Genomic DNA, 72,089 nt, shown 5'->3' on the forward strand with positions numbered 1-72,089 from the left:
ACCCAAAATCTCCGCCGGAATGCCAAACCCATTATTCAATTTTTCCTTTCACCCTCAGGAACCTCCAACAAACTATTCAATTTTTCCTTTCAAAATCAGGATCCCCCAAGAAAGAATGAAAACAATAGAGAGACAGAGACTGAAAAAGAGGAGGAGAGTCAGAAAACAAGAGAGAATCTCACAGGGACATAACGGACTCTGCGACGAGGAGGTTCTTCTTGAGTAGGAGTAGTAGTGGTATCAGGAGGAGTTGCAGAGTCATCATCTTTGGTGGTTGATGGAGAAGCCGTCCATTTGTAGAGGCGGAGGTGGGTTGAAGAGGTGGGGTTAGAGTTAGGTGGAGAGATATGAACCCATTTCTTCTTCCACTTTCTCACTGGCCCTGTGAACACAGCCGCAGGTCCATAGCGAGTCGAAGACCTGCTTCCCATGCGCGTGCCTCCCTCCATTTCACCACCTCCTCTCCACTTCTCTCTTTCTCTCACTACACCGCATCCGACTGGTTAGAGGGAAAAAAGAGACAGACGCAATGGCGAAATGGGTTCAGAGAGCCCATGAGTAACCAGTGCGAAGAGGAAAATTGAAGGGAAAACTTCAAGCTTGAGCATACTATAGAATTACACTGCTCCTACGGGAGCATACTGTCAATTTGCTCGCTCAGGTAACCTTCAATCTAGGGATATTTTTAGGATACGGATCAATCTTAAAAATAATTTGTTGGAAAAGTTTATATTAGGTTGCAACCTTATATTAGAGAATTACGGTGTACCTCAATAATTTAGTAAAAAAGACTGTTATGAAGTTCCAAAACCTTCCAATTGATCATTGAACCTCAAGATATATAAATATAAAGAAAATATTAATAATTTCAAGTTTTAAAAATAGTGAATCTTATAATAAGTCATTTGAATCGTCTATTTTTAGGATTTTAAGTGTTTATAAATTTATTGGGTCTTTATTGGTTTTTTGAAATTTAAATTTCTGAAATTTAAAGGTACATCCTATTTATATAGTATAAGGTGGGTACCTTATGTAGTCCTCTACCATTTTTAAAATAGCAAATGTTATGTATTAAATGGTATTGGTAAAGTACCATTTTACCAATACCTGGGGGTATGTTTGGTAAAATGGTGCTTTGATATCCCTGATTTTAGAAAAGAAATCTAATTTTTTGTGGTATTTAAAAATGCCTTGCAATTTTAAAAATTTACACTCTTTTTTTTTTTAATAATCTTTTCTCAAAATGCTCTCAATTTAGAACTCTCGAGTCTCAACCGCTTGTTCTTTTTTGGCTTAGTTCTAGGTTTTTAAAACTCAAGTTTTGATTTGATTTTGTTTTACATGTATATATAGGGTGCGGTTTGTGTGGAGCCGAGGCTCTAAACAATCAAAGTAAAGCATAGCTTCAAATAGTTTTGAGAAATGTCGTTTCAATATTGGAAGTCTTTGTGATTGCCTTAAAATATAGTTTTGTCTTTAATTATAAAATTTAAAGCTTCAAAATTAGCGTGGATGGAATAGATCTATAAAATCTTGAAAATTGACGGTCCAAAAATGAGTTGCAAGATGCACTATTTTCAAAACTTGAAATCTATTTTTTTCTCATGTCCATGCATCTTGATGTCGAGATGATTAATTTGAGGATATTTGGACATCAAAACTGTAGGGTTCTCATGAACCCCTTAGCTTCCGAAATCAGGAATCCCACACACACGGATCCCACCCAAGATCGTGTACTCAATTGGGCAAATGCAAAGTAGATGAATACAACTATAAATTGAGTGTAAGAAATAGAGCAAATATAAAAAGCACACTACAACAATATACGATTTACGTGATTTACCCCGTAGGGCTACATCCACGATCTCGGCAATTTGAAATCCACTATCACAATGAAAATTACAGTTTTGAGCTACAAGAGATAATATCTATCTCTAAACATCGGTAAAAAACTATCATCGATCCTCCGTTCTAAACCGGCTCTCCCGATTGAGAAAAACCGTTGATCAACCTCTTTCCCACTGCAATGCCACTACCGGAAAAGATAATATCGAGAGCAAAATAGAGATTTTCTCTCTCTAGAAGTAGAAGTTAACCAACTCAAAACTTATAGGAATATCGTCTCTCTCTTGGAGGTCATGTATCTCTCTCTTAGTTACTTATCTCCATATTGAAGATCTATTCCCGTAACCCCCAAAGGTTGACCTTCAAAAGGATGTGTATTATGTCATCATTCACTCTCTTATAAAAAGATATTAGTTTTTTCTTTCTCAAGAAAGTCAATTTTTTATTTTCTATAATACCCTAATCTTTTTAAAAAATATGGGTATGGTGATTTAGCTATCACTAAACCCAACAAAAACAACCTCGTCTAGTGAAATTTTTTATGTAGGCTCAAATTTGATTGTTTAAAGCATTGGCTGTCTAGATAAATATTTCCCATATATATATATATATATATATAACCTACTTCTCAAAACTCACTCCATCTCTCTCTCTATGCACAACCCAACCTCATCATCTCTCTCTAGTACCCCAATCACATAGCCCAGCCTCCCCATTGTCTCTCTCTATCTAAACTTTGTCACTCTCTCTCTCACACCCCTCTCTCTCACACACAAATAACTTAATCGCAGTGCCAACCATCCCCATCGTCTCTCTCTATCAGAACTCCATCATTTGGCTCTTCTTTTTATTGCTAAAAATACCATTAGAAAAAGGTTGCAGATTCCAAGGGAATACAAGCAAAATAGTGGCATCACATAATCACAAAAAGCCATCCAACTTGGAGATTGAAATGCATTAAAGCATAAAAACCATTCTCTTAGGTTTTTTTTTTTTTAATTCATTGCATCAAAAGCATTATCTTGTCTTACAAATCAAAATGCAGTTACAATTCATTACAACATGTAAACAGATGAAGTCTAGAAGAGCTTTTCTATACAAATGAAGTCTAAAAGAACTTTTTTATACGAGATTGATAACAAAAGGAATACACAAATTTAAAAACACCACAATAGTAGTAGACTTACTTACAAACCCATTCCAGCAGCAAGCCTATTATCTACCAACATCAAGACTTGGAATATAAACACCATTGTGTGGTCAACCACACTCCATATGTAGTTGTGGTTCAACAAAATGGAACCCACGAATATTACCAATAGCAAAAAAATTAACAAAATAGACAAAATAAATACCAATGCCAATAACACTAGCTTAATTACAAAAGAAAAAATATAGAAATTAGGAATAATGCATATAGGCAGGTAAACCCTTCTCCTTGATTATGCGATTTGGGTATTTGAGATTTTAGAATCAAATGTGCACTGGAATTTGGTTATTTGAGATTTAGGAATCAAATGTGCTATGTGATTTGTGTATTTGAGATTTGAGAATCAAATGTGCTCTGCAATTTAGGTATTAGAGAGAGAGGGGCGGAGAGAGAGAGATAAAGTCTTGATAGACAGAGAGAAGAGAGAGAGACGATGGGGAGGGCGGGCTCTACGATTTGGTTATTTGAGAGAGAAAGGAGAGAGAGAGAGAGAGAGAGAGAGAGAGAGAGAGAGGATGGGAAGGGTGGGCTCTAGGGTTGGGGTATTAGAGACAGATACACAACATAGGTTAAGGGTGAACGGGGTGTTATCTTTTGAATGGAAGGGATTCATTCTCTAAATTATTTAAGACAAGAATACATGGTAAAAAAGGTCCAGGGGGTTGGAAGATAGAAAACATAGAGACTTTATGCAACTAGAAAGAATCTAAATCCTTGGGTCGCTTAAGGAAAAGGTGGCAAAAATAGGGGATATGGAGGTATTTACCCTATAAATAAAGGTGAAAATATATTTTAAAGCTGCCACAAATATTTTCAGTATTGAAACCACATCTCTCGACCCTATTTGAAGGTGGGCTCTAATTTGATTGTTTATAGCCCCCAAGCTCTATACAAACATGTATCTTAATGAGACGAACAACATATTAAAATTTGGGGTCAATTGGTCTTAAAATGAAAAAGATGTGACCTTCATAAGAAATCCCGTTTTTAAAAAACACAGTTTTCATATATGGAAACTGGTTGAACCTCCTCATAAATAGTGTAAGGCCTACACATTTTAGGAAAGTCAGGCCCAGAAGGGTCCGAATGAGCCAAAACTTGGTATTCTACGGTTTTGGGCCTTCTGAGTTTGTTTGTGGTGGTCTGAGGACCACCAGAGACCTTGACAATATATCTCTAGTTATGAAATATTTTGTGCATGTTAGATAAAGGAATTGGAAATGAAATTGCATTCTATTCTGCTGTATCTTTGTCTAATTGAAAAGAAACTTGGTGGGCATCTTTGGGGCATCAAATTCCACTTTCACATGGCTTTTGAAGCCAAGATAACACTTTTTAAATTTTTCCAAAATTAAGCGTATTTAATCACGGGCTTCTATATTTCTTAAGCATATTTGGCACTTGCGGGTCTAGGTCGCAATTGTCTCCTCTATCCATGTCGAGGAGATAAGTGTGTCAAAAATACCCTATAACAAATACAATTGTACCTCCTCCGCACCCAGCAACCCAACCTATTTTCCAAACACAGGCTGCCCAAGCCTCTCAACCTTCTATATGCCCAATATCTTCAACCAAAGTAATCCATCCTTGCATAATGACTTGCCAATTAGCTCGCCATCTACACAACAGTTGCCTGTTCAACCATCCCTACATTCTCGTCATCATATGATTATTAGGAGTCAGGATGGCACTCGAAAAACACAAAAATGTTTACCGCCACCAAAGATCTGGTTTTGGCATGTTGTATCTCATAACTAGACTATAGAGAACCAGCCAATTATAAAGAAATTGTCTCTGATCCGAGATGGTGTTTGGCCATGACTGAGGTATATGTTGCACTTCTAAAAAATAATATGCGGCCTCTAGTACCTCTGCCGTCCTCTCATAACATGGTAGGGCGTGAATGGGTACTTGAGATCAAACAGAAGTTAGATGGGACGATTGAGCACTACAAGGCCTGCCTCATTGCCAAAGGCTTTACATGACAACATGGGATCAACTTTGGTGAAACGTTTACTTCCATTGTCAAGCAAAGCACTATCTGATTTGTTCTTACTGTTGCATTTTTGCAAGGATAGTTGATCAAACAACTTGACGTCAAAACTTCATTCCTCCATGGTCTGCTCCCTGAAGAGGTATATCTGCAACAACCTCCAGGGTTTACCGATCATGTTTTCCCAAGAATATAAGCCTTACAAGGCTATTTATGGCCTTAAACACACTCCGGGCATGGTTTTATGGTTTTAGCAAATTTCTCTTAAGAGTTGGGCTTCATATGCAGTTACTCAAATTCCTCAATGTTCGTACGTCATAATTATCAAAGCATTCTAATTTTATTACTATATGTCGATAACATACTTCTAACAGGTTCCAGTACAACTGAAATTTCAGCTCTTATTTCTTCTTTAAGTTCTCGGTTTAATACAAAAGACCTTGAAAATCTCCACTATTTCTTAGGAATGGAGGTTCAACATGCTCACAATGCACTTGTGCTCACCTAGACTATATACATTGTTGATTTATTGAAGCACACAAATACGCTAGGTGCAAAGCCAACTTCAAGTCCAATATGCTCTGGATCGAAGCTCTCCCTTTACTACGGTGAACTAGTTCCTGATATAATTTTGTATCATAGTATTGTCAGGGGCACTATAATATGTACTATAACAAGGCCTGACATCTCATATGTTGCAAATTAGACATGCCAATTTATGCATGCTTCTACTTCAATTCATCTCCTGCGATACTTCAAGCTTTCTCTTCACATGGGCTTTCGAATTATTAAATCATCTTATCTTTCTCTCTGTGCTTTCACAGATGCCGACAGGGCAGGTTGTCATGATGATTGCCGCTCTACTTTAGGATTATGTGTTTTTCTTGGACCTAATTTGATCTTGTGGGCATCAATGAAACAACTAATGGTATCACGATCAAGTACTGAAGTTGAATATCGCTTCCTTGTCTCACTGAATCCGAATTTTAATGGATATAATTTATTTTTCATGATCTCCTTCGTTTTCATAAATCCTCTCCTACTCTATTTTGTGACAACTGCAGTACTATATTTTTTGCTCTAGATCTTGTTATGCATGCACCTATCAAACACATTGAAATAGATTATCACTTTGTTTGAGAACGAGTCTCTCAAGAACTCGTAGTTTAATTTCTAACAAGGAACCAACAAACTGCAGATATTTTCACTAAAGGCCTCCCTACAATGAGATTCCTAACCCTTCGACACAAGTTGACAGTTGGTCCTTCCCATGATCCGCTTGAGGGGGTGTGTAAGAGATAAGAAGCAAGAACGTCGAAGTTGTAACACTTATCCATATCCATGTATTATCCATATCATGTAACCATATAACCATGGATCATTATCCGTATCATCACTACTCATGTGACCATGTAACCATGGATCATTATCCAAATCATAACTATTAATGTAATCTAATCTATGTAAAGAGAAGCTCTTGGGTCCAAATTGGTAATCCGGTTACTTACTTTCATGGCCAAATCCCAGTCCAAATTGGCAATTGTGAATCTAGATCACTAGGTTTTGAAATACAAATCCACATCTAAATTATATTTTTATTATATGACATTATCTTGCTTCTATTTGGGCACTATGTGGTATCCATGAAGATGCATACTACCTGCTAGGCAAAATGACTTTATAAAGCTTTACTATTCCTTAGGTTTGGCTTCTAGCCTTTCCTGAAGAGTTTGAATTTCACCCTTGCATCAAAAGCTTTTTTCCAGGCCTGACTCATTTTAAATCCATGCTTTTTGTTTAATTGGGGTTTGAGCATACGGATAAAGAAAAAGATTTCTCAAAACCGTGCCGTAGTAGTGCTCATGTCAAAAACCCTTGTAATTATCTAAAAATCTATTTTTATCCTTGTTTATGAAATTGAGGCTCTAATCTAGTGCAAATCAAATCATGAGCATTTGAAAATAGATTATTTAAATAATGTGTTGCAAGATAGACTTGTTTATTGCTTGGAACTCCTTTTTCTTTCTCTTTTTTAGATCTATAATAATTGACGATTATTTTGAAGGTTCTTCGATTGTCGAGTGGCAATTTCTGGTATGAATTGATATCTTTCTAAGCTTTTTATCAGCATTGATGAAAGATGATGTTTATGTATGTCCAAAGCTTTATGAGGTCAAGTGCATCTCAAAACAACGTTGGAAAATGGTCTGAATTCTATTTTAGCTTTTTAATATGAAATTTTTGAAGATCCAAAATTGGTCAAATCGGAAGATGGACAAATACTTGACAATGGATAACCCAAACAATGCATTACAATTACATTATTTTTAGGACTTCAAATCTTTTTTTGGGTGCATAATTCTCGACGTCAAAATGATTAATTTGGCCCCAAACCACATTCTCCAATTAGTCTTGAGATACGCCAGAGCACTTACAAAAAGACCTAGGACTTTTGATAGCCTTTTGGGAAAATTACGAAAACTCGTCTTTACTCAACTTTATTTACATTAGGAAAATTGTTTCATACGGGCTGGACCGCATGACATATGCGGTCCAAAAAGTGTTAAGCATCCATCTTAAAGATGGATGCAAATAGGTGTTTCATCTAAAAACAGTAGAAGCTAACGGTCCAAATGTTTTTTTATTAGAATTATTGTTTTTAGTTTTCAAAATTTATTTATTTTTTCATATTCATGATCTCCGTATTAGATGTCCTTAAAAATTATGTGCAAAAATGCAACTCAAAAATAGATTTATTAATGAGCCCGCATTTCTACATGTGAACCGCATAGAAACCGGGCCCTTTACATTATCCCCCTATCCAATCTTTTAATCACCACTTTTACCCCAAAACTAAGCTTTATAGCAAATGCCCCCTAAGTCAAAAGATAATAGTTTGGAGGGCAAAAATACCCTTCCCCGTACATGAAGGTGTTATATTCCCATAGACACTCAATCTCCAAAGACGGTCTAGCACACGTTACTGCCAGACCAGAACCGATAACACATTAACTACCGGACTGCAGCAACAAACTGTAGGAACGCATGCAATTTATGCCAAACCGAGGCATCATAGTGCCAAACTGATAACATATATTGCCGAACCGCTTTAGGAAAATCTGGACCATAGGCCTTGCAAGAAAATCTGCCAAGCTGTATGGCAAATATGATACAGCGGACCGCGTGAAACATGTTGCAGGATCACATTTACAAGTGCCGGATTAATGGCATTTTGGTATTTGTTTGACTTTTTTTTTTTACTTGGCAGGGGTATTTACTACAAAAGATAGTTTTTAGATAAAAATTGCGGAAAAAAAAAAGTGATTAGGGGAGGTTGTTGGAAAGTCTGCTTTGGGGGCTATTTGTAATTTTCCATAACCCTCGTCTTTTGTACAAAATTCGTACATAATCCTTGCAACAAAGATGAGGGGACGCATCCCTAAGGTGAACCCCCCTAGGCAATGAATGCACCAAAGACGGAGGGAGTGTCTATATGTTACAAAAAGGTCGTTGTCCCCAACTTATAGAATTTACAAAAGGACTCTCTAGAGGTCAATATCAGAAAAAAAATTTGTCGGGGAAATCCTAAAGTGCTCCACGGGCACACCAAATTTGGCATTCTACATGCCTCGGAGGCCACTTTTAAGGTAAGGGGAAGTCTAAATAGGAAATATATATGATAAGAACCTTAACTTTTTTATAGTTACACTTACCATTGATCGTTAAATATGAAATCAAGTGGCTGGGGATGTATCATTGATTGCCGAGGCAATCAAGTACAGGCCACCCATTGGATGGATTTGAATGGACGTGAAGCTCACGTACTTGGAGCTGTTTTTGCTGCTCCAAATCAAATCTTACAAGGAGTATCATGATCCGGAGGTGACGGGAGCTTCCTTGAGTCCCTCGCCCGCACCAAAGTTAGTGATTTTTGAGGTGAGGAAACATGTTTTTTTGGTGTTCTTTTAAGGACACCAAAAGTTTCCCCATTACATTTTGATATCCATAAAAATTATAAGAAAGACTTCTACATAAGTGTAGAAATTGCTCACCCTCTCACAACTTTCATTGCATCCTTTTCACATACTTAAGCAAAGCACTTCATAAGAACTTTAAGGAAAAGTATACAAAGAGGCAATTTACTTTTATTACAAAGTGGTTACAAAGAGGTCACAATCACTCGTATTCATTGACTAGACTCAACATTACAAAAAAAAAAGAAAAATAATCAAAACTTCATGACATACCCTACGCCATTCAAATTTGACATGGAGTGGTTGTGACCTTGTAATAATGGTAAATTGTCTCATAGTATACAATCCCTAAACTTAATGCCAACTCAAGTAGCTACACCACGTAATTTTATCCCATATTGCCGAAAAATTTGCAGGTTGATTAAATTTTAATCCAAAATGATTGACTAAGTTGACATTGGGCACTTAGGAAACATTCGCAAACAAAATAATGAGTTATGCAGTAATCTTAAAGGTGCTCACTTAAAAGAGGACACTCGAGAGAGGCTCACTTAGGAAGAAAGTGATCTAAAGACCGCAGGTCAGAGAAGAAAGTGGCCATGAGGATTCTCTTTTCCAAATGAAAAACACCCATTATTCCCATCCCTCCAAAAGTTATGTAAATCCATGTCAAAAAAAAAAAGAAAAGAAAGAAAGAAGAAAAAATTAAAATGATCTCAATAAGCTTAACCTCCACGTAAAGCAGGTAACATGAAAACAGAGATAACAAGTCCAACCACAAAGATAACTTCCCTTTTATTCGTAACTTATTTAAAGGTCTCTACATTTTCTGACTTGTGCCTCAAAATGAAAAAAAAATCACACAAGAAAATGGCTTTACACTATCTTACCTGGTTACATATTGGATATCTGCATGTTCTCTTAACCACTCCAACACTTTCGCTCCCTCAAGAATATCTTGGACCTATATAGCACAGGAAACCAAATACATGAGGCTCTGGGACAATCATCCACGTTTTCCTTTCCTTCATTCTCATTGATGTCAACAAAACACACGTCTACCAATAGATGAGTTCACTTTTACCTGTTCCCTTACACGTTTCTCATCATATTCCTGATCATGGCTTTTGAATTCTGCAACTGAATTTTGTACTTCTTTCTCCAGCTCCTCTAATGAATACTGAAATGCAGATGAACGCTAAATTTTAAGATTGGCTTGGCAAGTGATTAGAACTGGTTTAAAGTGCCATGTTTCACTTTGCCCAATGAATCACAGTACTAAAAACAGATTGTTCGAACATAGAAACATATATAACAATGAAAAGACGACAAAAATCTGCAAAGGAAAGAGTTCAGTTTCTTGGATCAATTTTCCTTGTTAAAGTTCAGTGTTTTAAGCTGAAATGACGGACAAGACTGAGACACAGTTGAAGCAAAGAAAAGAAGGGAAATCAACATCATCACCAGAGCCTTTTCCCAACTATTTGGACTCGGCTACATGAATCCAGGTCCACCATTCCGCTCTATCAGGAGTAAATAAGGAAAGGATAATATAAAAAATATAAAAATAAAAAAAAAACAGAATAATTCAGCCAACAGAAATGAATCAGGGCTGAAGTAAGCTTGAAGCTATCGTAGCTCTATTGAAGCTAAAAGCACTCTATGCTCCAAGAACCACATCTTCCTCTGCGGCCTACCGTTTTCCTCTCGTTTCCTTTATTTCTCCATTTCCACGGCCTTGCAATTACTTTCCTTTTCAGAACTACCTTTCATCTCTTGATGCATGTCTTTCCAAGGACAAGCATAATAGTTTCTAGTATCCTTAATAAGTGAAGCATCTTTACAAGGTCAAACATGTACACATTTCCTGTATTTTTAAATGATTGGACCAACATGGATCACCAGATCCCAACAATGATCTGGATGTTCTATGAGTATTTTACAAGAGTTTTCGCATCTCACAAACCTATGTTTAAGGATAAATGTACTAAAGTCATGTTAGAAATTTCAATAGTTCTACTTCCATTGCCGTAGCTGGAAAAACCCCAAGCGTAAATTATGAGAAACAAATGACTTCAGACAAATGATTTATCGCTAGACAAGTAAGGTTGCAAAAACTAGTCCATAAGTAGAAAAAGAAGCATCGTCTAAAGTTTACAATACATACTCTTTTAGGCCATAAGCAAACATCAAACTCAAAACTAAGTTGGGGAATCAGTGACCAACAAAAAGTACCCAACACAAATTGGTTACAGTACTTGAAAAGTTCAGCAACACACACATACGCACATCTGTATGTGTGTTGGAGATACATTATCCTGCCCCTTGTGTTCGCCACTCTCAAAACCAGCCCTCTTTTTTAATTGGTACGACCTTAAATTGTTGGGATAGTACTAAAAGCACTAGATGAACAAATCCCCAAAAACAAAAAAACAGATTTTAGGCACATCTAACCTTAGATCTAATAATACCACATAAAGATGGCTAAAAGTGCCCCAATTTCTCTCTCCTTGAGCAAACCATCTTCTCTATGTGTGTTTGCGTGTGTGTCCGTGTATGTATGTATATGTCAGTCAATCAGGTAGTTCATAGGCCTTCTGCCAAACTGCCTCAATATTTTCTCATGTCACAGGACAATATAACTGTTCATATTCTCTGTATCACGAACAAAATTTCAATGTAATATGGTAAAGGTCTCAATCATTCATCCACCAGATGCAGGTTACAAACTTAAAATATATGGCTGTGAAAATGTAAAGCAAAACATAACGAAACAAAAAAACCAAAGTAACCCAGAAGAGGCTTAAAAAAAAAAGAAAAAAATTAGAGAAATCTATCATTTGGGTTGTGACCATGATGTCAGATGTCAGGTACAAGTAAAGAAACATCACAACTCAATCAGCCAGACATGAAAACATTAGTTTCCTTCGAGATGCGAAGACACATGGAAATATGGTTCCTAAATCCTACTAATATTACTTCCGATACAATCTTTCCATCTTCAGTTACAAATCAAAATAAAAGGTACCAATGTCAGACTAACCTGCAAATTTTCACGTTTATATATCTCACCAACAGCAAGCATCTGTTTTACTAGATTTGTTATGTTCTCTTTCTGGCTGTCCAAATACTCATTTACGGCTTTTTCACTTGAAAGTGATGCCAGCTGCTGTTCACTTAGTTTCATGTTTGCCTGCAGATGCAACACAATATTCGCTAAATAAAGTGTAATGGCAAGGCATTAGAGGAAACCGAGACCCAAATCCTTAAACCTGCAGTTGTAGAAGCCTGGCTCCATAAAGTTGTCGGCCTTGCTCCTCAAATATGGACTGAGGGATCTCAACTGCTACAATCTGGAAATAGTATGATAAATTTCGTAAGTGTATATGAACATCAAACATAATCATGACAGTTTTCGTGCAAGACAAGATAATAAAGCTAACATAGGAGTCATTAATCAAAGAAGTTCATGGTTGCCCACAATCCACTGACATTCTTAAGCTTCTTGTACTCCCTTATTGATGAAGAATCATTCATTTGAACAGTAGGGAACTTTTAGCCATCGTCTATGCAGGGCCTTCAATTTGCAGCAGTAATGGTTATTAGCAGTCATATCATTAACTATATATGGTCGAGCACAAATATTATATTGACAGCTTTCAGTGAAGCTCGTCAAAATATAACAGAGAGAAAATTATTCACCAATGACTATTTCAGGGAGAGAAAAATGTTAGAAATTTCGTTACATCAATGGTATGACAGGCATGCAAGGATTAAACCAAAGTCCATATTTATATGTATGCCAATAGCTGCTTTTCAACCCACCATAAAAACAATGCTTCAAGATCAACTAGTCTCAATTGGCTAACCAAACACATGTGATCTCGCTGTGGTTATCCTATGAAAATGCTTGCAATCTGAAGGCAGTGAAATAATCCCAGTCGTAAAATGAAGTTTAGAGAAATGGATGATGGCTCCAATAGTCTTAGTTTGGACATTAAATACTGGATATCTAGTAATCCAGATAACATTGACAGTTTCTCCATACTGAGACAAGGGACAGAAGGCAGTCACCTCAAGCTTGTGAAGCAAAGCATGCAACCGAGTTATCTCACTGCAAAGGGGAGACATGGCTCCATATTCATTTAGTGAATGACTTGACATTGGATCCTAGTTTTTGTTCCTACTAGAAATCAAAAGAGAACCAAGAAACACAGAATATCGGATAGTGGACCTTCATGTTCTGAAGAAAATGGCCCAGTCCATATCCTTGATTGCGGCCAGTTCAAGATTGGAAGAAAATGAGAACGATGTCCTGGAATATTCTGAAGATATTTATAATTTTGTGGACGACATCATTTCCTGCTTGACTTAAGAAACAACAAGAATATTGTTTAGTTATTTGTCAATTAGCAAATGAGGCAGCTAATCACATGCAATATTGTCAGATTGGCTATCGGATCATGCAGTTTAAATTTATGTCTAAACATAAACTCTCTGCCAGGAACAACTAAGGGCAAGAATAAATGTCCATAATATTTGTTATGTATAAGTGCAGTCTTTGCAAATCATTATGAACAAAGGGTAGTCTGGTAATCTGATGTGCCCTAACTCACTTGTGTTTATATGTGTGTGTGTGTGTGGGTGTGGGTGGGTGTGTGTGTGTACAAAGAGGAGAGAGAGCCCATATCTCTTTGTTTTGGTTATGGATCAGCTAGCTAGGCACTACAGGACGAAATCCCATAGTGTATGTTGTTTGTGGATGAGATAATTTTGATTGATAAGACTAGAACGGCGTAAACGCAAAGTTAGAACTTTGAAGGGATGCTTTAGAATATAAAAGTTTTAACACAGAAGCTACATCAGTGAATTCATCATAAAAGCACTCGCATAAGATTTCAAAACCGACCCAATATTTCAATTTCGCAATACTTCAATTTCACCAACACACACATGCGTGCGTGATGTGTGTGTGTGTGTGTGTGTGTGTGTGTGTGTGTGTGTGAGAGAGAGAGAGAGAGAGAGAGAGAGAGAGAGAGAGAGAGCATGGTTATTTCTAGGCATTGAGCAAATTATATATTATACCTATTAATCAACATCCATGGAAAGAGAAGCCCAAAGTACAGGAACATTTGGAGAAATGAACAAAAATCAAATGATCCATGATCAAAGAATACGACCCCAAATAATTGAATAGAAACACTAAGTTCCAGCAAACATTAAACACTTAGGGCATTTCATAAGCAAGTACATCCATTGCCCATTTTCAAATGGTGAGAAAATAACAGAGAAGAGAGAAAAAAAAAACTAAGAAGACCCAAATTGAGAGTCAACAGAGAGGGAAAACCCCAAAAAAAAACTTGTACCCTAAAATCATGGGGTATAAGAGCTCTAAGCTTCAAAAGCTCAAGAACAAACACAGAGATCAATAACAAGAGCCCTTTGCTTCAAGAGCTCAAGAACAAACACAATGATCAATAACAGAGAGAATAAAGTGCATATCTCAAGATCAATGGCAAGGATCACAGATTTGCCTGACACAATGGCGTGCTGGGCTGGCTCAGCGGCGAGATGGGAAGTTGCGAAAAGAGGGGAGCTCAACGAGGTGGGCGCACAACGGCGCAGAGAGGAGTGCTCAGTGGTGTGGGTGCTCAGCGGGGGGGTGTGCTCAGAGATTAGGGTTTTATTGAAGGGGAGGGGTGATCTGGGTTATCGAATGGGGAGGAAGTTTAGAGCTTCCTATTTTAGGTTCCGACCTTTGGGTCGGAACTTTTTTTACACAGGGGTGTGTAAAGGTGAAAACTTTCGATTTGGGGTTCTCATTTTTATCAATCACGAAAAGTTGAGAAGTTCTCAACTTCCAGAAGCCACTTCCTATTATCAAACACGCCCTTAGTGTATTGTGGAGAAAGATTTTTAACATCGAGTTGATGTAGGTCCCATCCATAGGTCACAACCAATGATAAAGCAATGCGGATAGTTCCCATCCTTACCACAGGGCCAAAAGTCTCATCATAATCAAGATCATGCTCTTGTGTGCATCCATTGGCCCCAAGTCTTACTTGTAAGTGTTCTATGCTCCCATTGACATTGTATTTGACTTTGCACACCCATCTAGAAGCGATCACATTCCTATGAGCTGACCAAATTTATTCTTTCACATTCAAGTGAAGAGATAACTTTGGTTTGGGCTTTAGATGAAGAAAGAAATCCACGGTGGGCTAGGATATGCAGAGTTAGACACCTTGAATTAGGTTTTTAAAGTGGGATATTTTGAGTCTTAGGAGTGATTTTAGTCTGTGAGAGAATTTAGTGTTCTGTAATTATATGTGGATGATATTGTTATTATAGGTAATTCTCCCGCTGTTGAGAACACCACACAACTTTTATACGATACTTCTAGATGAAAGACCTTGGAACTCTCCAGATATTTTCTTGGTATTGAGGTGGATAAAAGACCAAATTCCTTAAACTCGACCCAACATAAGTATGTTGTTAAGCACATAAGAATCCAGACTTGTAGACCAACATATAGATCTTTTCTCCTCATCTCTCACCTAAAGGATAACGCAAGGGACCCATTGCCGCATCCTAAGGACTATAGCAGCATTGTTGGAGTGCTAAAATATTTAACTTTTACCATGCCTGATCAAATTCCTCAGAAAAAGCATTTACGCAGGACGAGCCACATAGAAACCATGAAGAGCACTCTACCGTACATCAAAGCAGCAACCATAGATGGACTTGTTTATTCAGGTCTTGCTTTGCCCTCTTCACCAACATCTTCAGTGATGACCGCCTGCTCCGACCCTGATTTGGCAGGTGACTCAACACTCACCTTTCTATTTCAGGGTGTTGTGTCTATCTAGGCTCTCATCTTGATTCCTGGAGTAGTCAGGAACATTGGATTGTCACTTGATCTAGTGCAATGGCCGAGTACAGCCCCATGGTAGCTGTCTTTGGCTCAACACCTTCGCACTGAATTGGGACAAAACATTTCTTCACTATTTTATTGTGACAATTGCAACACTATGTCCATAGCATTGAATCCCATTCACCACAGCAAGACTAAAGATATAGAGATAGACCAACAGTTCCTTTGAAAGAAGATCGAGGATCAAGAAATTGAAGGCGTTTCTTGAGCAGTGAGCACCAAATAGCATACATTTTTTTTTTTGAGAACTCCAAATAGCATACATTTTTACCAAGGCACTTACCTTATTAGAAATTTGTTTCTCAAAGCCCAACTGTCCATGGTCTTAGCATACATCCATGCCCAGTTGTTGTTGTTGTTGTTGTTGTTTTTTTATTTTTAATTTTTTTTTTATTTTTATTTTCTTGGGGTGGGGGGGATACTGTTGGGAATAATTGTTTGATGCAAGGATGTAATTTGTAATATTCATTATGTAGAAGTGTAGCCTTATTATCTGACATACCTTAACTCATTTGAAATACACACATGCACACACAATTATATGCATATAAATATCAGTTGAGCTGGACGTCCAACTCTAATACACACAAGGTTGGAATCACATTCATTGGGGCCACAAACCTGTTTTCTCACTTCCTAATCAACACCAAACATCACTCTCATACTGTCAAGTAAGGGATGTCTGGCCGACAAATCCATACATGTACCTAAACCATGCAGTCCCCAGGTTATCTCTTTGCCAATTTCATACTCATATAGCCTAAAGATTTCATCTAAACTCTCAGACTTAAGAGATCATCTTCCATGATCAACATATCATCACATATACAAGAAACGACAGAATACCACAATTGCGAGATGGATAATGTTAAGACTAACCAGATAATGTTAGGACTGACCATTGTCATTCTGTTAAGAACCACTAACCCCATAATTAAGAGCCATGCCCATTCCCAAAAGTGTCTCCAACGGGGTAAAGCTTGCAACCTAAACTTAGACTACAGTTCTTCTCTTACATGAGACTAATGGCATCAATCTAATTCACTATATAAGCTCTTCTGGAATTTCTATGCAAACTTGAATGGATCAAACTTACTAATCAAATGTATCCTTCAACCTACATATGCATATGAACACGAAAACCAGATATTTTTGGGTAAATATTCTCAATAGAAAATCATAAACATTTGATATACTAAATGGATACTTAATTGAGAGGTTCGGAAATGGTATCATTTATCTTTTAGAAAATCAGTCCAAAACCATTTTACTCCAACAGCTATAGCTGTACATCTGCACCACTTAGGGACATGCAAAAATCTTAAACCACCTTAGTAAGAGCATCCAGAAGTGCATTGTCTGTTGCTCGTTCAATTGCAGTTTGTTCCACTTCCTTACATGTTTGCAGTATTGACTGCCTGACCTGTGCATTTAATCATAAAGATAACTGTCACAACAGAGATACAATGATGTTGTAAGGCAAAACACCATGAAGGTCTTAGAGAAAATGATGACACTATAACTTAGGATAAAGGATAATCTCACAAATAGAACCACCAGAAAGACAAACCTCACTCAAGGTGCTACATCCTGAAATAAGTTTGCTAGCAAGGGAGTCATCCAAAACTGGTAAATCTCTATAAAATAGCTCCTTGCATTCAACCTGAAAGGTAAGCGTTTGCCATCAGTGTAATGGATTATACTAAGAATTAAGAAATCAGCTACGTAACATGAAGGTTAAACTTTTTAACAACTTATGTATAGCAGCTTGAAATAAAAACTCTTATCTTTTACATTATACTCTCCGTCGGGCTCTTAAAACGAGGAGAGAAATGGGGCCTGATTGAGAGTTTAGACAACGCAAAACCTTCTTTAGATAACACAGCAAGGATTAGAGATGTAGCCTAGAGGCTGGCACACGTATACTCCCTCAAAGACATTATGAAAGACAACACCTTTTCCATTAACCTAAAAGATGTCCATGGGGGCATGGGCAACTGTAAGCATGATGCAGATGATAGTCGTCTGGCTACCGAGGACTGTACTCAAATTGAATCCTACATGATTTCTGTGTCCTTCCATAAACAATCAGGCCTAAAAGCAGTTCAGAGTCCCATCAAAATTCAGTTTCATTGTGAATTTGCAATCGGTGTGTTGTTTATTGCAAGGAAAATGCACTAGAGTGCAAGGGTCATTAGCTGTAAGGCATAGTAGTTCCTGGAGGTGGCCTCTCTGAAAATGAAATTCAGTGGCTTGCTAAGAAAGGGACAGAAGGGCTACCCATGATACAACAAAGGAAGAATATGTATGTTTGGAGATATAAAGACTATATTGGATTAGTGGACCTAGGAAGATGGCTCACGAGATTTACAACTAGTCCAGGAAGAGGAGCCTTAATGAAGCCAGCTTCCACAATTGTTAATACAACTGAGATGTCAAAAAGAGGACTAGCGAAGAAGACGAGCCAGCATATTGAACCACACAATTATGAGTAATTAAATATCACATTTTAAGGGGACGTAAGAGCACAAATTATAAAATTCTTTTTGAGGGATTGGATTCTATAAGACCATTCATTTTTGGTACAAGTGGGTCAAATCCATCTTAGCCATTGGATGTGAAATCGAATAGATTGAAGTGCCACAACATTAAAGATTTTTTTTTTTATTATTATTATTATAGGGGGGGGGGTGGAATTGTACCCAGTCAATGACACATCTCCAACTATCTGATTTCACATCTAACAATCAGTAATGATTGAGACCTCCTTATACCAAAAGTAAATCAACTTATTGTATACATTTCTGTGTTTCAAACACCAAATTTACCTCAGAATTGAATAACTATGCCAGAGGTACAGGAAACGTAGTATTGATGCTTCAGTTTAGACTTTAGAGATAGCATCAAGTCAGAGTGAGCACAAGACACTTCAGGGATAGATGTTACTTTTTGGCAGCCAAAAGATTTCCATGTGGTTTGTAAGGTTCTATGTTTCAGTTCACAGGATCATACACGTTTAGATTTAAGGGCATGACTCACTGATTGTGTGAATGGTCATAATAGTTTTATACTCTGTCATATCCGATAAGAATTTTCTCACAATTCTTTGTTTTTAACATTGAGAAAATTGTGAACGAAAAAGTAGAGTCTCTATCTTCGGAAGCTGTTAGAACTCAGGAAAGTAATATTTCATAAAACCGATGATGTATGGAATTCTATAGGACCATGTTTGACAATACAGTGAAATCCCAAAAAAATCTTCCTTATGTCATAAAATATGCGCTACAGCTCTCTAAGTTGAATCCAAGAAGAAAAACTCACTGTAAATTGAACACAAATACCCCGAAGGTTCTCTTGTTTCCATGATTCTGGAAATACAAGCCTAAAGGGCTTCGTTTCACCTATTCCAATCCCCATTATTGAGTCAAGGAATCCAGGAAGAAGGTTATCGGCTCCTTCCGTATCCAAGTGAAACCCTACAAACAGATATTTCAAGACATTAAACATTAAACCAAGTGGGAGTATAACAAGTTATTTCATGTCAATTCCTTTTTAATTAAAAAACAACTTTATGCAATGTCACTAAATAATATGATAGCCATTTACTGCTTCTGGTTTCGACAAATCCACATCACCAGTATTTCATAGTGAAAACAACATAAATACTGCAATCTATTTGGAAAACTACAGAATACCAAGTTCCATCACACCATTTTCTTCAACCCCATTTATGCAACCTTAATAGTTAGATAAACAAAGGAGTAAATATCAAACAGGAAAAGATAAATACAGCCCCACCATGAAATGGGGGCCTTCCAGATAAGTTTTCAAAAAGTGTAACGTTGTTTTGGCATTTTATGGAAGAAAAACTCTTTTAAGGGGTTCCTGAGTGACCTGAAAATGACCTCAATAATCCTACCCAAAATATAATTTTTGAGGCCTTCTGCGACCAGGATATGGAATATTTTAGGACCTTCCGATACAGCTCATACTCAAGAAGCAACAAAGACATTTCTACCACAAATTACAGGGCATATTAGATAGCTGGTTCAATAAACCACAAGGGCTCTCTGATAATTTTGAGAGTTAAAAGACAAATTTTAAGCCCCATAAAATAGGAGTTACTATCCAAATCTTGGAAGAAATGGTCACTAGTTACTCCTATTTAAAGGACTCAAATTTTAGAATGATCCCTTTTATATATCTCAGATAAATTTTACCAATAAATAATTGCCTGTATTTATGAATGAAATGTTGCAATTCATCAATTATTTCTAATGAGGTGAAAACATGTCAAGGATCAAAAATATAGGGGAACCCTCATGCTTTCAGTTCAACAAGTCATTAAGTGCATTTTTACCAATCTTGGCCAACCAGAAATATTTCCGTAGATCACTTAATCATGAATATAATCATGCATATCACATATTCTGTCTCATTTTAAAATTGCTTTTGCTTCAACTGGTATTTTTAGTTCAAGGCCACAAAGCTGGTCCATCTTGGACTTCTAAATTTACATGGGTAGTAGGATCAGAGCTTCCAATAGAATATTGAAGATGCACAACGAAATATTTCAGGAAAAATCGAGAACACATAGAACAAAATTATTGGCAATCACTGATTAATTCAATTACTTCATGCATACATAATGGAAAAGTAAAATTGCGCTTGAAGAAAAAAGTTGGGTTATATATTTGGAAAGTGAAATCAACAATAAAGCCATAGCAGAAGCCTCAATAGATCATAAAATGCAAGGAGACAAACCCTTGCTCTCAGCTGATGGGATGCTTTCACCAGTGGATTCATCTTCCTTTACCATGTTAGCATATATATCAAGGACAATAACATCTCCAAGCTGAGATTTTGGAAAGAGAAACGCACCACAAGTTAGTAAAACATTTCTTAAACAAGCAGCTGTTATTACACCAGATATTCCTGCTTTAAAATGGTATTGCAGTTTCTTTTCGCTCGATCATAAACAAGCTAACCAGAGATTCCAACATCAGAGGCAATTTAAAGGCATCTGGCCACAGTGAGTATCATATCGACACTAATCATTATATCAAAAGAGAGAAGACATATTAGCAAAAGGGTAAGCTTGGACTTGAACCTTGAGATAGTGTGTGATGCTTACAACCAAACCACAATTTCAAAATCCCAAAACCCAAATAAAGGAAAACATCCAGGTGATGAAATTTCCAAATGATATTCAAATACATCCTGTTGATGTTCTATGATGATTCTCCAAGTTTATATATAAGTATGTCCATATGGGTATTTAAGCAAGATTACAGCAAAGAAGGAAATAAACAAATTCCACCAATATTCAGCTAACAATTTCAAAAAAAAAAAAAACAAATTACACCAATATTCATGATTGGGTGCAGTTTGTATCAAGCCGAGGCTCTAAACAATCAAAGTAGAGCGCACCTGCAAATAGTGTCGAGAAATATGGTTTCAATATTGAAAATATTTGTGATAGCCTTAAAATATATTTTCATCTTTAATTACATAATTTAAAGCTTCAAAAATAGTGTAGATCGAGCAGAGCTATGAAAACTTGAAAATCTTGAAAATTGACGGTCCAAAAATGTGTTAAAAGATGCACTATTTCCAAAATTTGAAATCCATTTTTTTCTCATGTCTATGCATCTCAATGTCAAGAAGATCAATTTGAGGATATTTGGGCATCAAAACAACCTCTTCTAGTGAAATTTTTGAGGCAGGCTCCAATTCTATTGTTTAGAGACTCGACTCTATATAAACTTTTTCCTTCATGATTTAGTGTAAAGCATGACACAGGAGCAAAGTTTCACAAATGTTAACACTCTCCAGCTTACAGAATACTGCCACAGCATCAGACTTCCAGTTCCCAGAGATAGGTATTCAAAATATCCTATAGCCAAACCATGTTTGATGATGATTCCTCAACGTTAGGTCTAAGAACATTGCAAAAGTACGAAGTGTACAGAAATCTACATACATCCCAAAAAAATCTGGCTCCATGGTAATTGAAAATGATCATTCTTTGATGTAGTTTTTTACATTATGTACTTTAGTAGACCTCTAGGAAAGATCAAGAGTTCATGTGACAAAGCAGTAGAACAATAGAAAGAAGTTACACAAAATGAATACCTGTAAGCCTCTATCATTTACAATCCTCATTGGGCCTATAGCCTTATAACGACGGCTTAGCTCGGTTTCAGAAGCTTTTTCTGCAATTACTTCCTGATCTATTTCAACGACAACTTTTAGGTGTTTGTATGCATCCTCAGAGATCCATTTGACTTCCGGAGCCACATCAACCACAACTTCATACCTTTGAGCACAAAGACAATCATTTAAATAATAGAGTTATGCAAGGTTTCAAAAAACGGACCACCAGGCACCTAGGCATCCAAGAAACCTTAGGCCGCACATCTAGCCTAGGTGCCCATTCTTGGTGGCTGTACTTGGGCCCCCAGGGCTGTGGGCTTTTTTTTAATTTTTAAAGATGTCCGAAAGGGCAAAGGGGTAATTTTGACCCCCCCAAAAAGTTTAAAAAGAGTGTGGGGGTTATTTTCAACCCCCCAAAATCAAAAGAACACTTCCATAAGCCTTAAATCTCTTAGCTATACTTATATATGAGAATCCAAAGTATTTTTTATGGTTTGAAGAAGAATCCTAAACGTTTTCTTTTCTCATTGGAATTGTATTTAGGGTGCTATTGGAGGTTGAAGAGTTGGACTCCATATTATTATGGAACATGGACAGTTGGAGACTATTATTAATACATAGACTAGACTTTTAAATTTTTTTAAATTTTCTATGATTTGAATTTTGAAATTTTGAACAGGTTTCTTCTTAACATGGTATATTAAGAAAGTATCTTACAATATATACAAATGCAATAAATTATAGAATTGACAGAAATATATGCATATATGTACGTTTGGACAGCATATATATATATATATGTATATATCTAAAGAATTTGCACTACAGGGCACCTGCCTAAGCGTTGGGCACCAGGCTGGCCACCTAGCGTTTTTTGAAACCTTAGAGTTATGATAGCACATGAAACAAAGTAATTTCTCAAGGAAAATACTTCAACCCTCACTCAATAAAGATTCTAGATTGCCTTCGATGTTCAAATAGGTGAAAGCCGCAGATCCTTACAAGAGGCTGATAATAAAACAAATAAGAGTTTTACAGGAGGAGTGTCCTATGCTAGTTAAAGGTAGCCTTTTATAATAACAATTATACAGAAGAATCCAAGTAGAGAAAACAACTTAGGGACAATGTCATTTCCAGTACATAAAATCAAACAAATGGGTGAGAAGCATAGCCATGAAGTGTACCTCATATTTCTAACCAATAGTTTGAGTGGAAGAACATACTGCGTTATATCAGTACTTAACATACCTGAGATATTCTGAAGGAGAAAAGTCTTCCTCTAAATCAGAAAATTTGGTCTTAATGCGAACAGAATCTTTCAGTGCCCTTCCCTCAACCTAAATAAAGAAAATCAAGAACATGGGCATTATACATACCAAGAACTGACGAGTTCCAAATATATTCACATCTAACCAGTTTTGTGCTGGTTGTTAGGAAGAAAAGGAACAGTAGTTATTCTTTTGAGGTATAATATTTATTGAAATATGTCAAAACCTAGATTGTCACAACAAGAGTACATAATGTTGACTATTTTAAATTTTTATGGAAGCCCATGAATAATGAAATAAAACTAATTAATGAAGACCTTTTGTCATTCAATGAAAACTAAAGCAACCAAGCCATTTCCATCGAAAGGGATTGTGTATCAGTTATCATAGCATATCCCATATAAAAATTAGAAGTCATTTACATAATGAAGAACAGATAAATGAGAAGTCATTTCTAAACATGAGGTTGCAAGAAATAAGTATGCATATATGAGATTGTCATTCCGCATTCTTTTAATTCTACCAACAACGTAACCACAAGAATAAACTTTAAATAAACTGGAAAAATCAAAATTGCATTATGAATAGGCAGCACTCAATTGAAAATAAGGTACCAAGTTGACGCCTCCACAACCAAAGTTCCACAACACATAAATAGGCATCTAGATCTCTAACCACATAAATTTTGGAGGAAGTGTAAAGGAAAAAGTCTCTCTTCATGGACGATAAAAGTAAACAAGCTTCAAGAAGTATTAAGTTCCATAAAGAAACTAAACAAACATCCAGGAGTACAGACAAACACATATTCTTGAACTTCAAAAATCTCCTTATCCTTTTATAGATCAAGACACCACCTATGACTTAGAATAACTTGTCGTCCCGAATGAAATTCTCTGTAATAGTCTCCATATTTGCAGATCCCTACACATATAATGCTCTCTCCCTCGGTCATTTAACTTATTGCAGCCCATATGTATTACACTCGCAAGAATTAGAAACTTATAGTGTGCATTTGTAGCTAGTTTAGGGCCTCACTGAGGGTAGAGTAGAATGGCAGACCAGGACTCGTGTAGCCAACTCCAATTAGTTGGGAAAAAGCTCTAATGATGATGAGTTAGCTTACTGGTACATGCTTTTCGCATATTCTTCTCAAACCTTCAGTTTAATTGGGTCATTAAGCAAGGAGAAATTCTATCTATCTTAGAAGTAATTTTCTTTCATTTTCAGATGATAAGTTACTTTGCTGTATGCACATTTAACCAAAAGGTCCTACCGAAATCTAAAAATGGCACATATTCAGGCTATTTAATGGTGACTTAGGGTGAAAAATCACTATAAAGCCGATTCTTAGGGGAGCTTATTTTTTGGCCCAGCACACCCAGTTTGTTGAGACTTGAGAGTAGTTTACAGACATCCTAAAAAGAACTAGATGCAGCATGCGGATGTGTCGTTCCAATTACTCTCCTACATTTCATGAATAAAGGTACTTCTAAAGCAACAACACATTTTGTCTTACTTTTTTTGTATTGTTTTAGTGGCTAACCAGCATTCCCATATTTCATCATCATCATCCGAGACCTATTCCCATGTTTAGTGGTTGCAAATAAATAAAGAAACTTAATATAATGGGTCTGGCGGGCAGAAAGTACTCCTCAAAGCATCCTTACATTCAATGGCTCCATATGAGGCTCGTGCTTGTATTTTGCTACATTCCAGAAACTTGAGGCTGCCTCAACCACGAATATGTCTAAACCTTGTGCAGGTAATGCTTCTAAAACTTCTTGTCATCTCAGTGCTTCACCTTTCTCTTGAATCATTAACTCATGGAGTAGTTATCTTATTCTTGTCTTGTCATAATGCCACTTTTATTAAAGGGAGTGAAAGAAGTGGCTATGTGGAAGTTCAGAGAGCAAAAGAAAAAACTATATCTATTTCTTTTATTAATATATATCTAAGTTCCACTTATAAATGCCATAAAACAATGTTGTAAACAAGAAGTAAAACCCTAAAATAATATATTCACTAAGAAAATATTTTTAAAACACATAATATGACATTATTATCCTTATTAAAAAAAATGTGCCACATAAAATGAGGCGTCCCAATTAATGGAACGTGTGGCCCTAATGGACTCCTCACATGGGGACCATGCCCATGGTCCTCCAAGTGTGTCCAATCTATCTTTTGAAAATTTCTTGAATGCCCTCACAATTTTAAAATTCCAAAATTACCCTTTTTGAGTTTTGACACATTTAAAATTCGTTTTTAAAATTCTGAAAATTTTTCAAAATTCATTGTAACACATTTTTAGTTGAAACCAATATTTTCGGAGTTTCAAAAAAATCTAAAAAACACATAAATACAACTTACAAGTGCATAGATACCTTATAGGTCATATAAGAACTGAATACCATAGTACTCCACCCATGCCACAATCATGCACCACTACTGTCTTCTCAAACTGACCCAAAGGGACCTATGACCCACAAGTATAGGAGCTCATGATTGAACGGTCAAAGTTTGCTAATAATCTCAGAATGTGGATTACAGGTCCCCTCCTAACAGCAAGTTAAATGCATGCACAAAGCAAGGGGGGCACTCTCTCTATGCACATGTACAGGTGTCCCTCTATATAGGGTTGCTTGCAAAAATGTGGATGTCATATATACATGGCATACGAAATTTTTGTCAATGATTTGGCCCTCACTCTCACAGGCCCTTTCTCTGCTCACAAGAGACCACACAACTTTCTTGGCTTAAAAACAATGTATGTAGGCATCTCTCCAACCTCTAAAAAGGATGACCCACAGTAAACGCTGAATGGTAGTACCACATGCGCAGAGGTAAGGGTTTTGTACATGACCCAAGCTGCCAAACCCTAGGTCACTCAACCACAATAACCTCCCACTAAAGAGAACAAATCATTACAAATAATTTTATTTACGTGCTCTCTAAGTCTACAGTCTCTCATCTTATCGCCCATTGGAGCTACACCTAAGTTCTCTCGAAAGTATTCATTTCAAATTCTATCCCTTCTTGTCTTGCCACTCTTCCATTTCAACATCTTCACCTTAGCTACACTCATCCTATGGGTATGTTGTTTCTTGACCGCCCAACATTCTACCCCATAAAACAAAGTTGGTAAGACAACTGTCTTATAGAACTTTCCTTTCAGCTTCATTGGTATGTGGCAATCACATAAAACTCCGGTTGCACATCACTACTTCGCCCACTGAGCTCTATTCTATATGTGACATCTTCCTCAATCTCTCCATTTTCTTGGATTTTTGACCGAGATATTGAAAGTGCGCTCTTTTTGGTATTTTGTGGCTGTTAATGTTAACTACTTTCTCGTCTCTACTCCTATTATTGTTAAACTTTCATTCCACATACTCTATCTTAGTCTGGCTAATTTTAAAACCTTTAGATTCTAGAGCATCCCTCCAACGTTCTAACTTTGTGTTGACGCTGCTTCGGATCTCATCGATCAAAACTATGTTGTCTGCAAGCAACATACACCACAATTCTTCATGTTGTAGGTGACTAGATAACTCATCCGAAACTAAAACAAAGAAGTATGAATTCAACGCCCTTGGTTTAGACCTATTATCACTAAAAGCTCGTCTCCCCATTAGATGTTCGCGTGCTAGTTAGCGCTCCCTCATATAAATCTCACACCAAGTCAATAAAATATGTGGAAACTCCTTTCTTTTCCAACACCCATCAAATTAAATCTCGAGGTATTGTAACATAAGCCTTTTCTAGGTCAATAAAGACCATGTGGAGGTCTTTTCCCTTCGTATTAAACTTTTCAATCAGTTACCTAGTAGAAAAACAATCTCAATTGTTGACCTCCTTGACATAAAACCGAATTGATTTTCTGATACACTCGTTTCATGCCATAATCGCTGCTCAATCATTCTCTCCCACAACTTCATACTATGGCACATAAGTTTGATCCCTCCTTAGTTTGCAAAATTCCATATGTCTCCTTTCTTCTTGTAAATAGGTACTACAACACTTTTCCCCCATTCTTCTGCCATTGTCTTTGTTCTCAACGCCTTGTTGAACAACTTGTTTAGCCAATGAATGCTGATCTCCCCCATGTACTTCAAAACCTCTATTAGGATACCATATGGTCCTAAATCTTTTCCTATCTCCATCCTCTTCTTTCACTTCTGATATCCTAATCCTACAAATGTCTCCATGACCTCCGCCCTCATTTATACCAACAATTCCTTCTATCGTTGTGTTCCCATTATATTCATCATTTAATAATTCTTGAAAATAAACTCTCCACCTTTTGTTGAGATCTTCATCCTTCACCAAGACCTTTGATCCTCACTCAATGAATGTAATATGGTCTAGATCCCTACACTTTTTCTCTCTCATTTTTATTAATTTAAGGACATCTTGTTCACATTTTCTTGTTCTCAGTTTAATGTATAAATTACCACATACCTTAACTTTTAGTCTTACTATTTGTTTAGCATTTTTCTTAGCATTTTTTTATTCTTCAAAGTTTTGATCATTTCTATTACATTGCCAAATTTTATAACATGGTCGTTTTTTGCTAATGCCATTTTGAACCTCATCACTCCAGCACCAAGTTTCCTTATCGGAATTATTTTCCCTCTAGTTTCTCCTAAAACTTCGTTTGCCATTTTCTTAATACAATCAGCCATCTCATTCAACAGAATATTGACCTCATGTTCTGAGTTCCATTTTCTCTCTTTAAATAATTTATCCCTAAATAGGTCTAGTTTCTCATTTTTTAAATTCCACCACCTTGTTCTTGGACACCTATTAGTTTCCCCCCTTTTTCCATCTCTTTTTGCAGACGTCCATAACCACGAGCCTATATTTTGTAGTCAAACTCCCTCCTAGGGTGACCTTACAGTCTTTACATGATGGTCAATCTATTTTCTTAACTAGGAAGAAAACTATCCGGGTTTTATATGATCCACTATTATAGGCCATTAAATGTTCATCGCATTTTTTAAAGTAAGTATTTGCTATTGTTGGGTCGTAGGCCATAGAAAAATCTAAAATAGCATCCCCCATCTCATTTCTTTCACCAAACCCATATCCATCATGTACCCCCTTCATATCCTCTATTATCCTTCCCTGCATGACCATTTAAGTTCCCTCCTAAAAAGGTCCTCTCTGCATTGGTATGTCTTGGACTAGTCCATCCAAGGTTGTCTTTTAATTCTATCCTCGAATCTTACTTGTGGTGCATAAGCACTAATAACATTAATTATCTTTCCCCTAATACAAGTTTAACTAATAGGAGCCTATCACCTACTCTCTTGACATTAACTACTTTATCTTTTAAATCTTTATCTGCTATTATGCCTACACCATCTACGTCATTTTTATTATTATCTTTTTCTATATATCGAATTTTATACCTCATCTATTTTCTTAGCTTTCCCCTTTTCACTTAGTTTCTTGTAGACAAACTATGTTTACTCTCTTTCGTCTCATTGTACACACTATAACTCCATACTCTTACTTGTAAGCGTTCATATATTCCATGTGGCCAAACGAATTCTACTCCCTTGGACTAGTTGCTTTTCCCGCACTGGTTTTCAAGTATATAAGATAATATTTTTGTGTTTAAACACACAAACACTAATTTCCTAGTATTATTTGAATTTTTTATTAATTAATCAAGAATCAATATATCCATTTGAGTGTAGCTGAGAAGAGGCTATTGAGATGGATGAGTGGCAACATAAAAAAGGATAGAATTCAAAGTGAATATAATCAAGGGAACTTAAAGGTGACTCCAATAAGCGGTAAGATAAGATAAAGTAGACTTAAGTGGGCTGCCCATTTGCAGCGTCCTAGAGCATTGGTTAGGTGGGATGATTTGGTTCAAGTGAAAGGTTCTAAACAGATAAAGGGAAGGCCCTAAAGGACAAGGATGGAAGTAGAGGGAAGTGACTTATGGTCTGAGTGAAAGTATGACCCTTAATAGAGTGAAATAACACAACAGGATTCGTACTAACCAACCCAATATTGTTGGGATAAGGCTCAGATAATAATGGTGATCATTAATGAATATATGATTAGTATTTAAAAGCTCTATGGGTGTCTACAAAACCTACTTAACATCATTCCTAGTTTTTGAGAACCCAATATAACAACCTTATTTTTAAAAAGAATTCATTATTAATAAATCAGGTATTTTTACTTTCTTTAATCAATCTAGAACCTCAGTAAACCTCAACTACTTCACCTTGATTCCAATACCCATGGGGAACCGTGATTAAGGGCACTCAATGCATCGATTTTTATACCATGGGAACCCTTGTCTAGGTCTTTAAGACTGTCGAGGACATCGATTCCAATACTACGGGAACCTGACTAAGCATACTCAACACATTGATTCCAATACCAACGGATTCTTAGTCAAAGATACTCTAGAACTTCGAACCTTTTACCTTATGAAACCCATTTCTTGATGATTTTTGACACGGTTGCTAGTGGTTGGCTGTGCTAATCCCAATAGGTAGGAATCTCATTTTCAATTAGGTAGAAGTATGATTCCCCAAAGGTATCAATATAGATTTCAGTTACATTCATTGTAGGAACGACACTTCCTACTATAGGAAGTTTCTAGCCTCTCGGAATTCCCCACTTCTGATCCCTAAAATGCTTGTAAAGCTTCCAACAACAAGTGTGAAACCTAAAATAGGAGTAGTCTTGGTTAGAGGGTAGGTTAGGAATAAGAATTTTCGAGCTTTTACTCGGTATCCAACATAGGAGCCAGAGTAACATTTTTTTTCAATAATACGACAAAATTTTTATAGAAGGCATCAACCTCATACTAAAGATGTAAGAAGCACCTAAAAAGCGATGCTAGAAAACCCTCCCATTGATTACCTTGATCTCAAAATGTATGTATACGAACAAAAAAAGGATTTCAAATCCTAAAAACATGCGTTTTCATAACATATTATCTAAATAATCCATTTTTAAGATTTTCAAGTAGTTATAGAACAGCTCGACTCATGCCATTTTTTGACCTTTAAATTTCATATTTACAAGTGGAAGTAGATTTTCAAGCCATCCTAAGGATTTATGACACCAAAACTGCACCTTTCCGCAAAGTTTGGAGGTGCACTTTACTTTGATTTTTTAAGTTTTAATTCGCATAAGACTATTATTTTCAATTTTTAGCATGATGTGAAACCCCAAAATTAGATAATTGGTAGTTTCGAAAATGAGCAGTATTGAATTACATAGGGGCATTTTTTAAATTAATATGACTGAACAAGGTAACTTCAAAATCTGACACATGACCATCCCCCAAAGACTCATATTGTGTATTAGTATAGATAATTCAACCATCCCTTTTTCACTTAGATTCTTATATTCTAAATAATATTTATACATCCTTTGATATTGCTATGCTTCGACTAATATTTATTCTCCTTATAACAACAAACTCTCAGATACCACATCATCATCATCATTTTAGCTTTTTCCCAATTAATTGGGGACAGCTACATGAATCCTGGTTCTCCATTATGCTATCTTAAAGGCCATATCCTCAGTGAAGCCATAAGTTCCCATATCTTTTCAGACTACTTCTAACCACATCTTTTTCGGCCTACCCCTTGCTCTTTTAGTCCTTCTACTTGAACTAACTCGCACCTCCTAACAGGTATTGTACTTGATCGACGCCACACATGACTAGCCCACTTAAGTCTACTCTCTCTCATTTTATCACCTATTGGTGCCACAGCTAAATTCTCTCGAATAGATTAATTTCGAATTCTATCCCTTCTTGTCTTACCACTCATTCATCTCAACATCCTCATCTTCGTTACACTCACACTCAGATACCACATGATAATGAAAATTGAATGAAACAGGTTCCACATAAGCAGACACTTTACATGCAGAGTTCCACAATTTGTCATTTTCTACTAGTTATAGTGTTTCAAAAAGCGCTAGGCGGCACCTAGACGGTCGAGGGGGTCCAGGCCACCCAGCGCCTAGGCAAGCGCCCAGGCGGGTGCCCAGAACCTGAGCGGCCCAATAAAATTTTTTTTTTTTTGGGGTTTTCTCTCTCTAAAATAGCCTCTAATGAGTTCTAGGTTTCAAATGAAACTAAAACCCATAATTTTTCCCTTTGGTATTAAACAAATTACCCAAAAATACCCTTAAGGAGCCGCATTTCCTCCCCTCGGCGGGGCGCAAACCTTGGGCGGTGGGTTCCTGAGCGCCTAGGGATATCCGCCTAGTTTGGCCGCCTAGGCTTGGGCGATGCGCCCAGGCCTTCTGGACTGCCTAGGCGGCCGCCCAAGCACTGGGCGGTCCGTTTTTGAAAACAATGACTTGTTATGAACTTCATGCGAGCTTTTCCTTCCATTCTCTATGTATCTCATTTCGTTCATTACTTGTTGTTTGTTTAATCTCGGCAGCTATCAGACAGTTACCAATCAGATGGGCACACAACTAACAAACTTGGTTATTCTATGTTTATTTATGTATTTAGACTGCAAGGCAAGGTCTTGTTTTTCATTATATAAAGTCCATGAAATTGATGCAAGAATTGTTGGAAATGTTTCTCCCAAGAATTTATTTTTCAATAATGGTACAAAAGCCATATTGTCTAGTATATGTGAAATCCCATGTGGTTGACATGAGGTACTGTCATATAGTAGGATCCATTTTAGAGCTTTTATAGGATGTTGCACTGGAAGGGAAAACCCAGTGTCACTGGAGGGAAAACCCGGTGATATGTTTGGATTCCTTGTAAGAATTGTTTTTCTATAATATAGCTCCACAAAATTATTTAGTTTTTAAATATCGCTATATCAATTGTAGGAATGCTTGGATGACATCCCATTATGTGAGCAATTAGTGTACTAATGACAAGTTTAGCCCATTACATAGGATTAACAGTTTGGTGACAACTTGTTAATCCTAATTAGCTGCACTTAAGGGAGTTAAGGCAGGAGTTATACTTGGATCTCAACTCCTATAGACCATGAATGTGAGAGTTACAAACTAAATGGTCTCCATAAAAAAAGGTTAAACCCTCAAGTAAAGATAAGATAGAGAATGATGGAAAAGGGGTGAATGAGATTCACCAAAGAGGACTCTCAAAGTAGCTTGTCACTGGATGGCTTGGTCTATAGGTTTTGGTATAGAACCTTAAGTCCCTCGTGTGATTTAAGGACAGATCCGAGTAATTTGTTTATCGATTTTATTTATTTATTTACTTTCTTTATTGGGAATAATAAGAATCATGACATTCCCAGTCAAAGGTCAAACAAATAATATGAAATCCAAACATAGCTTAGTAGTAATTCCATAATGGAAGTTCAATTATACATACCGAAGACATAACATGAGGCAGAGTCCTCTTCAAAATTGCCTCAATTGTTGCTCGTAGAACATTCTGCTTGCCTAAATAATTGATGAGAATATTATCTGGAATCTTCTTTCCAGGACGAAACCCAGGAACCTGTTAACAAAGCAGAGTTCTCAAAAAAAAAAAAAAGCCTTACACCAGATCATTATCCGGTGGATATTGAATACACTAACAAAAGATAACTTCCACAATCTTGAGATCCTCACCATGGCTTCAAATGAAAATAAGAGGCCATTTATATTCCAAGAATTTTAACTACCCAAGAAATTAAAGATAACTTTTCACAATGCATAATGTTCATAAAAGAGAATTGGAACTAAATCTAGATCGCTTTTTATGAAGGTATGCTTCCATAGAGGAATATGAATTGAACATTTCTATTTCCAGAGAGATGACTGTGAATGCTCATAATCAGATGATTTCATATTGAAACAGTGCGTCCAACTTCCAAAGAGAGGAATGCAACAAATCCAAAATGAAATGATAAATGCCTCATGAGGGTCTGTAGGTCAACAACTTACTCTTTGCAAACATTATTTAGCTAATAGCTTACTCTCCGCATCAATCCTTTTCCCCAAAGAAAGAACTCAAAATTCCTCTCTCACACATAACATACGCACACACACAAAAGGAGAGATAATTAAACAAGATCAACAGAGATATACATTGAGAAATGAGAAACCTAGATCAAAATGGATATAAAAATAAGTGAGCATTTCTCAACATGTGATTTTCATCAAAGTATCTAAAAGACATAAGAAGTAAACTCAAGACTACCATTCAGTGTCAATCTTAAGGATCCAGAACCAGACAATTTCACTTCCACTTGCAGTCTTTGAGAGAAATAGATCTTGGATGGAGCTGTAGTCATAGATTCATTTGAGACAAAAAGAAAGAAAGCCAGGGTGATTTGCAAACTTGACCTCGAAAACAGATATGACAGAGTTCATTAGATTATCTCAAGAAAAATATGTGATTAACAGAATTTGGAGATAGATGGAGAAACTGGATAGCAGCGTCCTTATCTAATGCGTACTTCTCAAAGCTAATCAGTGGATCCCCTAGAGGCTACTTCTCAAGCCATAAAGGACTGAGGCAAGGGTTCCACTTTCCCCCATCCTGTTTGCTATAGTTGCCTAGACTTTCAGTGGCATGTTAGATGGGGTATACACTTCTTAGAATTTATCAGCATTCTGCCCATCCTCTAATGGTACTATAGTGTCACATCTATAATATGCAGATGACCCTTTGCTATTTTGAAATGTAAAAACTGAATAAATAAAGAATATATGGATGAGCTTGAGATGGTTTGAAGATGATCAGAGTTAATATGAAAAACAAAAAGATTTTCAGAATCGCCTTAAAAGAGAAACAGCTATAGATCTTAGCAGCTATGTAGGGCATGGGACTGCTATACCAGAGAACAAATACCTGGGCCTTCCCTTATATGGCAAGCCTACTAAAGGTAGTGGCAGGATGTAGTAGAAAGGATTGAGAAAAACCAGTGCCATGGAAAATGAAATACTTAGGAAACGAGACTAATCATCACAAAACTATGCTAGTAAATCGTCCTATTTACTGATGTCCTTAATTCCGCATGCCAGTGTGTGTAGTGAATCACCAAAAACGAGTAAGATCCATCTGGTCAAATCGGATAAGGCGTGTCTACTAAGATTAAAAGGGGAGTGGGAATTAGAATGATCAAAGAAACAATTATGGCGTTGCTATCTAAAGTGATGATGGAGACTAGGCAATCAAGGAGGCCATCGACGGAAGCAAGTAGTGCAACATAACCATGGAAATGGATGACACACCTTCGCTGGTCGAGGCTGCCAGGAAACAAACTATCTGGGACCTTGTGCAGAATTAATAGATGGCGAGAGATACAAAGATGCGAGGAGCGAACCGAAGAACAACAAGATTTTGGCTTTGACCCATGGCGTGGGCCTCAAATCATCAAATACAAGTTCCCTAGCCTATTCATAAAAGCCATGAAACCTGCTGCCAAACTTCAAGATGTGGTACAAGGTAATGGATGAATGCCACATGAACTATCCAACTAAGGCATGTGTTAAAAGAAAATGAAGTGGATCCTAATGAGATTTCTAGCACAGCAACAAAGATATTTTATATGCCAAGAATCTGGATGCCTGATTCTAATGGATAATTTTTAGCTAAAATCATGTACCAGATCCTAACAAGATTTTCTATGAAATATGCAGTTATCAGAAAATGTAGCTTATCCCTGCACCAGCCAAGACTTGGATTGACAGTTAGCTGCCCAAAACAAGGTGCTGACCATTGACCACCTTATGAGCCTAGGATTTGCCATTCCAAATATATGCATGATGTGCAAGTAAGCCTTGGCCTTTCAAACTACTTTTATTGAGCCTTATTAGGGTACCCCTCCCTCAAATGAAGCCCTGTTGTAACAATGGCATAATTCACCTTTGGCAAAGCCGGGAGTTATTTCATGGAGGTTTACCTTATTAACTTTTCTATGGCTAATTTGGAAGGAGATATGGTCACTGTTTCAAGAACCAAGAAGAAGGGGAAGAGAGGAAAAACAAGGAATGAATACTAGGGATATTCACCAAATGACTTCGAATTAAAATGGGGAGAGAATGTGAGGATGAATCACCAAGGGAGCTTCAAAGTGGACAACCTCGCCTAGGGGTGTAATGAAGCTGAACCATAGTTACGGGAAGCTCCTTCCTTAGGGGATGCTCTTGCTCTGGGAACACATTTGGCATGGAGCTGATCCTACTTAGGAGCTCACTCCTGATTATATGAGATATGATCCTATTTAGCATGGAGCTCGATCCCATTTAACATGAAACCATGATCCTGATCCATAGTCAATACCAATATTATTTAACTTTTTTTTTTTAGTGATTGATACACAATTAGACGAATTGTCAAATATGATGACTACATCACTAAGTCACTACACTATTGTTTTGTGTGTGCCTACGTCTATAAGAACACTATAGAAGGACTATGGTGGTTTAATGATAAATTTCAGTTCCATTTCTGGCAATGGCCCTATGTTATGAATTATTTCTTTATGGGACTCTCTTGCCATGGAATTTCTGTGGTGCATGTGTATATAATATTAGGAAATGAATCGTTTGTTTTCAATTTCTCTATAACTTAAAATATACAATATATAATGTATACTATGTGCTATATACAATATAAGATAATATATGAATTCTAGAAGCACTCCCTAACATGCATTCCAAGAACATATATAATGTATATGATAGGGAAAATTATAGATACACCTCCAATTTCAACTTTCTACACATCCTACCCCCCAATAATTTTTTTATTATACCCTACACCCCAACACAATTCTTCCTTGTATTTACCCTCCGAGTCAAATTGTCAAAGCATTTTGAGATCAAAATGCCCTTTTTCTCTCTGTTCCCCTTTTCAACATATTTTTTTTATATTTCTTACCAAAAAACTCTCACACATCCTCTCTCTCTTTCTCTCTCCACCTTTTTCTCTCTCTCTCTCTACCCTCTCTCACTCTTTCTCTTTACCCTCCCTCATTCTTTCTCTCTATCCTCCCTCACTGTTTCTCTCTCTAACTTTTTCTCTACCCTCCCTCACTCTCTTTCTCTCTCTACCCTCCCTCATTCTTTCTGTATCTACCAGTAACATGCCCATAATGCGGTCCGGCATGTTCTTGTGTTGGACCGACAAATTTTTGCAGTTTAGCACAAAAACGTGCCGGACCGCAAAAACAATTTTGGTACGGCACAAAAACATGTCGGATCACATTATGGGCATGTGAAAGTTATTGGAATCCATTGCGATCCGGTATGTTTTTGTGTCAAGCCGAATTTTTTTTGCGGTTCGTCAAGTTTTTATGCCGGACCGCAAAAATAAAAAAATTTGGCCCGACACAAAAATGTGTCAGACCGCATTATGGGCATGTGAGTGGTAGAGAGAAAAAGAATGAGGGAGGGTAGAGAGAGAAAGAGAGATAGAGAGAGTGAGAGAGGGTAGAGAGAAAGAGAAATGGGTAGAGAGAGAAAGAGTGTATGGGTGGAGAGAGGTCAACAGAAAAAGTAAGAGAGGGTCACATGTCTACAAGGACAAAGAGAGAAAAAATGGGAAGAGAGGGAAATAGGGCATGGGCTTTTTGGTTTCAAAATGCTTTGATTATTTGACTGGAGCGGTAAATACAAAAAAAATAATGTTGGGGTTTAAGATATAATAGAAAAAGTATTTGGGGGTAGGATGTGTAGAAAGTTGAAATTGGGGGGGTATCTATAATTTTCCCTATATTATACATAATACATATATTCTAGGGACACTCACTGACAAGTGATCTCATGAGCTCTTGAGTTTAAGGAATTTAGGCAAGGGATAGTCCCCCTACCCACACTTCCAACAACTATGAGCTGAAATTTCATAGCAGATCATCAGCAATCTTGGAACGCAAGGTGGTAGGGATTCTAAGAAATGATGAAGAAAAGATTGTTCTAAGGTAGCCCACTCCCTGAGTGCAATGCAAATGAAGCAGAGGAATGAACTCTACTAACTGGATGAGGAATTTAGAACCTAGTTGGAGGGAAATACTTATCAAAGGATACTCGGCAACAACCATTCCTTGAGCCAGAAACAGATAAATAAATAAAGACAGAAAAAAACTACCCATGGAAATTACAAAGCATTTTTTAAAAGAGTTTTGCTCAAACAAGCTCTTTGTGCCACTTTCCAGCTCAAACAAGATTTGGAGGGAGTCAAACCAACTAGTGGACTCATTGCCAAAGAAGGCACATCTAAGTCTTCATTAGCACTTAAAGTTTAAGTCTTAGGAGGATAGTTTCAGCAATCAGCCATCAGGAAGTTGGCACATAGCTGAGTCCAGACTCCATTTGTATATGACACACATGTAAAGCAAATTTTGACTAATGAAAGCAGCTAACATTAAAAAAAAAAAAGTAAAATAAAATTAAGGGTATGTGAGCATAACAATGTCTTTCATTTAGGTTAAGGTATTAACAATGATAAGCAAATGGGCGATCATAATGAAGACACATATTCATATCATAGCTCAACAATGATTTGTTTCATTGTTTTTCTATTTCTGTAAAATCTGAATGTTGACTTAGAAATTAGAATACAAACTCAAAATTTACCTTTGTCTGCTTCGCAAACTCTAATAGAACCCTATTATAATACTCTTGGCAAACACTTGGAGGAACACTTGCGCTTAGCCTTACCTGCAATTATGTAATAATTGAGAATTAGGCTTCATAGCTTAAAAGATACAATCTAGTCTAGCAGTAGCAAATAAAAATCTTATTGTACGCAAAATATACCAACTTCTAGGATCAGCTAAATGCATACATGTGAAGCAACACATTGTGAAACAACTAACACAGATATGGGTGTAATGTCTAGTAAGTAGCAAGTTGTGCAGTATGCTGGGCCAAAAAGACATCACAGCCCAAGACTTCCATACCAATATCTTCTATTATATATGTAAATTACATAAAGAACTAAAGAAGGAAAAATGTTACACGCTACCATGGGAGCAGGTTTTGCATTTGTTACTCAGATAAAAACTTACTTAGGGTGATTTTTCTCGTCCCAATTCCAGGGGATAGTCCCAACTTATCCTAGAGATCTGCTCTCAACTTATCCTAGAGATCACTTGCAAATAAATAAACATACAAATAAATAAATTTAAATTTAAGAAATGTTGAAAGAAATCCCACCTCCAACCATGAATACAGACCACCCATTGTTTGGACATTTAGATCAAGTTTCTCAAGACCTTAAAGTCAACATTTTCCTATCTTTTTAATTTCATCATCAAGTCAATAACAAGCTAGTGTTCAACAGTTTCAATAAAAAAACAAGCTAGTGTTCAAATTTTTTCTAGATAAAAAAACTTTCCCACGGTAGCATGTGCATAATCTGCTCCAGAGGGAGCACTCTATAGCAACCATTAAAAAATAGTAAAAATAAATTATGAAAATATTAAAGAAACTATAATACTTAAAATGGTTCTAGCAAGAAAAATTCTAAATTAGAGACTGAGTTTATACTTGTCACTTTTGGATTTTTCAAACATATACATGTCCCATTGGGTATAAATATTACAGTTCGCAAACTAAGTACTCATAAGTACAAGTCATAGAATGGATAGAGCACTTCTTCACTTGCCAAGAGGCCGTGGGATCAACTCGCACCATTGATGTTGACTTTTTGTTAAATGGAAGCTCACAGGGGTGTCTCACAAGCAGACACTTCTGAAAACATACTGGAACTCCATGTCAGAGCCTGTCAGCAAGCTGAAACATACAGACAATATGTCCATCCCGTTTCAGTGTGTGTTGACATATGCGATCATTAAAATATGAAGTACAGCCTTCTAACAGAATTTTTCACATTGGCATGACAAGCTGAAGCCTACCAAATACAGGAAAGAACAAGAGCATGCCAATATGTACGATTGATCCCTGGGCACATTGCACTTGTATAACAGAAGCCTGATCAAGAAAGAAATGATGAAAAAAATATAAGTGCAAAAATCATTTCAATAAGTTAATATATACTGCACAAACTCTCACAGCAAATGTTTCTTTTTATGTTTTTTTTTTATAAGAAAAATGTTTGTTTTTATGTTCTAAGCAATTTACAACTAAAGCTAGAGAAAGAGGCATATCAAACCAAATTGATTGACACAGCTTTACCGATAATGTCAACCAATATCCTTGCGCTCAATTTGGAAAACGGAGTTTGCTTGTCAATTTGGAATCAGCAAGGAATACCTAGTTCTGAAAGGAAATAGCTGGAACAAGAGGACAATGGCTATATTTCCAAATACAAAATGATGAGCTAGCTGGAAAATGGATTCTTGCAAATGACAGGATGTGATCTGTGGTTGAGAGATTTTTCTCTTCCACCAGAATTTTTGAACAAAATCGTGCACTCTGCAATAGCTTTAGGCGATTTTCAGGTTGTCAGGTGATGCAGGGGCTTTAAAAAGGCATCTCTCAGAATCCCGATTGCAACCTAGATGATAGAAAGAATGTGTTTATGATTTTTCCCAAGAGGATTGGGTGGACCCTGAACCAATTTTACAGGATATAGTAGCTAGTGAGAGTTTTCAAGCATTTGAGTCCCTTTCTGAAAAGTTTATGCGAGAAGGTCAAAGTTCAACAAAGGCAGTTTGGTAAAGGAGACATCAAAGAATATTCTCAGAAAAGTCCATGTAAAATTTGTGTGTGCATGTATTTCTGTTGTTGTTGTTGATGATGCTGTTGTTTTTGTTGTTCTTGTTGTCCTACTTGTGTGTGCTTGTGTGCATGCGTGTGTGATGGTGAGGGGACGCGCAGGGAGAGGGAAGCAACATGTTTCCAACTAAAAGTTGGGTCTAGAGAAATGTGAATCTTCTCAGGTTTTGGGCTTTCATGGCTTGCATACGGACAAACTCCTCAACATAAACCATCTCCAAAGAGGGGTCTGGTTTCCCTAAAAATATTAGGAATCTGTACACCAACTATACATGGTGAGCTACGTACTTCACATCCTTCAATATTGGTCAAGGTAAACATGGATCTTCTTTTCCCTGATGCAAATTTGGGAGAATACTAATTGGAACTAGAAGGGCACGGTTCTTTGATGGTCATCTTTGCTATATCCTGCATGGAATGTTTAAAAGGGAGGGAATAATTGTATTTTTCGTGGCAGACCTCTTAATACAGATGGATTGAATGATCGATAGAGATCTTTTAGGCTCACCAAAACTCCCAAACGAGGAGTTTCAACAAAAAGAAATCTTCAAGAATTCTAGATGAGGGTCATTAGATGAGTGTCACAGTTAACAGATTCAAAAAAAAAAAAAATCCAAGATGAGGGTCACTAGGAATGGAATAACTATATCCCAAGCTCATGTGGGATGGAGTATGCCCCACAAGATGCCTTAGAAATGAACTTTAAGGTGGCTATGAAACACAACTGTGATCTTGCGAGCATTGGAGAAGTTCAAAGAAAGTATTCAAGACATTTCTCCAATGTCATGGACCATTAGGTTTTGAATATGTCACTTGGTCAAAGTATATGCCACCCTACAAGTCATCCAGATCACCAGATGACACCTTTGGGACTTGGCCACAATGGACTCAACTATAATATTAGGCATGTTACCTTGGAAATCAAAAAATGACCTTTCATCAAATATCTGTATTTGGACTCTGACTACATCATGAGGGAGGCAACTGCTTGTCAAATATGAGTGTAGCCATACTAAGTTTGGAGTTCTTAGGTTTCATTCATTCATAATTCTCCACAAATGTTTTTGGAAATTCTATGATTTGCTACAGAAAAGCTTACTACCAATTAAAAAGAAAGAATGTTAGCAATTTGAGAATCTTACGCTTGAAGATAGATTTGAAGTGAAAATCCAACAAAAGAAAGTATTTTTCATTTTGAAATTACTCCTTTTAGGCAACCCCATGTAATTAAGGAAAAGAATGATAAATGACCCATATAATAGGTTGAAAGATCATAGTTAACATCTAATCCCATTAGAAGCAATCAGTACAGTTTCTCCATCAATTCTGATAGTTCAACTCTTTAAAATGTAATAAACTCGAACACTATTTCTCAATGATCACACAAACTAGTTCCAGTTCACACACTGTTCACCTTTCAAGTGATTGAACTTCTAAATCGCTACAGCATGCTTCAACGCTATGTCGCATGGATAATTCAATTTGGTGTTCCATATGCATTTCAGATAGTTTAGAAGCATATGAAACGAACAAATATTGACAAACAATCCACAGATGCATGAACAAAAATTGACTAACAATCGACAGATATATTCATGCATCATAACTTCGGTGACTTATCTATTGACTCAAAGATTTTTATTTAATAGGTGTTTGTCACAATTACCTGCCACACGTATAAAAGAAAAGTCGACAATAAGTGCAATTCTCACACTGTGGATACATCAACTCTAACAGTGTGAATGCATGCACAATACTCGTCCGAAAAAAAAGTGTGTAAAGTGCCACAACTCTATCGCATTGGAAAAGAGTATCCAAATTCTCAGAGATTCAAAATACATTTCTTATTCACTTAGTAAATCTTACTACAAGAATTTTTAGGTGTTTTTCCCTTACATCAAACAAGTTGATTCATATTAAAAGAAACCTAATGCCTAAACAACTTCTCTCCTTTTTTATCAAGGTACTAGCGCAGGGAGGTACAGTGCATCTTCACCATCCAAAATAATGCTGGAAATATGGTGATTTCATTCAAAACAATACTAGAAATTTTCAATGCAGTTAAACAAAATTTTAAAATAAATTTCAAACAAAACAACCAACTAAAATTATCAATTAGGTTTGACTAACAGGCATAACCAGATTGCTGTCTTTAAGATAATTATTGCCCCGACATGGATATCTTCAAAGACACAACGGGTTCAAAGCAATATTAACTCTATAGCAACTGTCATGGGGCTCATGCCCATTAAAACCTATGTAACAATTGCAACTCCTATGCAAAATGGGCCTCATGTTGCAGCTATTATGGTGTTATGGGCTCTCGCCCATTAAAATATTCTACTATGATTTATGGAAATCTTGCCCATTACAACCTGTTGTACCAATTATTGTAACTCCTGCTGTAATGATTGTAATTCTTTTGCATGTTGACCTACCCATACTCTAACCCCCATAGGAATCTGTTTATGTATAGTGCACATTGCCCTATGATTTGTAGAGTGCGAAAAAACATATGTATTTACTTTATATTGTGCTTGAACATTACTTTCTATCTCTCTTATCTCTCAATTTTAACATGATATCAGAGCAAAGCTTGAAACCCTAGAATATCCATTATTTACAGCAATCCAAGAATCATAACTTTTCTTCTTTCTTGGGCTTGACGTTGTGGTGTATCAGCAACTTCTTATTCCAAGTAAGATTATCTCACTTTCCGTTGCCAAAAGTAACTTTTATCCTTAACTCTTTCCATTTCCAGCCCAAAAAAAAAACTAGTCTCTGACTTATCCCACAAAAAGTTATACAAGTATATTCCATACCTATCCCATAGCTTTCTTGCCCAAAGCACAGGGTTTTAAGTTTAAGAGAGAAGGAAAATGTTAGAAAGCAAGCACAATATTTCCTTGGCAAGCAGATCACTACAGTTAAGCTAGATAGGAAAAACTACAACTCCAATCTGCCAAAATGTTCATAGGAAGCCGAAGAAAATGACTTATATCACAAGAAAAGTGAAAGAGCCTCCCATAAATGATCCATCCCATGATGAATGGGAAAGTGAGAACTTGGCAGTAATGGCTAGGCTTCTTCATTCTATACAGTCAAGTAGCATTAGGAGAATGTTGTTTCTTAAGACTGCAAAGGACATATGGGAGGCAGTAACCAAGACATACTCCCAACGAGATGATATGGCTAGGATTTTCCAATTAAATCGCCAAATACAGAATTTGCAACAAGGGAAAATGATTGTGGAAGAATACTTTTGGATACTAAGGAAAAAGTGGGAAGAACTAGACTAGAACACTATCAACCTATTAATCCCGCAGTTGATGACAATAAAAAACAGGCCAAGCAAAAAATATCTTTGAGTTCATAGGAGGCTTGCATCTTAACTTTGAACGTTAGATAGTAATGGTTTTAGGAAAGAACAAATTGCCCTCTCTTGAATCCATTCATGAATATGTACGGGGGGAGGCCAATAGAAAAGCTATTGCAGAAGGACAAAATTCAAGTATCCATCATGAACAATCAGCTTTTGCAACAAGCTTCAAGCAAGGAAAAGTGGGTGTGAAATGACCAAATCGTGCTCCACCAAGAGCATTGTTGGGACTTGTATCCAGACTTGAGATCGAAACCAAGGAGGCAAGGAATGCAAGTGATCATATTGTGTCGAGTGAAGGGGAGGAAACCTCAGCCACACAACCCAATCTATCCAGTCCAAGAGATCCGGCCATCAAAGATTTACAGCACCAGTTGAATGCTCTTAAGGCTTCACTCAGCTCTGAAACACTGGTGGAGCAGCCAGGTACATATGCAACTACAAATCATGCTTCCAATTCCACCTCTTATACAAATCATTGATTCAAAGGCTACTTATAATATGACCAGTAAGAAAGTTGGTTACTTATCTTTTTCTCCTGCTCCAAGGAAAGTTAAACATGTTAATAGATACATGACAAGTGCCTCCAGGAGTGAAACATATAAACTCTCATCATCTTTGTCCTTATCCTTGGTAATACATGAGGCCCATTATGCATAGAAGTTACAATTGTTACACAAGTTTTAATGGGCATGAACCCCATAACGGTTGCTATAATGATCACGAAAATCAGAACATGAAAGAGTTCTTAGGGGTGCTTTTGGTATCAAGGATCTTGGTCTATTTAAATACTTCATTGGCATAGCGGTGGCTAAGTCTAAACAATAAATTTTTTGTCTCAAAGGAAGTATACTCTCGAATGACACAAGACTGCTTGGAGCCAAATCAGTAGAATCTCCTATAGAAATTAATCACAAATTGTATGATAACAGACAGAGCCTCTGAGTAACCCTAGTGTATATCAGGGATTAGTGGGAAGACTTATTTATTGGACTGTCACAATGCCAGACATTGCATCTACTGTAAACGTGGCAAGTCAGTTTATGCACGCACCATGCTCCCATCACTTGGAGGTTGTTTAATGCATTTTAGAATATTTAAAATCTGCTCCAGGGAGAGGATTAATTTAAACCAGTCATGGCCATCTTGAGGTACAAGGTTTCTATGACGTAGATTGGGCCCAATTCTCTCTTGATCGACGATCTACCACTAGCTACTTTATGCTAGTGGGTGGTAGTTTAGTCGCCTAGAAAGTAAGAAAAAAAGTGTTGTAACTCGATCTTAGCATAAGCTGAATATCGAACAATGGCAAGAGCTACATGTGAAATAATTTGGCTTTGTTCTCTTCTTCAAGAAATAGCTGTTACTGTATCAACTCCTATTCCTCCACATTGAGATAGTCAAGTGGCTATTCATATTACCTCGAATCCTGTATTTCGTGAAACAACCAAGCATACTGAGGTCGATTGCCACTTTGTTAGAGAAAAGGTCGTTGTAAAGACAATATGTACTCCATTTGTTCGCTCCGAGAATCAATTGGTAGACGTACTTACCAAGGCCTCTAATCGAGGTCGACTAAAGGATACTTTGGATAAGCTGGTGTCTATGACATACATGCTCTAGCTCAAGGGGGAGTATAGCAACTGTTATGGGCTCATGCCTATTAAAACCTATGTAACAGCTGTAACTCCTATGCATAATGGGCCTCATGTAGTGGTTATTATGGTGTTATGGGAATAAAGACCTCATGCTTATCAGAACTTGTTGTAACAGTTATTTTAACTCATGCGGTAATGGTTGTAATTCTTTTGCATTTTGAGCTATATATATATATATATATAGGGAACATTTCCCTTCGATTTGTAGAGTGTGAAAAACATATGTATTTACTTTATCTTGTGCCTGAATATTACTCTCTATCTCTCTCTTCTCTCTCAATATTAACATACCCCAAGATACAACTTAGCCCAACACTCAATTGTTCTTATTTGCTAATTTGCATCATTAACAAATATTTTAAATAGACAAGGTATTTCTTCTAATATGTTCAATAAGTCAATGAAATAGCATTCTATCAAGTATTTTGTGATTCCTTTCTATCTCCAAAAATGATCATCTTTTTTTTAGCACTAAAAGCATTGATGATTTTCACATAGATAACTTGTGCTTAAAAAAAAGAAAAAAAAAGAAAAAGAAAATTGGAATATGTAATTATTCCATGAGGAATAAAAGTGATGGAAAAAGAACCAAATCCATGACCAAATAAGATAAAGAGAGGTTCCTCAAACTTGGGAATTTTGAATCTTGGAATATCGTACTAGTTTCTCTTGCCCATAAAGAAAAGCAATAAGGATGAGAATGAGAGTTAGTCTTATGAACGCTTTCCGTCATCCCTATTTATAGATAATTAAAGGAGTCCCTTCTAAGAAGCACATACCCCTTATCTATGAGTTAGTAAACCTAACAAAACAATCTAATATTCAAAATTCCCAACTGCCTCTTACCATTTATCTTTACCATTCTTCTCTATTTTTCAAAAAGACAAAATGAAACCTTTCATGAATGTTTTCGCAGTATTGTTTGTTTCAAAAAATACTTGTGTATATTTCAAAATAACATTATGGTTCATATGTTTTTCCTAAGCTGCATTTCGTAGAGAGAGAAAGGTGCGGGTTTTGAGTCCCACACTAAAGAGGAGAGTGTAGATTGAGTGGCATTTAAGTGTAGGCATTATCATGCCTCATACTCTTAGAACAACGGAGAGAATGATGGTACATTTGCGGAGCATGAGAAGCATGCGTGTGGCCGAAGGTGTGGGTACAAGGGTGCTGGAGGGCGTACTTTGCACTTCGCACGTTCGCATCAACACGTGAGGCGCCCCTCACCAAAGCACATGTACGGGTCGGGCTCGAGGTTCGATAACTTTTTGTGAGCATGGCTCGTGTGGGACATCCAATGGTCACCAACAAGAAATGGAGGCTTATAACAGTAGCTGCCGAGTTAAGGGCGTGCATGTAACTGTGACTATTCGTGGGGCATGTAACCACTCCTACAATAAATGAGCAACCTCTAGGAGCTCTATAAAAGGGATCTTTTTTTTGCATACGAATTATACTCTTTGAATACAGTTCTCACACCATTCTCTGTAAAATTCCAGAGAGCATAACAGAGCACTCATATCTCTCTCTACTCATTTTTTCTCTCTTTCTCTCTCTATACAACACAAGACTCTGGTGTCTACCATGGGCTTCAAGCTCGGGAGAATAGAGCTTTGGAGCATCAAAAGAGACCCTTCTGTTTTCTTGTATCCCTAGAACGAGTTCCCCTTCTTATGCACACTTGTTATAATATTGAAGGGAGGCAAATATGGTCTTGAGATAGTGCACCTGCGAGCCCGAAAACAAGAAGGTTCAAGCTTCAATTTTCTTAATTTGTATTATCTTTTTGCCTCTTTTTCACCCAACCAATTATTCCAACAATTCAAGATGATATTTATGGGGTGAAAACAAGGAAACCACGATTTCACATGGCTACAGCACTTCAATAGCATGAACTTCAAAAGATGGCTATAGAAGTTTCTTTTTCTAAGTACTCTCAAAGTAGCTTTCATAGTCACTGAATCTATGCCTGCACCATTGTCACCATCTGATGATTCCACCAAGAAGCAAACTCGAGCCTACAAAAGATGGATGAACGATGACAACATTTACAAAGGTCATATCCTCAACGCTTTGGCAGATCGCATGTATGACATGTGTGCATCAATTACCATGGTGAGAGAGCTATGGAAGCTTCTTTAAACCAAATACCTCACAGAAGAGTCCAGTAACAAAAGATTTCTTATTTTAAATTTTTTAGACTTTAAATTCATTGAAAACAAGTCAATTCTTGCTCGAGTATATGAATTGCAGCTTGAAGGCAATGAACTTAAAGATTGTGGAATTCAATTAGATGAATCTTTTCTAGTAGGAACAATAATTCACAAGCTACCCCCATCTTGGAAAGAGTATCAAAAGAAAATGAAATATAAGAAAGTAGACTTTGATTTAGTTCAACTTCAGAGATCTCTTCGAATTGAAGAAGAGAATAGAATTCAAGAAAAGAAAAATGAAACTATCAAATTTCAAGCTAAGGCAAACCTTGTTGAGCAAAAATCAAGTGCTCAAAATAACAAGTATTTCTTTCTTAAGATCCATAATGATACTTCTAAGGGCCAGAAGTTTAATGTCAACAAAAATAAAAGAAAAGCTTCATATTTTGTATGTCGAAAACTGGGATATTATTCAAGAGAATGGTGACATCGGAAGGGGTCAAAAAGGCCGAGAAACCAAGTGAACATGACCATTGATGAACATTTTATAACAATGGTGACAAAGGTAAACGTGATCAACAAAGATGATGGTTGGTGGGCCGATACCAGCTACCATTCATGCGTCGAGCAATAAAGATCCATTTAAGACCTTTGAACCAATGGGTGATGGAAATTCAACTCGACTTTTGGTACTCAAGCCATGGAAAAAATGTTTGGAAAGGGGACGGTGGAACTAAAGTTTAGTTCAAGCAAGGTTCTTACCTTGAAAAATGTGTATTACGAACCGGATATGAGAATAAACCTTGTGTCGGGATATATCTTGAACCAGAAGGGCTTTAAAATGGTCACTGGGTCTGACAAACTCATTTTGACAAAAGATGGTGTATTTGTTGGCAAGGTTACTTTTGTGATGGGATGTTCAAGTTTGATTTGGTTAATGGAATAAATAAGTCTTCTGTTGATATCATGACTTCTTGTAACATGTGGCATGGTAGATTAGGAATGTTAACTATGCTTCTATTAAATCTTTGGTTAAGTTGGAATCGATATCTAATTATGATGAATCATCTAATGAAAACTATGAAGTATGTGCACAAGCTAAAATAACTAGAAAACCATTTCCTAAAATAGAAAGAAATAGTGAATTATTAGGACTTATACATAGTGATATAAAAACTAACTAGAGGTGGTAAAACATATTTCATTAATGTATTGGTGGTTTTTCAAAATATGCTTATGTTTATTTGCTTAGACATAAAGATGAGGCTTTTGAAAAATTCAAAGTTTTCAAAGTAGAAGTAGAAAATCAATTTAGTAAGAAAATTAAAACTTTAAGAAGTGATAGGGGTGGAGAGTATTTATCAAATGATTTTAATGAATTCTATGAAAATAATGGCATTATTCATGAAGTGACTGCTCCTTATACCCCTCAACAAAATGAATTAGTAGAAAGGAAAAATAAAGCTTTAATAGAAATGGTAAATGCAATGACTATATCTTCTTCTTTGCCACAAAATTTATGGGGTGAAGCCTTATTGTCTGCATGTTTTATTCTGAATAGAATTCCATATAAAAAGAGTGATAAGACCCCTTATGAACTTTGGTTTAATAGAAAACCTTCTTTAAACTTTTTAAAGTATGGAGTTGCCTTGCATATATTAGAATTTCATATCCTAAAAGAAATAAATTAGGTCCTAGAACCACTAAATGTGTGTTTGTAGGATATTCTCAAAATTGTCAAGCATGTAGATTTTTTAATCTAAACTCCAACACAATAATAGAATCAAGAGATGCTGAATTTTGTCAAAATCTCACTTGTAAAAGTGAATTAAATAGAACTAGTATACCAAATGAAAATAATCATGCAAATGATCCAAATGTTGATGAAGAATATTGTAAAAAATAATGATGATGAGAAAATAGAACCAAGAAGAAGTAAACGAATTAGAAATGATCCCTTATAACTTTGCGCAAGATTTTTTATATATATCTAGTTGAGGCTAATCAAAATAAGATACTAAGTTCAATACTTATAGTCTCAAATGTGGAGGAAGATCCAACAACAATAAGTGAAGCCTTGGTTTCTCAACATGCAATTTATTGAAGAGAAGCTATAAATAGTGAAATGGATTTCATAATGGCAAATAAAACTTGGAAATCAATAAATCTTCCTTCTAGTTCTACACCCAGAGGTTGTAAATGGATATTTAAAACAAAACGTAATGCTGATGGTTTTTAATAAATATAAAGCAATATTAGTAGCCAAAGGATTTAAAAAAAATAAGGCATCAATTATTTTGACACACATGCACATGTGGCAAGAATTGCTACTATTCGATTGCTCTTAGCAATAGCTTGTATCAACCATTTGGTCATACATCAAATGGATGGAAAAAACCATTTTCTGCAATGGTGACTTAGATGAAGAAATCTATATAAAACAACCTGAAGGGTTTGCAATGCCAGGACATGAGAACAAAGTTTATAAATTAGTTAAATCTCTTTATGGACTTAAACAAGCACCAAAACAATGGCACAAGAAATTTGACAGTGTACTAATGTCAAATGGTTTTAAGAGAATGAGGCTGATAAATGTGTATATAGTAAGCAAATGAATTTTTTGTATCATAACATGTCTATATGTAGATGACATGCTTATCTTTGGGACTAATCTAGAAATTGTGGAAGAAACTAAAAGATTTCTCGCATCTAACTTCGATATGAAGGACATAGGAGAGGCTAATGTGATACCTGGTATCAAAATAGTGAGAAAATTATATAAATCAATCTTGACTCAATATCACTACATTGAGAAAATGCCGAAAAAGTTTGAGCATACTGATAGTATGCCATCATTTACCCCAACGGATCCTCATATTAAGTTAAAGAAAAATGATGGAAAATGTATATCTCAAATTGAGCATGCTAGGGTAATTGGTAGTTTAATCTATGCAATGAGCAGCCTGAGGCCCGACATTGCATATGCAGCGGGCAAACTTAGCAGATATGCAAGTTGCCCTGGTAGAGAGCATTGGGATGCTATATCTCGAGTATTAAGATACTTGAAAGGAACTGTCAATTATGACATACACTATGTGGGTTATCCCGGAGTGTTGGAGGGGTGTATAGTAATGCTAATTGGAACAAAGAAATCTAATATTCTATCAACATCTGGATGGATTTACCACTAAGGGGTGGTGCGATATCATGGGGGTCAAATAAACAAACATGTATTTCGTGCTCGACTATGGAGTTTGAAATTATTGCTTTAAGCTCTGCCGATAAAGAGGGAGCATGGCTAAAGAATTTGTAATATGATATTACCCATATGGCCAAAACTAATACCTGCGATCACAATATATTGTGATAATCAAGCTACTATAGTGAGAGTTGTAATGATGTATGTAATGAAAAATCTACACATATTGCATGAAGGCATAACTCCATTAAAATGTTAATTGAAAATGAAGTGATTGGTATAGAATATGGAAGATCAAAGGAAAACTTAGTTGATCCTTTGACAAAAAGCCTTGCAAGGGATGGCATTAGTAAGATGTCAAAAAGAATGGGGCTAGAGTCCATTGAGTAATCATCTACAGTGGGAACCCAAGCTAGTCTTTTGTAACCTGAAAATTCTAATTTCGATGTAGTAAAAACAAATTGTATGTATGATTACTTTGGTCACTAGACGACCAAATATTATAGCCACCCATTCTTAAAAAATCCAAACGGCGGTAAGTCTAGCAATGACCTGTATGTTAGTAGGTTGAGTTGTACTCTTAATGTTGTCTATGGACTATACATAAGTCATTTATTTACAGAGGTACTCTTGATAGACACACCTATATAAGTGTGGAAGTGAAGTCATTTCCTATGAGATGGGACTCGTCTCTAGAGTACATGAAATTCGGATATAAGTACAAAGCCCAAAATGTGCTGGGAACTAAAAGGCACCAGAGTTTACTATTGTTTGTGAGTCATACTACCGGTCTGTTAGATAAGCAACTGGTTCAAAGCTATATGCTACCATAATACTTGATGGATTTTGTAGTGTACACTCCAAGTGAAAGTTTAAATCGAAAGATACCTTCATGGTATGCAAATAATATGTTTCCTATGTTTTTCCTTGCTATTTTTAAATAGTGACTGAAAAAGTTAGTATTTTTTGTTTTGAAGAATACCTGTGTATTTCAAAATCATTATGGTTTTGTATGATTTTCCTAAGCTGTATTTTGTAGAAAAAGAGCATTGGATTTTTAGTCCCCACATTGAAGAGGAGAATGTAGATTGAGTAGTATTTAAGTGTAGGCATTCGCATGTCTTATAGTCTTAAAACAATGGAGAGAATGACGGTGCATGTGCGAAGCACGCGAAGTGTACAACGCGCACGCACGCACGCACGCATGTGTGTGGGGGCAAGGGGGCTTGATGGCACACTTTACACTTTGCGCGCTCGCATCTGAGCTTAAAGTACCCCTCGTCCGAGCACGTGTATGGATCGGGATTGAGGCTCGATATTTTTTTGTGAGCATGGCTCGTGTGAGACATCCAACGGTCACTAGCCATTGAAGAAATGAAAGCTTATAATAGCAACCATCAAGCTAAAAGCATGCATGTAAATGAAGGCTTATAATAGCAACCGTCAAGCTAAAAGCATGCATGTAACTTGTGACTGTTGGTGATGCATATAATCACTCCATAAATGGGCAGCCTCTAGGAGCTCTATAAAAGAGGTCTTTTTATTTCCATATGAATTATACTCGACTGTTGGTGATGCATGTAATCACTCCTATCATAAATGGGCAGCCTCTAGGAGCTCTATAAAAGAGGTCTTTTTATTTTCATATGAATTATACTCTTTGAAAACACTTCTCACACCACTCTCTGTAAAATTCAAGAGAGCATAACAAAGCACTCATCTCTCTTTACTCATTTTTTCTCTTTTTCTCTCCCTACACAACACAATATTATGGTGTCTACTGTGGGCTTCAAGCTCAGGTACATAGAGCTTTGGAGCATTAAAAGAGACCCTTTTGTTTTCCCTGCATCCTGAGGACGAATTGCCCTTCTTATGCACATATCGAAGGTGGGCAAATATCATGTTCCTAATACCGCTCCTATATGTCCAAACAAAAAGGATTCAAGCTTCAATTTTCTTAATTTGTACTATCTTTTTGCCCTTTTTTCACCCAACCAATAATTCCAACATGTTTAACTTTGCCCTTTTTTTACCTGTCTTTTCAAGAGTAAGAATTCTTTCCTCCATGCTACAAAGTACAAACTATCAATCACCCAAGTGTCTGCACAGATTTATGTAAAGAAAGAATTACCCAAATACAAGCAAGTAATGTATTCCTCAATCCTCATAAATTCTTTACTACCGTGCATATAAAAAATCAAAATTAGAAAGCATTGAACAATTGTCCTCAAGACACTCTGACGGATGTCACTTTACATGTTTCCACCAAATTTACAGGGTGGTGGGATGAAACTTAATGCTCTCACTATAGTTCATTTTTTATTTCAAAAAGGTTTGCTTCAACTCTTTTGAACCGTCACAATTTTACCATTCAGTTAACCACAAGGCAGTCACTGTATTAAAATTAACCACTTTCCTGTATAAGAAAACTACTAGACAATAAAAATTAAAGTTTCCAGAACAGCAAGCACGATTCGCAAATTAACAAGGCAATAATACAATGTAACTGTTCCAATTCATATATTCATTCACCGAGTTCACAATCTAAAACAGCCATAGGAAAATCGATAACACAAAAGAACGCACATAATAGAATGCAATAACAGCAAAGAGAGAGAAGGAAAGGAGTCTCACTCTAGAACCTGGCTCTTTAGTTTCAGTCACTTCAACACCGGCAGGAACGTCCTCTTTTATCTGATCAAAAGCAAGAAAAGAAGTGGAAGAGGATTTTGAAGCATGTGTCCTGAAAATCTGCTGAGGCGAAGGGGAGGTCATCACGAGGCTAAGATAGGGCCTTTGCTGCCGGTGAGGGAGTAATTGGGGAAGCCATGTTAAAGTCTTGGAAGTGAGAAGAGGAGAGAGAGAAGGTAGTTTCAGAGAAGATGAAGAGGAGGAGGAGGAAGTGACGGCCATCTTGCCCACCGTAAAAGCTTCAAGAAAAACGAGCGAGGAGATAACGTCTTAGCATGAATTCCAGTTCTATAAGGCTGGGAAAATCCACGAGATTGTGGGACACCTGTGCAACAAATATCTGAAAACGTTTGGCTTCTCTGAATAGAGAAACGTGATTCGGTTAACCGACTGACCTGAATTAATTAACGGAAAACAAAAGCTAAAAAAATGATGATGTTTAACGAACGTCAGCGTTTGATAAACCAGACCGGGGCAAATGGACTGTCTATATCTTTTTGAAAAAAATTATAGAAGGTTGCAGCTTTAAAACATATGATCATGGGGCACCTCAAAAATTTATATAACAAATAAAATTGTTTTAATGTTGAAAAACCATGTAATTGATTATCTCGATATTGAGATGTGTAAATAGGAAAAAATAATAATAATAATAATTATAAAAGATTTTGAGTCTCAAAAATAGCTTGCAACACATTATCTATTATGTCCATTTTCAAGATTTTATCTATTATGTCCATTTTCAAGATTTGTATATGTTTATAAATCTTCTTGATTTGTATTATTTTTATAGTTTAAAATTTTATATTTAAAGGTAAAAATAAATTTCCAGGTCTTCTTATTTATTATTTATTTTTATGATAAAATTTAAAAGCGAGCGTGTGGGGGACTAGGCTGCGTTTTTTTTTTTTAGTGGGGAGATAGCCTATACCTTCTTCTTCTTTTTTTCCCTTTAGTGGGCAGAGTTATTTTTTTTCCCTTTTAGTGGGGAGAGGGCCTCTACCGGTTTTTTTTTTCTTTCAAATTGAGCCTAAGACGTACCATTACAAATTGTCAAGCATTGACCAATTAAGCCCCGGCTTACAATATGCACACCACAACCTATTTGTATTTTATTTTTTGAACATTAATATGTCAATGGTCAAGATCAATGTGTTCTCCTTCAATACGATCGCAATTACTTATAATCATCTTGTGTGACATTTGATAGCTTAGATGTATCACAAGGTTCTAAAAAATTTCTTAAAGGTGGCACTAGCAGCCGTTATAAAAGGGAAGAAATGAGAAAGCATAATAACAATGAAGTTTGCTTGGACTAAGCGGTTAAAAATTCAAGTTCATGTTTACCCGTGAATTCGGCAGGGAAGCTAGCTGCCGCACGTCGGTGTACATTTCCTTGACTCCTACCATTAATAGGGAATGATTTCATGCAACCGTTATATAGTAGTATAATACAATTATCTTCAAAACCCATGTTAGAGACATTTGTTTGACACAAATTTTTAAATGTGTATTTTTTTTAACTCTAAAGAACAATCACAAAAAAACAAAAAACAAAGTTTGAAACAATGTCATAGAAAGTACTTTTTTAGCCCAATTAATATAAGCCGTCCATTTTAGTGAGATGGTTAGATATAGGCCTCATAAGGATTTTTTATTCCCAAAATTTGTATATGGTGTTATCATCATTAGATTAACAATGTTAAAAAGGGAAAAGTGATTTTAAATTTGTCACGGCCTGGATCTTGAAATTCACCAAATAGATGATCGAAATTCATTGTTGGGGGTACTAATTTTGACCATATCTAAGGTGCAAATTGACTTTTTTTTTTTATACAGAGCCAAGGCTCTAAACAATCAAAGTAAAACCCATCTTCGAATAGTGTCGAAAAATATGATTTTAATATTGAAAATATTTATGATAGCCTTAAAATATATTTTCATCTTTAATTATAAATTTTAAAGCTTCAAAAATAGTGTAGATCTAGTAGATCTATGAAAACTTAAAAATCTCAAAAATTGACATTCCAAAATGCATTACAAGATGTACTATTTCCAAAACTTGAAATCCATTTCTTTTCTCATTGTGATGCATCTTCATGTCGAGATGATCAATTTGGGGATTTTTGAGCATCAAAACAATCTCCTCTAGTGAAAATTTTGAGATGGGTGCCAATTTGATTATTTAGAGCCTCGGCTCTAGATAAACTTTTCCTTTATATATGTGTAATGGATATCGAAATATGTTACAATGAAAATTTGATAAATTTTTTGCTCATAAATAATAGCTTTTATTATGTTATTAAAAAATAAAATTGGATTACATAAGAGAAACTGATTCTTCAACGTAATTATATTAAAATTTAGAAATTTAACATCAATTTTATACTCTAGATTATTGACATTTTGTTTTAGTACAAAATTATAGATTTGAATGTGCCAGTATAATAGAAATAATGGCTCTTTTAATTACAATTGTAACTTGAATTTTTTTTATACAAAATTATGAAACATAATAGATACTGGTATTTGCATAAAAGCTTGATTTTTTAAAATACAATAGCAATAATGCCATGTTTTATTTTTAATAACAATATAATTTTTAAGGGATTCTGATTATTTTCTTTGTATATAAAATTTTAATGGGAAAGTATATCATGAGACCATTTACCTTAGGAAAAATTTATATAGAGCCTAGGATCTAAATAATCAAATTAGAGCCTACCTCAAAATTTTCATTAAAAGAGGTTGTTTTGATGCCCAAATATCATCAATTTGATTATCTTGACATCAAGATGCATGGACATGAGCAAAATTTGGATTTCAAGTTTCAGAAATGGTGCATCTTGTTACGCTTTTTTTTACCATCAATTTTCAATATTTTGAAGTTTTCATAGATCTGCTCCGTATACACTATATTTGAAGCTTTAAATTTTATTATTAAAAATGAAAATACATTTTAAGGCTATCACAAAAATTTCCAATATGAAAACCATATTCTTGACACGATTTGAAAGTGAGCTCTAACTTGATTGTTTAGAGCCTCGGCTCTATACAAACCGCACCCATTTACCTTTGGTACAAGGCGGCCATAATTAATATTTGACCATTGGATGTGAAATTGGGTGACTGCTTTATTTCATTGACCAAGCTTAAAGTTCAAAAGAAATTTTTTCGAACTTTATGACACTCCCTAGCTATTAGATTTCACATCAAATTGTTGTAAAAAATTGTGACCTCCCTATACCAAAAGTAAATGATCTCATTGTATATAATAGTAGTGCCCAATTTTATATAGTTTTGGGGCTAGCAGCGTAGTTTAATTTTCCTAATTATTAACTAAAAACCATTAAAATTCAAGTTTTAACAATTTATTGATGATAGTACTTTTGTGACTCACTTGTTTATAAAAAAAATTTTTATTTTGGGCTTCCCTGCTAATTCAACCACCTAAAAATGACCCTCTATATTTCCTTTGTAATTAAAATTATTGTAATTATAAGGAAATTTGTCAAATCATACTTTAAATTTGATGCCAACAATGTTGTTTTAAAACATAAATTTTCGCTTCCAAAAAAATCTATTTACAAAATGATTTTGCAATTAAAATTGTTAATTCAATTTTAACATTGACACTATATTACTCAGAGTAATTTTGGCCATTCACATTTTTTAATATTGCTTTAATTCTGGGAACACAGGTGTAATAATCATTTAACTACTAATATGAACACTTAAAGTGCTAGGTAGTTTATTGAAAACATGAGTGATGTTATGTACTCCCTTTATGATTAAGAATAATTATTGAGTTTGTCAATTTAATTAATAAGATTTATAAATTGAATATTTAAGAATTTGACATTTTACAATTATGCTCATAAATTAAATTAATTCAGTTATAGTTAAAAAAGATATAGATTTTACTTACAAAACACTATTTGTACGTTATTAGATATTTAAAATAGATTTATTGTTTCATTATATAATTCAAAATTGTTTCTATAAGGTGCTTTTTTCAAGAGATTATGAAATTCGTGAATGGAGGATTTATGCTCTTTTACTATTATAAAAAATTGGGTCTAATTAGAAAAAGATAAAAGGCAATTATTTGTGGTATCACACAAAGTTCTTATGTGTTAGCAATTAATGTCAATACATCTTTGTTGTGTGTTCCCTTTTTTGGTTGTTGAAGAGAGAAATAGGAAAACTTTACTTTGTAGCATACCCTCTTAGGATCATATTTTACATTCCCTCTCTAGGGTAAGGACCTTGCTAAGGAGCATAACTTGTTTTTCTCAGGTACATGCACTATGCGTACTAAATTCATTCTTTTTGGAGGTTGTTAAAGTTATATCCTAAGGTATACCTTAAAGGATATGTTTGGTTCGTGCGTAAATATTTTTTGGAAAATATTTACACATAAATCGAGTTTCATATGTTATGTATATACAAATAAAATATCATAGTAAAAACTTTTACCATTATAAAATAAAACCACATGTATTGTATTAGGATTTAAGAACCCTCTTATATGTGAAACAGGAATCCCAAAAGTTGGATCCCACCAATATCCTGTACTTATTTAGCTAGAAACAAAATAAGAGAGAGCATGAGTACAAGAAATAAAGCATAAAACACACACACATAGACACACCCCACAAGAATACAAAGATTTATGTGGTTCACCCCAAGAGGGCTGCATACATGGGCACGACAAACTAAAATTCATTATACCAATGAAAGTTACATAATAGATTTTGGTATATAGAGTTACCTCTTTAACCCTTGACAAAACCCAGTCGAGCAAACCCTTTTAGACTCACTCTCCCGATCAACACGACTAAACCACTGTCCAGAAAGAGACCAACTCCAATCCACAGCTAACCGTTGTCCAAGAAAAGACCCTTGAGAGCAACTGATATTTTATCTCACTAAAAGGTGGGAACCGTTTCTCTATAAAAAACTACTCTCTAAATCTACAGGAAGTACATCCGTGTTATTTCTCTCCATAGGGAGCTCTCTTCTCTTTAAAGGGAAGATCTTGCCTCTGATGCATAAGAGGTCATGTACCTCTTTTAGAGGAAGCCATATTTCCCTTATAGTGATCAAAATAGGGTATACATATTTTTTCATCTTTCATCTCGCATATATAAGATTAGGAAATAGGAAATTTTCTATAGATGTTACGTATATCTCAATAACCAATAAATATATCTCAAAATTCTAATCTTTTTGGATTTATATTTTCTTTAGAAAACTTATCATTATCAATATCAATCTCATATGATATGTAATTTCCTTTTTTGGGTGATTTTGTATATCACTATATCCAACAATCTCCACCTTGATATCAAAATCACCTGCTCACCATGCCAACATCCATTGGATTGCTTTATAAATTCATCATATTTTGCTAAATAAATTATTCATCACCATTATTGGAAAATATTGTGTTTGTCATTATATCTCTCCACATCAAATACAACGCTCGCATACTTTGCCATGTGCTTTTCTTCAACTGAATGCACGAACATTAGCCTTGTACTGAACCATGCGCTCTGATACCACTTGTTAGGCTTTAAGATGTTGACACATATGGCTATGAGGCTTACACTATTTAGCCTACAATTGTGGGCTTGGAGGAATCCAATGTCTATTATATTTATCTATAATTATATCCAACGTTCATATGGTCTAATGTCCATATAAATGCATTGGTTGAACATCCCTGAGATCAGGAAAGACCTTTTCTCAGAGACCTGTTGGAGAAATATAACTGTTAGCCATTCTTTTCTTTATAAAATGGGAAGCCAGAGAGAGGAAGATAACATAAGATATAAAGGGATACAATGCTTCATCTGTAAACACATCTTTTCTTGTATTTCTCTCTCTCTAAAAGGCAAGCAACAAGGGTTCCTAATCTAAAATCCAGGCTCTGCGATTACCAGCCTCACTGCACCCCTTCTCTGATATCGGGTTTAGTCTCATATATGCTCCATTAATTTTCACTAACATTGGTATCAGAGTGAACCAAGTGTTCCTTTCTCTTTTTGGTCTCATACTTTGCCATGTGCTTTTCTTCAACCGAATGCACGAACATTAGTCTTGTAACTGAACCATACACTCCGATACCACTTGTTAGGATTTAAGATGTTGGCACGTATGGCTATAAGGTTTTACGTGATTTAGCCTACAATTGTGGGCTTGGAGGAATCCAATGTTTATTATATTTATCTATATTTATATCCAACATTCATATGGTCCAACCTCCATATGAATGCATTGGATAGATATCTCTGTGATCAGGGAATACCTTTTCTCAGATACCCATTAGAGAAATATAATTGTTAGCCCTTCTTCTCTCTATAAAATGGGAATGCAGAGAGAGGAAGAGAACAAAAGACATAAATGGATACAAAGCTTCATCTGTAAACATAGCTTTTCTTCTCTCTCTAAAAGGCAAGCAACAAGGGCTCTTAATTTAAAATCCAGGCTCTGCGATCACCAGCCTCACGACACCCCTTCTCTGATCTCGTGTTTAGTCACATATGAGCTCCATCAATTTTCACTAACATTAGTATCAGAGTGAACCATGTGTTCCTTTCTCTTTTTGGTCGATCACGAGCCAGGTTTCATCTTCTTCTCCGTATTATTTCCACAATCTTTTATAAAATTTCTTGAACCAATGATACGCTTGTTTCTCTTAAAACATATTGTGTTTTTTTTTTTTGCTATATCTATATCTTGTTGTAATAGGTTAACTGTGATCCTTTTTTCCTTCTTCTCAAAAGGCTTTTAACCTAAAAGGCATAAACTTATCACGTTTTTTTTTATTCATCCGCTAAAAGTTTGTGTTTCTTTTGGGAATATATCTATGGCTGCTTTTTCCTTCTTCTCGAAAGGCTTTTAACCTAAAAGGCATAAACTTATCACGTTTTTTTTTATTCATCCGCTAAAAGTTTGTTTTTCTTTCGTGAATATATCTATGGCTGCAATCATGCGGATATACATGTTTTACTTTAGCTACTAACATATCCCTTGGCGTTTTTGTTAAAGATAAAAGGTAGATCATAAACATTTATGTTTAATGCCAATACTTATCTTCTTCTCTTGTTAATGAATCTGTCTTGTTGAATCATAAAAGGTAGTGATAATAGTATTTTATTATTCCTTCATCCCTTCTTGTTTCTTTGAACTTTTCAAACCCTTACACTTGAGCAACAAAGGAGTAGGCCAATAAAAAAAAAGGGGATAATTTTTTATCCTCATTGGGTTTATCTCATTACTCAGATATATGCCAAAGGGTTTTCTCTCAAAAAACGTGTAGGCTGTTTACTAAGCTTATTGACGTTTTTTTTTTTTTTTTTCACTTTCTGGTAAGGGTTTCTCTCCCTTAGTCTTCTTTATTGATGTTTATTTTTATTTTTATTTTTTGATATTGTTTATACTGTTAAAGGGCAATATTATTGAAACTTGAAAGGCATACTGGGAGATCACCTCCCTAAAACATCTTTTGGCTATATATATATATATATATATTGCTTTCACATGCAAAAGTCCTTTGTACCAATCACCGTACCTCTTGACAACCAATAGATAGTTTTAACTCTCACCTCCATATAGTCATTGCCTTTTTTAAGACAAGTGTTTTCTCTCTCTTCACCCAACCTAAAAGCACAAAATAATATATTACAAAATAAGTGAAGGGAAGGAATAGGCGAGAGCTTGGATCGTTTTCTAGAGAGACTACTGTTTCGATCATATTTTTTTTATTTGATTAAAGACTGTCAATTGATAAAACTTGTTTATGCTAGTTGGTAACAAAAATTTGGTTCACTCATTATTAGCATATATATCTGAACTTAAAAGATAGCTATTACTTGGTGATATTGATTAAAACGATAGATGGAAAAAATAGTTTAGATTTAATATTCTAAGGTAGACTTTTCTATTACAGAGATTTAATCACCGAATTTATATCATCTCTCTCAATATATATACATATTGTGCTATTTCGTTGCCTCGTATATATTGTTGAAACACACACTTGATATTGCTCATGCACCCCAAATAAATAATATAAAGGGGAAATTTTATATTATCTTCGATAATTATAGTGCTTACTTGTAGATAGGGAGATTACCTATTTCATTTTTTTTAATGCATCACTTTATAACTGATATTATTTTATGAAATAAATGCAACTCTCTGTGTATAAGTATTGATCACATATTAAATTTTTGGTGCCTTGTTTAGCTTCTTTAGACCTTAGAAAGTTTTAGGTTGCTCACATAAAACTTAGCAAATGGCTAGTAGAATTATAATGGATGAACTTTCTAAAGCTGAAAAATTGAATAGAAACAATTTTGGAATGTGGAAGAGGAAGATGAAATATCTCCTCATCCAAGATAGAATCATATATGTACTAAAAGATGATATATTAGTAGTTGGTGATAAACCAACTGAAGAAAAAAAGAAAAAATTACAAAAAATTTTAAAAGATGACCTCATAGCAAAAACTTCTATGTTAACTTTTATGCAAGATGAGCTTATTAAGGTTTTCGAGCATCATGAAACATCAAAGAAAATGTTGGAAGCACTAAAAAGTAAATATGACTCAACCTCTGAAACACATCTCCAATTACTAGTAGAGCAATATAACTCATTTAAAATGAAGGAGGGTAATAATGTAGTGGAATATGTAAACAAGATGCTTGTTATGTCGGTATTTGGCCATTGCTGGGAATGAAGTCCCCGAGTGCATATAAGTTTCCACTATCTTAAATAGTCTTCCACCTTTATGGAGGATGATAAAAATTGCATTTAGGTTGAATGCAAAATCTCTTACATTAGGAGACCTACCTATGCAACTAGCCTTAGAGCAATAACACATGAACAAAGATAACAGAAGTGAGCTCATGATTGCTCAAGGACCTCCCAAATCTAGCCAACCCAAGCCTAACAACCAAAAATTTCAAGGGAAGTTTAATAAAAAGAACAAATAGGTTCAAAAAGAGAAGAGCTAAGTCCTACAACCAAGAAACTAAACAAGGACCGTCAAAATGTTTCTTATTGGGTCAGTTAGGTCACTTCAAAAACTACTATCCACAAAATAAAAACCCACAAAATCTAAAGAATAACGGGAATAGAAGCAAGATGCGTGAAGTTGTTTGCGTGGTTTTTGAGTACCTGCTGGCGGACCACGACATCAAAATATGGTGGGTAGACTCAGGCACTAATCGGCATATCGCAAACTCAAAAGGCCTCTTCGAGGACTTCAAAGAAATAAAAGCTGGGGAGAAACACATCTACATGAGAAACAATACATATTCTGATGTATTAGGTGTAGGAACTTGTAATTTGTATGTAAGGACAATCGACATTGTATTAACTGATATATATTTTGTCCCTTGTATGAGACGAAATATTGTAACTGTCCCCTTACTCATAAGAAAGCGTTTTGAAGTTCGCTTCTGATCATTGAAAGTATCAATCGGAAAGCATGGACAAATTTATGCTTGGGGACACTTGGTTGATGACCACAACTTATTCATTCTTAATGTAAATGAGAACGCTGATAATAAAATTTCAACTTATTAGTGTCATTACTTTAAGGGATGTGTCGAACGATTAGGAGTTGCTTCGTTGGAAATTGATTTGTTGAAATTTTGTGGCTCTTTTGCTAGTTACTAAATTAATTCCCTTCATATGAATCATATGTTATTGCCTCTTTATGCTAATTGTTTAGGATCTCAACCTTAAGATTTCATATCTTATCTATAACTTCTTCTAAACTCCAACAGCTAATCAAATATATATATTCAGAACTTCCTAATCATCCAGCAGGTTATCAAACACGTCTTTAGAACTTCTTTAATATCAAACACAGAAACCTATAACTTATTGCAGTAACTTCTTTCTTCTCAGCAAAAAAGAACTTCCAATTATCAATGAACATTTATCTTCCAGTTATCAAACATACCCTAAATATTACATTATGACACCCGTGACTCTAGGAACTTATTCTTGTGCCTAGAGCACGTTCTCTTCTATCGAGGAGATTTTCTTGAGCGTTTGAATTGGGATTAAGAAAGAAGAAGACGTGCATAATTCTTCCAAGAGTTCAAATTCAACATTATTATCTGCGTTCGCCAAAAGACTCCAGATGTTTTTTCCTTTTTTTTTTTTTTTTTTTTTTTTTTTTTTTTTTTTTTTTTTTTTTTGGGAATCCTCTATAAAAACACTAGATATATTTCCAATATTTTGAATTTAGAAGAACGTAGATTAGATCATTGAATTCGACTTTTTGCATTCCTTGGAAGTTAATTCTCATCAATCACTTTTAAAAGGTGTATCAAATTTTGGTTTTATTTTCCTGGTTAGTGGGTAGCTTTAGCAGGTTTTTAAATCCCAAAATATGTGGTCCTAAAACCCGTTGCTTTGGGTTGTTCCTTAGCGAGTAAAAATCCAGTTTGCTCCTGCGGTACCACATAATCATATCCTGAAAAGCAAAGCGTAGACCGTTAACATGGACTTCTTGCAACTTGGCATGAAAAAAGAAAGATTTCCACCTTGTGGAACGAAAGCCACCTGCCTTGGCATTAGGGAGGGATATTAGCATTGCAAACCTAATTTTAAATTTGCTTTTTAGGCACAACACGTCCGACATCATTAAAGAACGGTGAAGTAACGTTTTAAAATGTGATTCACTAGTTTTTAGCATAAATGAGTGCATTGTCATTGCACCGAGGCATGCAAAAATCACATACACAAATGCCCATGTCACATAAAATGAGGCTATGCTAAGCTTAAATATATATATCAGTATCATTTGAACTAGACCACCAAGTCAGGAAAGTGTTCAACTAAAATTTTGGTCAATACATTGGATGTAGTGAAAAAAGTAATCAAAATCATAAAATATATTCACTTTTGATACAAAGAGATCATAATTATTCTCTATTAGATGTGAAATCTAACATATTGAAGTGTCGTAACACTTGAAAAATTTTATTTTGAATTTTGTGCATAGTCAGTAACACACCCCAACCACTTATTTTCACTAATTGTACCAAAAATTATTATTTCTCTTGAGATTGCCGGGAAATGTTAGGAACATACTTGGGCCATAGGAAGCCATTCAGCTTACAACCTCAATGTATTGAGCACCATAAAATTTGAGATAATTATTGTTGTTGTGCTTGAGTTTTTGTGTTATAGTGAAAGTATACGACGGACATTGATCATCGAGATTCGGATTAGTTCCCTATGAATGGTATTCACCCAGCTGCATTCATCTCCACCATCCGTGATGATAGATGGACGAAGGATGCCTCAATCATGTGGTATATACTGTGCACTATGGCTGGTAATAGGTGTGGCCTGGGCTAGGCTAACCTGGCCCTGGTCCATATAGGGCTAGCCTCAGCCTAATGTGGCACAAACCGGACCAAAGAGGCCTGCCAGGCTCATTGCTAGCCCTACCATGCACACGTAGTGGAAAATATACTTTTCCATTCTGAAAATGACACTCATGAGCGAAATTTCTTAAACCCATCTGAAGTATGAACTTCAACCACTATTTTTCTTTCAAAAAAGTTAGTTTTTACTAAAAATGATATCTTTTGCGCAATACCCAACAACACAGACCAAGGAAAACATGTTTTAAAGTTAACCTGAGAAACATCCACCGTACATCCCCAGTAAACACTAATAAAAATCAATAGTACTTGGGCCTGCGATTAATCTCAACCATCAATTTTCCGAGCAATGATTTCATGCAACCGTTATGATGCAATAACCTTAAAAAACTATCTTATGGCTATTTTTTTAATCCAAATTTTGAAATATACGCTCTTTTTATTCTAATGAAAAATTACAAAAAAGAAAAATTTGAAAACACATCCTACAAGTATTTTTTTAGCCCAATTAACATAGGCCGTTCATTTTGGTGAGATGCTTAGACCTAGCCTTAGAAGGATTTTTTCATTTTCATTTTCAATTTTTTGGATGGCATTATTATCATTAGATGAATAATGTTAAAAAAGGAAAAAATGATTTTGAGTTTATAAAGGCTAAGATCTTGAAATTCACAAAATGAATGGTCTAGATTTGTTTTTGGAGGGGACTAATTCAAATTGAACTTTTGTTTTTTGGGGATTGATTATTGAGATGAAGAGAGTGTGTGTGTAAAATTTGGGGTCGTACAAAAACCACAAACATGGTTTTCTAGAAGTGTCGTTGCATTATACTATGATACAACTGTTGCATTAGATCATTGCTCCAAATTTCCAAAACAAAAGGTGGATGTCTCATGGTAAATGAACCATGTACGATACACTACAAATATATGTTGTGCTTTCCAAATCCAAAAGTTAACTCTATATTGTTTTTTTTTAGTACTTCAACAAGTAAGGTTGCAACTTTGCACAAACCACAACAAAAACTAAAAGGAAAATTTAACAAAATATACATAAAAAATCAACAATTTGACATTTTACTCATATTTTTTTATTTAATTCCAAAATACCTATCAAAATACTCATGAATGTGCCTTAGAATAGTTTGAAAAGGATAAATCGCTATATTATGGAAAATTGGATGTATTTCGACAAATTTCTCAATCTGAAAAGTGAAAGAACAAAATGTGATATTGGTGGCAATGGATCAAGACCCGATTGTTGAGGATTGATGTCTTGTATACTGAGGAAATAGATTTGTCAAGATAGAGTCAAAAGGACAACGGAAGGCCGAAGGCCTGAAGGGCTTGAGGGCCGGAGGAGTGTCCGGCGTAGGTAAACTCGGTTGACTTGGCCCCTGCGGGGGTTAGGGAGCAGTAGCCCTTGAGGAAAATTTCGGATATCCGTACATGGAATTCGATATATTTGGGATTCGATATATATCTGTACTTGGGGTATTTCGGTAACTTATGCCATTTATCTGAGACTCGATATATATTGTTGCGGCTCGATATACATTGTTAGGATTCAATATATATTGTTGCGATGGGGGGTTCATTAAAAAAGTTAAGGGAAAAACGCAGTTTTCTTTGGAATCAGAGAGAACAGAGAGGCGTGAGGAAGATAACTATCGTAACTCTATTCTCCATTGCCAGTAAGGAAGCTCTCATCTCCCGTGGACGTTGTCGAATCACATATGTCTATGTATTGTGGTTGGTTGTCTCTTTCTTTTATGTTTGTTTCTTGTTTCTTATTTTCGTGGATTGCTTTCGTTTCTACGCTAACCCTGTACCTAACGGGTAGATCCGACTTGGGTCCAAGTATGGGTCTAAAAATTGGACCCTAATGGTCAGGTCCAGGTCCAAATCTTGGACCCAAACACTATTCAGGTCCAGGACCAAGTATGTCCAGGTCCATTCAGACCCGACCCCGACCCAGACCCAAACCCAAACCGAAACCGAATATTCTTGATATTTAAATATAGTTATATTTATTTAATACATGTAAATATTTAACAAATTCATGAAATATTTTTAAATATTTTTGAATATATAGATATTTTGATTTTTAGGTCGGGTCCGGATCTAGGTCCAAGTCCCACATTATATTTTCGAGGCTCGGTTTGGGTCCGATTCTAGTCGGATCTGGGTCTCATAATTATTTTGGAGTCCAGGTCCGTGTCCGGCTAGACCTGGACCCGACCTGACCCGTTGCCACCCTAGAACGTGTACTAGTGGATTTATCCATTCAGAATAGACCCGCTTCTCTCCTTGCTAAACCAATTCCACACGGTAGGGCTTGACGTGTTGACTACTGGCTCCAAACGGCAAAGACCCATTTTTCTACACATTTTTGGCAGATCACCAGTTAGTCTAGTGTACTATTTACATAGATTTACTCCCTCACAGATTTCTCCATGATCAAGCATTACGTAAGAAACAACTTTCTTGGCTGCATTTCTACTCCATCAATGGAATCCTTTCTGATGCTGCTGCTTTTCTCAGTCATAATTTCTTTCTCCTCAGCCCAATCACAAAACATAAGCTTGGGTTCTTCTCTCTCTGCTACCCCAAATAGTAGAGGCCTCAGTTACTGGCTCTCACCTTCGGGTAACTTTGCCTTCGGTTTCTATCCTCTCAAAGACCCCCAACAATTCTTAGTAGGAATTTGGATGCCGAAAACACCGGAAAAAGTCCTGGTTTGGTGTGCAAACAGAGATGGTCCTCCCTTTTCAGTTGGTTCTTTTATCACTCTATCCATGAATGGTGGACACATCCTAAATGACAGTCAAGCCCAATTAGAACCCATACTCCTTAACTCAGTACCGGCCTTTTCGGCTTCCATGCTCGATGAAGGTAACTTCGTTTTATACAATTCTGCTTCTCGGGTAATATGGGAAATCTTCGATTCCCCAACGGACACCATTTTATCAGGACAGACACTGAGTACCATACTCAGCTCTAGTGTATCAGAAACCAATCACTCAACCGGAAAATACCAGCTGATAATGCAAATTGATGGAAATCTTGTTCTTTACTATCTTGCGGATGGAGCAAAGACGATCCCCACACTAGCCGAAGCATACTGGTCTATGGAAACATATGGAAAAGGGATTGGTGCGACTCTGAATTTAGCCCAAGATGCCCATCTGTATCTGCTTGATTCAAATGGTTCCAACATAAAGAATATCACTAATTCACAAGATCGAAGTTCTAATTATAGAGCAAGGCTTGAACCAGGTGGTAATTTCCAACTGTTTTTGCAAAATTTGGAGGGAAATGGCAGCTCCATTGTATGGTCTGCTCTGAATGAGCCATGTGATGTTTATGGGCTGCGTGGGACTCTTAATGGATGTTACACCAACCTGCTTATGTCCCCCTGGTTTCGTACTTATCGACCCAAATGGGAATTCTCAGGGTTGTCAAAGGAACTTCACTGGAGAGGATGATTGCAGAGTTAAAGAAGGAATTCAGAGCTGTATGATGTTTCCAAGGAAGAATATAAATTGGGCAGATAATGCTGTCGATATCTTATCAGCAAGTGAAGAAGAATGCGAGCAAGCTTGCTTGGATGATCGGGCTTGCATGGCCATTCTGTTTGAAAACAATCAATGCAAGAAACAGCCTCTGCCTTTAAGGTATATGAAGAGGATAACTGGAAGTTCAGTGAAAGCTTTCATCAAAACAGCAGGACAAAATTCTTCAGCAGGAATCAATGCCAGAAAAGAAGGTGAGGATCGAAATATTCTACTAATTATTGGGCTGATCCTAATGCATTCTCCATAATTCTTGTATTGATGTCGAGTTTTCTTTACTATAATTCACATGTTGGAAAGCACTACCAGAAGCTCATGAAACAGGTTAAAAATTCCCCAGATGAGGTGAACCTTAAGTCATTTAGCTATTCAGAGTTAGAGAAAGCAACTCAAAGGTTCAATCAAAAGCGTGGTCTGTGTACTTACTCTCTCTCCCTTGCAACACAAAAGTTGCTGTCAAAAAGCTTGAGAAGGTGATTGAAGAGGGAGAAAGAGCGTTCCAAACAGAGATGAATGTGATTGGAAAAACCCATCATAAAAACCTTGTTCGTTTATTCGGTTACTGCGACGAAGGCTCTCACAGGCTCTTGGTTTATGAGTTCATGAGCAATGGGTCACTTGCTAGCCTTCTCTACAAAACAGAGTCCCCACTCGATTGGATATGAAGGGTTGGTATTGAAAGAAAGACCTATATAATCTTTTGCAGGGAAATACAAATTTTATTTTATTTTAATAATAATCACCCTTTATAATTTTGACAACAAGATTACTCACAGATGGTCTTATTACAAACAATAGAAATTCCAAAAATAAATGACACATTAATCAAATAAATCTCAACTACTTGATGTTATTCATAAAACCTAATATTGTGTTTGAGAATATAAAATAAAAGAACAAACAATTAAAAGAAAACATGCCGGAGATTACCTCAATCGGGCTTTTTACACCCCACACCAAGTCACCACATCCAATGACGCGGGATCAACGGTCTAGCTTCAATCTCAAACCGAGAAAGCAAATTTCGGCTACACTAAGTAACCACCTTTAAATCTCCACAAACCTTAACTCCAAAATAATTGAACTCAAACCCTAATTTTCCCAACCCTTAGACTAGATCATGAGAGAGAGAGTCTCTATGTTGGGGTGTGCCCCCTAAGGTCTTTTTAAGAGAGAGAGAGTAGAGAGAAAAATTAGAGAGTAGAGAGAGAGAGGCGTGGCCCCTTAGGGAAGAGAGAGAGAGTTTATGGGAGAGAGAGAGGTGTGTAGAGATGGGGGGAGAGCACCTCTATTTATAGTAAAATTTAGGTCTAGGGTTTCTTTAGGGTTTCCCATAGTTTGCCTCTTTCTTGAGAATGAATATGGACCATTGATCAAGGTGACGTGTGGGGTGAGAGATCTGAGCCATTCATTTCGTAGATGGGCCATCAATATTATGGAAGTTGCATGAATCATTATCCCCCTTTCCTTAAACCATTTTCCCAGCAATATATTTAAATAAATTAAATCCATTAAAGATATAGTGCATACTATAAATTGCATATTCCATCTCATATTTTCCATAAGAATATTTTAATAATATCAAGTCAAGATATTCCTTCAACATATTATATGGTCAATATTTCCTAATCAATATTTGGCCATATGCTACAAGATATAGTTACCATATTTAAAAAACTTGAAGACAAAGCAACAAGAGAATATATCCAAGGGTGGGGCGTGCCACCCATGTATAGTATGTGGGGCCCCACCTAATACCCACATGATGGGCCCATGTGCACTATGGGCTCTCATGTATTTTTTTAATAAATATTTTAAATTTAAATAAAATGAATTTTAAAACATTATAACTTTGTAAATTAATAACTTCATTTTTATAAGTCCAAAAATAAGAAATAAAATATCAAATGACTTATAAAAATTCAAATAATAAATCTAAAATAATTGAATAATAAAACGAACACAATTAAATTAATATGATGGGAAATGGATCTGGTTCAGAAATTCAATCAACGATCACGAGGTATTTCACCTTCAACTGTGGACTACAGACCACACTTTCTTTATCGAATCGACCTAATATTTTTCATGACCCATAGTCCAAGTAGGGGCTCATTAGCAGGTCACCAAAGTCTGGTCGATGAGCCAAGGAGTTGCAATCCTAGTCTGTGGATTACAGGTCCTCCCCTAGAGAGAAGTCAAGGTCACCACGACTTGATGCGACCACATCTCTATGGCGCCTAGGGGCATCTCTCGCACATGCATACGCTTCACCGAAAGGTGGATATCTAGTTTTCCCGAACGATCTGTCTATATACATGCCGTGTGATAGAACAATGATGAGGTTTTGACACCTGTCTCTATAGGCCTACCATCACACACAAGGGTCACACAATCCTTCGGTCATTCATCTAGGCATAAGTTCCGACCTCATCAAGGGCTAACCCAAAAACCCTTCTCGGTTTATTTTTTATGCTCAGGTACCTTGGGTTTTCCATCCGACTGATCAAGATCGGCAAGCACAGTCCGGTATCCACAAATATCATTTGCTTAGTATGGTCTTCGACGGACCACCACTGAGTTTATGTTCCACTATAATAAATGTTTTTTATTACACACTCATAAGGCTTTTAAAGGCCACATAAACCCAACATCTCCCACTTAGCCTTTGAAGGCCTTACATTCTCTCTTTCTCACTTTCTCTCATCCCCATCTCTCTCACACGTCTTTCAAAAATATTAGGGACAACTCCCTTAGTCAGAGGGTCTACAATCATCAAATATGTAGATATGCAGCTAATCTCGAGGTCTTTCAATCTCACCTCATTTATCTGGTGATAGAACTGTCGCTTGATATGCTTGGAATTCTTGTGAAATCGAGGCTCTTTAGAGACACAAATAGCCGCTGTATTGTTGCAGAAAATTCGACCACCTCACAATATACATGTTAGAAATTAAGTTTCTTAAGCCTCCTTAGCTGCTAGACAGCATGCCATATACTCGGATTCCATGGTGGACAAAGCCACAATATCTTGTTTCTTTGACTTTCAAGAAACCTTCTTTGACTTTCAAGAAACCGCACCCCTTCCAAGCATAAACACATACCCAGATGTAGACTTCGTATCATCTGGATCAGCGAGATAGCTTGCATTTGAATATCCCTCTATTGCTATTTCAGTTCCCCCCTTATATATGAGCGCATAGTCCATAGTCCCTTTTAAATATCTGAGAATTCTTTTTACTGCTTTCCAATGCTCCTCTCCTGGATTGCTTTGGAAACGGCTTACCAGACTCATGACGAATGACAAGTTAGGCCTTGTTCTCGTCAAGGCGTACATAAAGAACCCAACTGCGCTCCTGTATGACACTCTCTCTATGGTTCTTATATCTATGTCTTCGGTAGGACATATTTTATTACTAAGCTTCGTCTTTTTGTCAATTGGGGTTGACATGGGCTTACACATACTCATATCAAACTTTTTCAGTATTCTCTTACAGTAGGTTGCCTTAGAAAGTTGGATAGTCTTCTCTCTCCTGTTTCTTATTATCTTGATGCCCAACACATATGAAGCTTCCTAATATCCCTTATATCGAAGTGTTGTGCAAGGAAATTTTTCGTCTCTACTACTAGGGCAATTGAGCTACTAACAATTAGCATATCATTCACATATAACGATATAAAGACCACATCACTCCCACTGAACTTTTGATATATGCAATAATCATCATTATTTGTAAAGAACCCTGCAAGTGCAAGGGTCTCTTGGAATTTTATGTACCACTGTTGCGATGCTTGTTTCAAGCCATAAAAGGATTTATTAAGTTTGCATACAAGGTTCTCTTTCCATTTCTTCTCAAATCCCTCAGGTTGGGTCATATAATTTTTTTTTTCTAAATCCCCATTTAGAATAGTTGTTTTGACATCCATTTGATGAACCTCAAAGTCAAAATGTGTTGTTATAGCTATAAGGATT

At 36.1% G+C, this 72,089-nt stretch overlaps 3 protein-coding genes across 6 annotated transcripts in view; 1 reads left to right on the forward strand and 2 right to left on the reverse strand.

Annotated features, from left to right (window-relative positions):
• Nucleotides 1–528, reverse strand: part of LOC18424944 (golgin family A protein) — a 17,004-nt gene extending 16,476 nt beyond the window's left edge. The window contains exon 1 of the mRNA XM_006829515.4: nt 183–528. Within this exon, the coding sequence (XP_006829578.1) occupies nt 183–449 (267 nt within the window). The 5' untranslated portion in view covers nt 450–528. The remainder of the gene's footprint in view (nt 1–182) is intronic.
• A 9,257-nt stretch (nt 529–9,785) lies between these two features.
• Nucleotides 9,786–53,674, reverse strand: LOC18424945 (trigger factor type chaperone family protein). 4 transcript variants are annotated; one of them, XR_016042714.1, is made up of 16 exons: nt 53,066–53,480; nt 39,220–39,295; nt 38,970–39,097; nt 37,937–38,020; nt 32,742–32,870; nt 23,361–23,449; nt 22,092–22,275; nt 20,721–20,811; nt 19,278–19,432; nt 17,527–17,619; nt 17,287–17,379; nt 12,515–12,599; nt 12,295–12,375; nt 12,066–12,215; nt 10,107–10,202; nt 9,786–9,986 (listed from the first exon to the last, which is right to left on the reverse strand). XR_016042714.1 is itself a non-coding variant. In XM_088849694.1 (15 exons), the coding sequence occupies exons 5-15, from the start codon at nt 32,748–32,750 to the stop codon at nt 9,909–9,911; spliced, it is 1,119 nt and encodes a 372-aa protein (XP_088705820.1). In that variant the 5' UTR covers nt 32,751–32,870; nt 37,937–38,020; nt 38,970–39,097; nt 39,220–39,295; nt 53,066–53,480; the 3' UTR covers nt 9,786–9,908. The 4 variants fall into 4 exon arrangements, 2 of the variants coding, with proteins under 2 accessions (XP_088705820.1, XP_011629181.1); XM_088849694.1 differs by lacking the exon at nt 12,515–12,599; XR_016042713.1 differs by lacking the exons at nt 38,970–39,097; nt 39,220–39,295 and having other exon boundaries at nt 53,066–53,656.
• Nucleotides 53,675–67,026: 13,352 nt separating this feature from the next.
• LOC18424947 (G-type lectin S-receptor-like serine/threonine-protein kinase LECRK1) overlaps nt 67,027–72,089 on the forward strand; it is a 10,401-nt gene continuing 5,338 nt past the window's right edge. The window contains 4 exon segments of the mRNA XM_088849469.1: nt 67,027–67,975; nt 67,977–68,359; nt 68,362–68,528; nt 68,531–68,775. Coding sequence (XP_088705595.1) covers nt 67,052–67,975; nt 67,977–68,359; nt 68,362–68,528; nt 68,531–68,775 — 1,719 coding nt within the window. The 5' untranslated portion in view covers nt 67,027–67,051.

This window comes from Amborella trichopoda, chromosome 10 (genome assembly GCF_054954075.1).
Source record: "Amborella trichopoda isolate Santa Cruz 75 chromosome 10, AtrichopodaSantaCruz75HAP2 v2.0, whole genome shotgun sequence".
Taxonomy (NCBI): domain Eukaryota; kingdom Viridiplantae; phylum Streptophyta; class Magnoliopsida; order Amborellales; family Amborellaceae; genus Amborella; species Amborella trichopoda.

Bases quoted from the DNA above. Each gene is read 5' to 3' on its own strand.
- LOC18424945 (XM_011630879.3), bottom strand. From the start codon at position 53,344: ATGGCCGTCACTTCCTCCTCCTCCTCTTCATCTTCTCTGAAACTACCT. The intron at 17,380-17,526 runs GTTTGTCTTTCT...TTAAATGCACAG, and splicing joins GATGTAGCACCTTGAGTGAG to GTCAGGCAGTCAATACTGCA. The intron at 10,203-12,065 runs GTTAGTCTGACA...TCTGCATTTCAG, and splicing joins ATAAACGTGAAAATTTGCAG to TATTCATTAGAGGAGCTGGA.